Consider the following 55,256-nt stretch of genomic DNA (forward strand, 5'->3'; position numbering starts at 1 on the left):
AGGTCACCTCTGAGCCTCCTCTTCTCCAGGCTAAACAACCCCAGCTCCCTCAGCCGTTCCTCGTAGGTCAGACCCTCCAGATCCTTCACCAGCTTGGTCGCCCTCCTCTGGACTCGCTCCAACACCTCAACATCTTTCTTGAAGTGCGGGGCCCAGAACTGAACAAATGATCACAACACGCTGCTAGATGAGCCTCCACCTTGACCGGATCTCACGGCAAACTTTTTTCAGAAAAAGCAACCAGCCCTTCCGTCACGCATGAAAACCACAGGCTGAGGTTGAATCTGTTCTACTGATCCAGCCGCTGCCTCTATTAAAAGGATAAGGCAGACCAACAATAACCTGCTAACACAAAAGAATATGGAATATTATCCTTCTACTGGCAATCTTTAGTTTTGAACATTGTTTTTGCCTCTTTCTGAACACTTCCCTTTCTGATAGTCAGGGGACAGCACAACCTGAGCTTGTTTGATACGAAGGTGTTCATTCCCTACAAAATCTGAATAGTGCACCTCTCACTACTAATTTACTTTTTACCAAGGTTACCTACTAAACAGGACAGTGCATAGCACAGTCCTCAGTTGTAAAAGCCAAAGATTTTCAGGTTTTTAATGCTGACTTACCTCTGTTGTCCCCTCGGAGGGAAAGCACGTGCAAGAGGAATGTATTCTGGCCACTCGGTGACCCAGCCCTTTCCCCTCAACTTGCCACAGCTTTCCCTTCGAAATGGCTCTCCCTTGCTCCCCACGCTGCATCTCACACCGAATGCATATGAAACACTTCTCACACTGCTCTGTGCCCTGCTAACCTGGGATTTTCTCATCTTTTCCTACCTTTCTGCAAAAGCAAGGGAAAGGCAACACTGCAAGTGGTGTGACAACTCTTCCTCCTGTGTTTCAGCAGGACGAACAGAGTACTAGGGAAAAGCATGGGTGATGATGTTGCTCTTTGCCTTGTTCTCTGAGCAAACAAGATCTTAGAGACTGTTGCTCCAGATACGGAAGGAAAAACAACCCATTCTGTAATGTATTGAGGAAATCACATATTTATTGTAAGTTTAGAGGTAAGTCATCAGGTGAGAACTCTGTTACTCGTTGCCAAATTAATCCCAGCTATGGGAAACAAACTAATCGGAGGGGCTGCCAGTGAAGGCTGTGTGAAGGAAAGAGTTAAGGGGTTTTGGAGAGTAGGTTTATAGGTAGGAAACCTTGGGAAAGCGGCTGTGAATTATTAATGTCTGAAACATTTCTGGCCAGAGTAAAGAGGCAGTCAACGTACATCAGCAGCAACCACCTGTTGGGCTTGCTGGTGCAGCACCATGGCTTTGACTAGCCAACGCTTCGCAAGGGCGATGGAGCAGGCAGCCAGGAGCGACCCAGACGCTCTGCAGAGGTTTGTAATTTTCAGAGACAACCCCTAAAGCCCAGTGAAGGTGTGAAGCCACAGTACCTCTGCATTGCAAAGCATCCAAAGCACACAACCCCTGCTCCTTTTACAAGCTGAGAGTTTGCCTGAATTTTATGGGGAAACATGACATAAAAAGAATTTTACTACTCTCCATTAGACTTTTAATTCTTAAAGGATTACGAACAGGAAACCTTGCAGGACAATGGGAGTTACTAAAAACATCCTCCTCTTCAAGTTTGGTTTTCTTTTTATATCAGAACCGTTGTTTATACCCTTTCAACAGGCCTGAGTGAAAGAACACCACACAATACTATTTAATAATTTCAGACTGAAAACCCCAATTGGTCTTGTGATGGAAAGCCAGAGAACCAAGTGACTCATGCGTGCACGTGAAAGGGGAAAATGTGTGCGAGAACTTTACTGGCCAAAATTACCTTGAAAGAATCCCAAATTATGCCAAAATTGACCATGACAGTTCATTTTTTTACAGGAGAGAGAAGGAAATACTGTGGAGAATCTGCAATAAAATTGCTCCCAGTCCAGTGAAATATTTCTGTGCCAGCAACAAATGCATTAGAAGTAACTGAGCAACATTCACAAAACACAAGCTGGAAAGGAGGAGGGATATTATTACTAGCATCTTTGTTTTCTAAAATACTTGCTGTGAATCTTTTTTTACCTGTACCCTGTCATTTAAACAGTGTTTCTACAGAAACACGTCTATGTTCTCTCCTCTCAAAGTAAAACTTCGTAGGTCATATTAAACTCTTCCCACTGTCTTTAACTTTCTTGGCCTGGTAAGTCAGGAACAGGCTTAGTGCTAGCTTGCCTTCTCACCATCAACCAAGAGCTGGTATTTCTCAATTTTTGAGACTGAGGTGGCATGAAACGTGTCAAGTCCTGAAGCTGTCAATGTTGTTTTGGAGACAGAGCACTAAGATACAAAAACGGAAGCAAAGCACATGCTTAATATATCCAGAAAAGTCCAAAATTAAACTTTTGAAAAAAATTGTCGTTGTTACGACATCACAGCCTGCTTTCCAAGCTGTACATGGTTACATCCTGGTATCATGCATCATATTTATGTAACTTCAAAATTGCTGCTGCAAAGTGTCAGGAGCGCAAGAGGTAAATGCAGCATTTTCTCAGCCCCCTGCTCCAAATTTGCTCATCACGGCTATTGCAGTTTCATCCCACAGCAGGAAGCTCTCAGTAAGGCTTGCTGGGGAAGGTGTTCAGAGGCTCGAGTCTGCTCTCAGGACCCACCCCAAAGGGTCCCACCACCTTCAGAGAGCCCTGCACTTGTGCAGGCTCCAGGATGATCCATGGAGAAACTCACCATAAGCAGCAGCACTGTCATTAGCATAATTTATTAAAAAAAAATAATCTTAATGTTCATGTGGGCAGAGAGTGTTTCTTTTATTAGAACTTGTATTGCTGTGAATATGTGAGTGTGTTTCTTATTGATGATTTATAGATTTCAGCAACGGTCCCTCCCATCATGTGAGAAATGAAGCTGCCTGGGTATCCACAGCCAATGCAATCAGGCAGATTTCATTGCATTTTTCAAGCAATTGGCCTTTTCAATAAGCAGGAGAAAGCCACGATTCCTGCTGTGAATAGCCCAACTACATTCTCTACCACAAACTCTTCACAGACAATCATGAGATAAAAAGTACTTGTTCATTTTTATTCATTCAATTATTAATCTGTCCCATACTTTTACAGTGGGATTACAAAAAAACAGCTATGCTCTGTTCCTACCTGTCAGGTAATGTAAAACTACCTCTAGGAGTGAATGAGCGTACAAAGAACTGAATTCTTATACCACGTTCCTCACGCAAGGTACAGATGATGTCACCTAAAAAGATCTCATTGTTTCTGTTAGGTGTTTCTTAATACAGAAACACTCTGAAGTGAAAAGAAAATCAGTTTCCATAGCACCTCAAGGAAAACACCTTATAATTAACATCTGCACTTTTAGCTTAAACCAAATTTACATTTGAATGGGGACAAACATGATCACTATTAAATCACGGTACTTCTCACAAGCTCCAATCTGAAGTATTTAAATGTTTTATATAGTTTGATTTTTCTTCCCCATGAAAGACTGTTTAAAACAATCTATGAAAGAGTACAGAAACATAGTTTTAATAAGAGAACTACAGACTTCACTAGCTGCTACTGAGCTCCCAACACCTTTACGAAGTATTTCTGTACAAAAGCTCTGCCAGTGTCTCACACTGATACAACATTATGGTTTTCCTCAACACTAACAATATCCAAGAACAGCTTATTCTTCCATCATAATCCATTTTTAACTTATTTACCCAAGAATGAGGTTTCTTCAGCAGGGCATAACAGATGTAAATGATCTCATGTTTCATCCATCAGTGACAAAAATCACATTAAGTGTTCAGCGAAACTTTTTCACACCACTAGCTGTGTTTTCAATAACCCCGCTTTTGTTTTTCTTCTTTATCAAGAATTGCCTGTTTTAGACTCAAGGCAGCGTCTTCAAACTGAGGGTTCAACTCTAATACTTTCCTGAAATCTTTCATGGCCTCATCAAAGCATCCTGTCCCAAAAAAAAAAAAAAAAAAAAAAAAAAGAATTATCTTTCTGTAACTGCTCAAAACTCACAAACCACAACTGAAGAATGATTCCTAATACTTTCACTAACAAAAAGCAGCAGCTGTACTTACTGGACCCACTACATTCAGATTCTCCAGAGACCAAAGTGGGAGTCAAAGGTCTTCACAGCAAGAACCCAAGTGCCTATTTTTGAACCTAAAATGGGCTTAAGGCTCAATTCAGCCAGCTTATTCCAAGAGAACGAGCCAAAAGGCCCACGCTCAGGAAACTAATAGCCAGGCTGCCTCAAACCTGGAACACCAGCATGCTGCTTCCCTGATGCTGCCCTCGGTCCAGTTCTATTCTCCTGGTGCTCTCTCTAGTCCCTCAGCTTCTGGGTCTTGACTTTGCAACGGCCAAGCTCCAACAAAAGGAACTGGGCTGTCTTCTTATGGCATATGCAAAACTTGGGCAGCAAATTCTGCAGTGACAGGTGACTGACCGCCCACTGCAAACTGAAGCTGTGCTCACTATGGCTGCACCTACTTAAGAGATGCGTTATTTCAGGTTCAATAGCAATGTTTGGAATTGGCTAGTTTTACCCCAATGCAAATTTTTCCTAAACTGAAACTGCATCTTCCCACCTATTTTTCCCTGAATGCTCACTTCAAATGACACAGCAGCACACCTGCAAGCAGGGGTATCTAACTGCATACACAAGGCACACTCGTAGCTGAAATGTCCTGTGACTGAGAAAAACGTGTCCCCATCTGCACTATTTATGTCTGCTGTGACATCTCTCCTCTGCCGGTGCCGGGCAGGTCCCTCTATCATTAAACGCAGGGAATTACTCTGCATCTTGGGGTCAATCTGGGGATAAAACAGCGCTCCCGCCTGTCACCCACCTCCGGGAGAGCTCCCTGCCCTCCCCGGCCCCGGCAGCCCAGGCGGGAGGTGAGGGGGCGGGGGAGCAGGCGGGGAGGGTCAAGGGCCGCCGCTTGGCTCAGGCCCGGGCCGCCCCGCCCTGCCCCGGGTCACCCGGGCGAACGGACCGACCGCGCGGCGCTGGGCCCAGGCGGGCGGCGAGGCGCGGCCCGTACCCAGCCGGTAGAGCACCAGGCCCCGGTTGTAGTAGGGCACCTCGAAGGCGGGCTGGCACTCGATGGCGGCCGTGTAGTCCTCCATGGCGGCGGCGAACTCCACCCGAAAGTACTTGATCTGGCCGCGGTCGTTGAGGGCCGTGGCGAGGTGGCGGCCGGCGCTGCGCGGGGACAGAGGGAGAACGGCCGTTACGGCGGGACCCGCGCCCCCTCCGCCGCCCTCCCCCGCCCCGCCCCGCACGTACCCTGGGGCGGACCCGCCGCACCGGGCGATGAGGCGGCTGTACAGCTCCTCCGCCGCCGACAGCCGCCGCGCCGCCAACTGCGCCTGCGCCGCCGCCAGCAGCTCCGCCGCGCCGCCCGCTGCCTCCCGCTCCATGGCGGCACCCGCGGCGCAGTGTCGTCACGCGGGGCGGGCGCGGCGTTACGTCACGGGCACGGCAGCAGCCGGAACGGGACCCGAGCGGCTGGCGGAGCCGTGACGGGGACGGACACAGGGCTCTGCGGGTACCCGGCCCCCGCCCCGGTCCTGCTGGTGCAGCGCGGGATGCCGTAACGGACACAGCCCGGAATGACGTAACTGGCACAGTTCTGCGAAGGGAAAAGACTCAGGGAATCACAGAATCGTTTTGGTTGGAAAGGACCTTTAAGATCATCGAATCCAACCACTAACCCAGCACTGCCAAGCCCACCACTAAACCATGTCCCTAAGCACCACATCTACTCGTCTTTTAAATACCTCCAGGGATGATGACTCCACCACTTCCCTGGGCAGCCTGTTCCAATGCTTGATAACCCTTTTGGTGAAGAAATTTTTCCTGATATCCAATCTAAACCTCCCCTGGCGCAACTTGAGGCCATTTCCTCTTGTCCTATCACTTGTTACCTGGGAGAAGAGATCAACGCCCACCTCGCTACACCCTCAAGTACTTGTAGACAGCAATAAGGTCTCCCCTGAGCCTCCTTTTCTCCAGACTAAACAACCCCAGTTCCCTCAGCCACTCCTCATCAGACTTGCTCTCCAGACCCTTCACCAGCTTCGCTGCCCTTCTTTGGACTCGCTCCAGCACCTCAATGTCTGTCTTGTAGTGAGGGGCCCAACGCTGAACACAGTATTCGAGGTGCAGCTTCACCAGTGCTGAGTACGGGGGGAAAGAAGCTCAAATACCAGGACAGAAAAAAAATACTTTGTAATATTTAATATTTTATATACAAAACAGGGTTTATTCTTATCCCAGTTTAACCGAAAGGCATTACTTGCCGTGAAAGGGCAGAAGAGGCCTCGCTCTCTCCTTGGAAATTAATGCACAACTTGGGGACACCCTGAGGAAAGCTCCCGGCGTGGAGCAAGGACCTGCAGCAGTTCCAGACCAGAGACTCAAATCCAGCCATGAAACAGAACAGCGCCGTTGTCAGTAAAACAGCGTTCGTTAAACCTTCGTGTGTAACAAGGATGAGAGTTCAGCTCTTGAAATCTGCTCAACAGATGTCAGCAGCTCACTTCAAGCTACTTAAAAAAAAAAATAGCTCATTACCAGATTCCAGTTTGAAGGTTCATAGAAGTTTCCTTAACTGGTTCAAGAACCCAGCTGCAGACTGACAGCACTGATCACTAAATGTTTGCCAGCCCTTTATTGCTACGGTGGGTTTAGATACACTTGGCAAAAGAAAATAGCACAGATGTGTGCCTCAACTGGTACCATCGCTCTAGTAAAACAGCCATAGAAAAACATAACAATAATATTTATCACAACTATTGTGGGGTTATTTCAACTCAGGAATTATTTCCTTCCAAAAATTGTGAATTGTGAGAAAACCCAATAATTTCCTGTGGAATTACAAAAATGAAAAATGGAGGTTGCTCAGAGTAAAACATATTAAGATGAATCTACATTCAGTTCGCATGGTTTTGAAACTAAGCTGAATTTACAATTAGAAAAGAATGCTTTTGCCTTAAACCTTTGTAAAAAAAGGTAATTAAAAAAAATCGAGTCTATTAACACAGTTGTTTCTTTACATAAATGGAATCAGTAAAGGTTTCTCCTGTGTTTTTTGTTTTGTTTTGGTTTGGTTTTTTTTAAATGTTTCTCTAATAGTGGCACTATCTGTTACAATACAATACCTGAATTGTATTTGAAAATATAGTACATCGGTAACATTTTAGAGAGTATTTTTATGGAGAAATAACAGATACAAGGATAAAGAGTCCTTTATCCTCAGCTACACTGTACTGTGGCATAGAGGACAGAAGTTATAACTACTTGCTTCTTTGGCTTTCATGCAATGCTTACATACACTGCACATCCAGAATCGATATTCCAGGATAGGGCTTCCTGTTGCAACACATACAGGAAGTTTTTCATCTCCACTATTTAAAAAAAAAAAAAAAAAAAAGTAAATAAAGCTGAAAGAATAAAAACATGTTTTTAAAATAGCAATGAAGATTTGTTCTGTAGAAATTTGCAAAACAGCATAAATACCTAATAGTGTACCTACAGCTAGTTACAGACCTTGTAATGCTCATCTGTAAAATACTGCTTCTCTATTCAGACGTGCGCCACTTTCTGATTGGAAGTTATTAAGTACATAATACTTCACTGTTAACATACCCATGTATGTAAATCTTCACACAACAGAATGCACACCCCCAGAACCATATAGTCAACAAATCAGGACCAGCAGATCCAAAAGATTAAGTGAAAAGAAGCCGTGAAGGCCATATAAAGGTAAGGTCCAATTAGACACCTGCACTACTATTACATTTATTCCTCTGTAGAGTCAACATGAAAGCCACTAGTGAGATTCCGTACATCTGCACAGTAAAATCAAACAAGACAGATTAAAATCCTGTTCATTAAAAAGAAAATTGATTAACAGTCAATTTCCATACTCTCAAATTCCATGCTGTTAGCAGGAAATGTATGTCAAAGACACCGTTGTGGGTACAGCCACTCCGAGGCCTTACCCCTTGAGAGTGCCCTTCATATTCTAATTCTTACACTTGGCATATTCATCTTCTCACACCATGTAGATTTAGATAATTCACAAAACACTGGAGATTTATTGGTTAATAATGGTTAAACATTCACTTGTTGACATTTGCATCACATGATAATGGTGATGCAAACAGTAACATTATTACTTTAATGGCACCTGGCACCTTATCAAAGGTTCTAAAACTCCTGTGCACTGTCCACATGCACTTCAAATTACGATGAAGTTATATCTTTATGCCCAGTGCCTCGAATACAGTCAGTGTCTATTTTCCCAACTAAAATAGTGTTCTATTACCCTTTCTGCAAACTGGCTAACACCTGCGTCATTCTTGCCCAGTATTTGGTTTAAGCAGCAAAGCACGTAGCTAACTTGGTCACACAAAACCTGCTAAAACCCAAAATACAGACAATAGCAGAAAAAAAAGCTAGTATTATTAATAGCATATAAATATAAACCCACCTTGCAAGAACGTCATCCAGATCAGATTTTTTGTTATGCTTCGGACATTGTCTCGTGAATATCTCTAGAGCAAGGTCTTCATACTGTTGCCTTTGCTCTGGCCTAAGAGTTTCCAAGGATTCTAGTTTAACAAAGGCTTTTGAACAAATATCAAATGCTCTATTTGCACATGCACAGAGTGCCAAAAGGGAATAGATTTCAACTGCAGGGATAATGTCTTCATAATCTTGCAAATGAAGAGCTAAGAAATGAAAAAAATATCCAAGGAAATTATTACATGTCTTCTGAGAAGTGCAAGCATCTCTGTGAAGTATGTGCTGCTAGTAGACAGTATTAATCTTACAAATTGGGCACAATGAACCAGTGTCTTTTCATTGACATGACTGTGAGGCATGCGTGGTTCAACACTTTTTTAAAAAAAAAATAAAAATAAAAGGATTTGACTGGGAAATTAAAGTGTCTTTTTGAGATGCTTTTTTTTTTTAAACATGTTAGAAGTATTTGAAATGGACCCTCATTACTTAGACAAAGCATAGGGCACTATTTGCTTCTCTAACTCCCACAAACTTTTCATGAAGCTCTACAGGGAGGTCTGATGTGAATTCAGACATGACTTATAATTTAAAGAAACAAAACAGTCAACAGAACATCTGCAGAGATTGTCCAATTTAACCAGGTAATATTTGGTACATTAGATTTGCATTTTCTCCAAGAAAATACTTTCCAGGTATCTTGACTGCAGCCATATTCAATTAATTATATGGTTTTGTTTTAAATTCCATGGATCTAGCAAGAAGAGAAAAATGTGCCAACTATAAATGAAATTATGTGCTATGCAGGTCTGTAAAATTAGAACAGGTTCTTTACAGGGTTAAAAATGAACTCCTACCTGTTTTAAGTGCTGCATCTACAGAACCTTTATAGAGCTGTCTTTGTGCAAGTATGAAAAAATGGTAAGCCTCAGCTCCTCGCCAAGCATTGTCTGCAAAGCGATTAGTTGAAGAAAGAACATCTTCTTCTAGCAAACCAGCCAAAGCTGAAGCAGTCTGAAAACAAAGCAGTATCACAAGTAATTTTTATACAAAACAGATACAGCAGGAAATGGGGCTATATGAAAAGAACTTTTCTGTACTTGGTGATTACACCACTGTCTATGTTAACTAGGGAGAATGTAAATACATGGACCTAAACTGAACATTGTTAGGCATTTTATACAGTGCATAGGCAGAACATATGGTGCAGATTTTCAAAGATAAATATCATATACATGTGTACAAATATCTGTGCACATCTGCAGACTGGTTCATAGTTTGGATTAATATTGCATTTCAACACCACATCTCTTAAAACTTTGTTTAAACTATTTCATTTGTGCATATGAAGATGAAAGTGTGAGCAGAAAAAAACTTCTTCCATTTGCTTCCCCCATATCTGGAGCTGTCTCCCTGGCAAATTATAGCCAACATGGCTTAATCTAATCACAGATCTCTCTTTGGGATTGATACATACTCCTAAATGACAGGAAAGTGAGAGTCTCGCAGGAAAAAAAAAATCTGGAGTTTCTTAGTATGATTTTGTTATAGTAAAAACATTAAGAAAAACACATTAAACAGGAAGAAAAGTATCTATTAATACATATGATTTACATGTTTTAAAATAATACTTTAAACAATATGTTTTCATGGAAGACTGGATTTAAGGAAAGCTTTGTTCTTAACAGGAAAAAGCATTATTAAAAAAACATAATAGCCTCACATGAAGATAGCTTTATTTATTCTGACTAGGTAGCACATACCAGAATTCAGGGGGGGAAAACAAAAAAAGGGGGGGCAAGCAGAAAACCAGACACTGTACCTCTGAACTTTTTCCTTTAACTTTTGCCTTTTGTGCATTTTGCATTTGTTCACGGCACTGCTCTATAAGTAAGGCTGATAATACATACAGCTTTTTAACTCGCAAAGGCTTTGTCCTTTTCTTTGCCTCTTCATCTGCAATCTTAAAAAACAAAACCAAGGAATTTAATGTAGATTAAAAAAAAAATATTAGATGAGTCAATTCATTGCCTTGGACAATTGCGTGCTTGTACAAACCTAGGAAATCATGCCAGAAAACGATTCTGCATTTGAATGTAATAATTTAGACTGCAAACAGAACCAGAAATGAAAATGTCAAAGTGAAGAATGCACATTATTCTATATTTATTTAGCTAACAAGTATACAAAGCCAGATTCTCGGGAAGGATAAATTCGTGTAACCATGCATAAGTCTATTGACTTAATATAAAAATAAACTACGAAAAAGCAATTTTTAAACACTGAAGTTTAAGAAATACATAGCTTACAATAAGGTCTGGTGGTTTTCCCAGAAAAGAAGAATGGCTTTTGAAAGTACCATATATATATATTTTACTGTAAATATTTGTTTTAAAAATTACGTATCACTCTTAAAGACTTTATAAGCTATGTACTGAAATCTCTGCAGCCAAACCAAATCTAAACAACTTCTTTATCTTAAAAGCACACCACAGCAGTTTCTAATTGAAGGTACCAATTGAAGAAATACCAAAATTTAACTTCTAGTTAAGGACATCGCTATTTTTAAAAATAAAGGAGATAAAAGCAATCCACACAACATATAAAATAATGTGGACACTGCACCCAGGCTGGTCTGCTATACCCCTTTCCTAGGCGATGCAGGGCAACAGGACCTTTTCTGAGGTACAGTTCATCTCATTCTGAAGTGAAAGTCTCAAAATAAATCTGATGGCTTGTGTTCTGAAAGTCTCCTCTCCACTACAGAGGACATCCAGAGTAGCTATTTCAGATAGAGATACCTGAACTTCGGAGTTGGATTCATCTTTGCAGTATCCTGTATAATAACATCTGCTTATTGCCTGGACATTGTTAACACTAAAATAACCCCAAGAAAATAAAAGGAGCACGGAAATAATAAGAGCTAGTCAAAAAAAACAGTTATTTGACATAAAAACAAAACCTGCAATACCTTGAACATGAGCTTAGCAGCTTCAAAGAAATAATTGGCTTTACAGTAGAGTTCTACAGCATCAAGGATTTTATTCTTTTCCAGTAAATGACTTGCATATCTGGCTAACAAGGATCCAATCTCTTTCATATTGTGATTTTTAGCCAGCTCCACAGCTTTATTCCACTAGAAATGAAAGCAGACAATTATCAACCTCATTTTTTCAAATACATTCACAGAACAAGCTGGTTATCCATGAATAGTCTGCAACATTTGTGTGCAATACTTCAGCACCATTTAGAACCAGGCTACTATAAAATTAAAGTAAAAAGCAAGAGAATACAAATGCTAACATCATTGCCAATCATGTGATACAGCAGGCCTGTGAAACAAATGCTGGACCTCTGTCCAAAACCACATACAAAGCAGTTGCTTCTGCTTTGGTAAAAGCTTTGCAAAATCACTTCATTGCTGCTCATAGCTGGACACATGGATTTCAACACTTCTGATATTACTAAAACCCAGATTCTCAAAAGCATGGCTAAAAGAGGACTTCAGCCCATAAGCTCAAGGCACAAACAATAACACTTTACTTATCCTTCTATAAACCTCATTTTGCCTGTGAATTTTCCTGATCTTCAACATTTTGGCTACGGTGTTTGCCCCAGATCAAAAGTTTGGCAAGACTGAGAAACTTGGCTGAATCTCATACCTAATAGTCCTTCAGATCCATAAACTAGGAAGCTGTTCACATAAAGCCAGCACTAGCCAGTCCTGCCATTCCCATACATCAAGTGCCTCATAGCCATCCTCAGTTTCTCTCTTATTTGTGTTGACACGAACATTTGCACAGGTAAGTCATAGTGTGGAACAGCTCTAGCTATAAACATACAGATCATTTTTCAGATCAGTTCTTTTCCAGCTACATCCTAACGCAGCCACAAATACATTTGCATCTGTACAAGGAAGGAGGGGGATGTGGAAAATGCGCAGCCAGCAGCTCTCCGGTCCATCAGGAGGCAGCACAGCCTGGCTCTCCAAAGGCCACAGATGTCTGTATGCTGAGCATGCTTACCACACATACACACAGAAGTAGCACTGCTGCACATAGCTTTGTCCCTCCGTGGTCTAATCCTCATTTCAGATAACTGGCTTAAGCACTGAAGTATGAATTTTCCAGAAATCATGACAAATCATCAGACACTTAACGACTTGTATTTAACTGGACGTTAGGATAGAAATGACTGTTAAATTGGTATTGATAAAGCAGACTATCTACTGCTGGTTGAGCAGCACTTTTACCTGGTTGAGATGTACACAGGTATCTACTGCATCCTTTGGTCGATTACATTTCAGAAAGGCTGACACGGCTTGTTCACACATCCCCACTCTTACAAACATATAAGCTATATCCTGCAAAAAGCATCAGCACCACATTAAATTCATTTCCAGTTTTTTAGTACATTACATAGCAGCTGCAATACTATTATATTTTTGTTTAATTTAATTCCGTGAAGTTGGGGGAAAGGGTTTGTTTGCTTCATGGGTTCCGTGAAGACAACATGAACTGCTGTAAATCTTTAGAACAGCGTGCTACTTTCACAGACTGCTTCTAAATTAAAAAAAAAAAAGCTATTTAAAAATTCTTCTTTCAAATCAAATCATACCAGAAGGACTGTGTTCTTACTATTTAGAGTATTGCACAAAACTTTGCTATTAGAAAGAGGTTAAAAAGAAAGTGCTATGTCTTGCTTTGTTCAAACAATGAAAATGGCATTAAATGAGCATGTTTTGCATTTTTCAAGCATTTTGGATTAATCAGTCTTACCATAGTTTTAAATTAGCTATTACTTAGTAGGTCATTTCAGGCTATACTACCTATTTTCCCTCCTTTCAGCAGAATATCTTCAATTTTCCTTGTACATTAGCATTCCCACCAGAGCTACCATGTAAGAAGTTAAACCAGGGATAGCAACCAGGAAGAATTTTGGGGGAAAAAAAACCCAGTGTAGACTAGACAATAAAATGAAAGCTAAAGTAAGTGTCCAGCCATGAGGAGTGACTTCTCAGTGAAGGATAGCTATTTTAGAGAGAAATGCCACAATTTGGGGATGGAAGCAGTGAATTATGACTTAGCCGTGTGGCTGTAGAGCACGATGAATAATCAGGTCTATATAGGGAACCTAGACAATAAGGGAAAGGAACAATGATGGAGTATGAAAACAACAGTAACATGGGGGATCAATACCAAAGCAACATCATTATGCTTAAGTGAGTAGGTCATATACTGCGTTCTTTCTCTCTTTCTTAACCCTCCCAAGACGGGAATATTTAAATAAATAGTTGAGCATAAGACAATAAAAAATAAAGGTGCTTTTTGCTTACAGGGAGCAATTTATTATTCTCCGGAAGTGAGTTAGCTAGATTCTCCAGTCCTTGGTAGTCCTCTAGCATGTAGTAACATTCAGCTAAACGCTCCTGGTTTCGTCCTTGTATATAATACTGTACAGCATTTAACCTAATAAGAAAAAAAAACTGTGGTGGCTTCTGATATATAAACACAAGCGAAGCTTCTCTTTGTGTAAGCTTTTTGCACTTGTAAATTTAAAATGACATTATTTTAAATAGGTGACTTTGCTTGAGAGAGCTTTTGTAGCTAGAATGTCACTGTTTTTCTAAAATGCACTATAAGTTTTAATTTTCAGAGATCATTATATTGAAGTAGTACCAAGATTGATTCTCTGACTCGCATAAGGTTAGGAAATCAAGGAATCTTAAAACTGTATTCCCGCATCTGCACAGATCATGGCTGATAACGGACAACTTACAATTAAACTTTCGGAAAAGGGCTTTACTGTGTGCCTCCCTATTTTAAAACACAAGCACTAAGATCTCCAAGACAATTCTCCAAAGGTACCTAAAGGATCTAAAAATCAACTTTCAAAATATAATCACAAGTTTTCAGCTGCTTTGGGACCCAAGTTCTTTGTGATAATAGAGTCTGCGTAATTGCAATACATAGTGGAGCTGTGGAACTCCATGAGACAGAACGTTCTGGATGCTAAAAGTTTACATGGGCTTAGAAGGCATGAAAGAAAATTTCTCTGCAAGTTATTAACTACAAAGACGTCACTTCTGGCTCAGTAAGTACCTGACTGCAAAACGTGTTCTGGAGAAATACCATTACATGTGTGCACTGTTCTTAAAATATTCCTTGGGTGCCCAGTTTGGGCAATAGCTGGAGACAGATCCAGGTCAGAGAGAACTCTGGACCTTTTCAAATATTTGTGGGTTTAAGCATTCCAGAAAGCTTGTGGTTAGCTTTGAAATTCACTGTTGTTTAATAATTCTCTCCTACTTTTAACTGAGGGGTTTTTTTGCTTTAATACTTTCTATATCCAGCCTAATGCAACTGTATAGGTATTTCTCCTCCCCTCCCCTCCTTTGAAGCAGACAGACATCTGGCAAAACTGAGATTTTTATCACCTTCATTCTTTAGATAGTTGATCAACAGCTCTCTGTTTAAAAGTACATGCAGTGATGGAACCATAAAGGTCTGAACTAAATCTCATCACTCCAAAATTATCCCATGTGTTGCATCCTGACTTTCTTGACGTCTGTCCCTCCTCATAAATTAAGTCTTGTCATCAGTTTTATAATTTCCTTTCTAATTTCTTTCTTACTAGTTCCTCTACAAAACATACCATTTCTGACGGTCTGCAAAATAATCTCCAATAGCATTGTGTGCTTGTTCAAGAAGGGCATCATCTGAATCACCTGAGCCAGTTTTCAATAGCTGCAATACTCGAAACCAATCTCCCAATTTTATCCGTAGTCCAATGGCAAGATCTCTAGTATAAACAGAAAATAGCAGGAAAAAGTCAAAGACAATAAAATAGCTAAACAAAATTTTGAGAAAAGCATCCAAAAGTATTTTCATGTTCATAACCTACATTGCAGGTATCACAGATATCTTGTTTACAATTTAAACAGTATTCCATAAAAGCAAATACTTAGAGAGCTCACAGGTTATATCACACATATGTCCTTCCCTATTAGCCATGCTCCGTTGTGAGGAGTTATATGAGCAGCTGGCAAGACATTTGGGCTGATGCTACTTCAGGTTTCCTCTTATTCTGTTACCATTGTTTATCTTTCACTGCTGACCTCTACAATAGATGGCAGAGGCTGCAAAAGGCTAAAAGCAGAAGGGAGATGAGGGGAAAGGCCAAGGAGCAAGGAATGTGAGTAATGGAGATGTAATGAAATGGATTTCAGAGACTTCTCTTTCAGATTCAAGATGGCTTTGGATGAAGGAGAAAGGACTCAGAAGTAGTCTGTCCTTTTTATTATTCATGCATACATATGACCCACTGTGTGTCTGTCTGGCATGTTTTTTCCACCATATAGAATAATTCTACATTACTTCATATAGAAATAATTCTGTAGGTGCGTAGAAAATAAATGGGAGAGATATAGACACTTCTTTTTAAGATGTCCTAAACTTACAAATGACTTAAAGAAGGCAACAGCAAGTCAGTGCAGTCAGTTAAATAAGAGCATCTATCTAAAAAATTTTTAAATTGTATTTGAAATATAGATTTATTTCAGCCTGATTTATGGTAGATCCTTATCGAGATTTTTCTAGTGGTGAGGAGACACGTAAGATCAATACTGAATTCCCATATTCTTGTAGCTGGAGAATAAAATGCTCTGCTGTTGAAGATACTAATAAAAAAAGAAAGTCTTCGACTTCTGCAATCATATAATAGCCAAATTTCTCTTCAGCCTTGTGGAAGGAAATGTGCCATATCTAAAAATTGGTGTTGCAGCGCAACTGAAGTGCTTATGAGGCAGTCCACCTCTCCAAACCAGCACACTTCCACAGGCTAAGTAATTTTGTGCAAGAAAGTTTTACATTATCAGGCTCTAACATGCATATCTCCCCAGCTCCTGCCTTCCTCCCCCACTCCTTACTGGGGAAGAGGAAGGTTTCTCATTCTCACAGCATGAAAGAAGAAATAATTTTTTCTCCATCATTCCCTACTTTGGGCTCCATTAATCAAAGCTTAAAAATTTCATATGTGCTTTCATGTGATTCATGCTTCTCCATGTTTGACCACCACCTACAGGCTACAGTGTACAACTACTGCTTATTATTTCTCATTACTCTTTTTCAGTAAAGACTGTGCTCTAGCTAATTACTTAGCATTAATTTATATTTCCCATTAATACTGTAATTTTGCTTTGTTTGTTTTCATTCCTGAGCAAAAATTCCATTGATTGGTCCACAATTTCATCCAGAGTCCTTTCTGCCTCTCCAGAGATTACAGTTCATTAAAAACTCTGTTATTTGTATATGTAATTGGAAAGAATGTGTACTTGGCTACTAGCTAAGAGCAACAGTACATAAATTAAACATTAGTTAAGATTGTTTGTTTGTATTTTTGGAGTCCCAGTTGAAATACTGACAAAATACTTATGAAAACATCTATGAAACAGAGCACTACCTAGAGCAGTTGAGGTTTTGCAAACAGTTTGGAATACAGTGATTTAGATATAGAATTGGTTATCTATGGATACAACAAAATTCTCTCCATCTGATCCTTTCCTGTCTTTCCAGAAACTGGTAAAGAGTCTTCAGCACTAAACCAGCCATTCATTATTAAGGCAAGCATTTTTTTCTTTGCAGACTTTCTTTTCTTTATTTGCTGCTGAGATGACTACACACAATTACCTTCTGTCCATGTCCAGATACATTCTTTCAGCTTCTTCAAATCTGCTAAAATAGGCTGCCACTTCTGCTTGCTTCATTGACTCGCTCTGCAGGTTGCCTAGATGCTTCACAAATTTAATCCCTTGATAATCTTTGCAATGTACAAAAGCTTGTTCAGCAGTCTGCAGATCCAGCTTCTGAAGAGCAGCTTCAGCCAGAAGACGCCTGTGTGAAGAACAAACATGATAGATAGAAAAGCAGCTATAAAGTAAATTAAATGAGGATCCATTTAACTAGGCATTATTTAAAGACGACATTCAAGTTACTGCAATTGTATTGTTTACTAACTGGCCTTAATTCAGTTGTATGTTTGTCCCCAGTACGTTCTGTGATCTATCCAGTACTTGCTTAGGGAAAGAGGTTCAAATAATTGCTAATATTCTTTTGTTCAGCTGTTCAAATGGAGACTGGCTTGGGAGGAATGGGCAGGGTTTGAGTATTACAGTTGTCCCATGTGAAATGTGCTGCTGGTCTCAATGCAGTTCCATTTAGATATTTCTACCTATGTATGTATCACAACTTTAAGCCTTGATGGCAGCCTCAGTCTGAAGGCCTCCAACTAAATTGGCCATGAAGAATAAACTGTCCTGCTAATCCATCTGGATGTTCCTTGTCCAGCTAGGACAGCAGTTTGAGAGAGCAGGGCAGTCTGGGAAACCTTGTACTGGTACCGACCCATTGGTTAGTTCTGCAAATAGAGAATTTCTACCTTCTGGCCAACCTACGTCCACCAGGTGCTTGAATGAGCTCTAGAATTTACTGCAAAAATAAGGCTAGGTAAATTTAGACTGGCTGATTGACAGTGTGAAACAAAGTCAGTGCAGTAGGGCATTAACAAAACCAATAATATTATTGCTGCATTCAGTGACCTAAGCCATGCTTAGACAGTATCAACTCAGTATTTTTGAATCAATTTGAGAAGGTTAGTATCACTTCAACTGAAGTGATCATCACTGACATCAATGAAACCAAGAGAAAAACAGTACGGCAAATTTAATCGATCTGCAACACACATCATCCTATTTGTTGCGTTCTAGCAGTAAGGGCACTGTCCCGTTCTGATCTAGAATATATTTGCTTTATATCCAGCACTTCTAATCTATCTCTTCTGTATAAATATGTGACATATTGTATGTTTCCTTGCATAATGAAAATTAAGTTCATGGCAATTTTGGAGCAAGGTGAACAGCATTTGACATATATTTTGTGATTTTACAATACGAAACTTCTACTGAGACACACACTTTCAAAACTAATAGTCATTTTATATTAAATAAATAGATGGGTCTAGCAAAAAGCATGAACGACTTCAAAACTCCAAAAATCCTCAGCTAGTTCAAGACATTAGTAAAATGAAGACTCACAAAACTAACTTTTACCCTACATACTCAAACTAATAAAATGACAATACTATTACAGAAACTTTCAACATGTACCTATCAAATCCTGTTTTTCAGAATGTACATTCTAGAAACAAAAGCACAACTGGGTAGGAAGGAATGCTTTTTGGGATAAACTTTTAAAGCAAGTTGTCTTGGCCAGTCTTTCAGCAATTCTAAATTCCCCTCTGAACTGTCAGAATTAACAGAGAACTCTCCACCCGCCTTGGTGAAAGCCAAACATCCAATACTGCAAGAAATCTGTTAGCTGCAAAACAGAGCCAAAATTACTAAAGAAAGGTACAGACAGAAAAACAATATCCAGAGACTTAAAGAGAATTAGCATCATTCAACAAGTAACTTGTCAATTAAGTTTTAGTTTCTGCTATGGACTTTTCATTAAATTATCTACTGAGGCATTTACTCTTCTAGCCCTTATGACACAGGATGTTAAATAGATTTCCAGAACTCCTGTTTTCACAGGTTTACTCTTACATGTTTGATGTGCAGGCTTTTCAAGTTTAGTATAAGAGCTGAGTCCACGTTTAGTTTAAACATGCCAACATCTCCTTTTCTCAGATTCCTTCTAAGAGTCTGCATCATAATATGATTAACGTACCCAGCCCTTCTCATTTCTGTCCTTTATGGCCTGTCCAAAATGCTACAAGGTTAGTCACAGAATCACAGAATCAATCAGGTTGGAAGAGACCTCCGGGATCATTGAGTCCAGCCACCACCCTGACACCACCATGTCAACTAGAGTCAACTGCTCTTACCTTGTTATCATTCTAATGTGTTCCCTCTACTGAGTTTTAAGCTCTTTGTCATCAAGGTTCAATATAAAATAAATAAATAAATAAATAAATACCCTCTCAACTTATGACCAATTTGAATTTTAAATTAACCAACTTAAAAGTTAACTTTCTGCCAGCTTTTTCATTTCCTTTATATTTGCCCCTAAAAATAAAAAGGGAGCACTGTGTTTTGGGGCTCATACAGCATAGAGCAAAAAGGTGTCCTGAGCCTGTACCCTATACCCACTACCGTGACACACACACAGCATGCCTTCCATTCTAGGTACTACAACATTCATAAAATCAGAGTTCCAGTTTAACAACAGCCCACGTTTTGGGGTTCAAGAACTAGGAGCCTGGGGAAGCACTGCCCCAAGTTCTTTTTTTAAGATGGCTGCTGAGGAGTCTTGAACACTTGCTGAGCATCTCCTGAAACACGAATTCTCAAATGCTCAGGAACAAAAACCTCACTTTCTTGCATTCTAGGAAATTGTAACACCACACAGCTTGAAACTGCCCCAACATGCCAATTGCAAAAGAGGTGGGGAGCCAGGCTAGCAGGGGACTGCAAGGCTCTCTTTAAGCCTTCCCTCAATGCTGTAATACTCCCTTGGAGGTGATTCAGCCCAATGAAGAGACATTCTCAGTTAGAACAGGAGCCCTTGAGATTGCAGCTGAGCACGGTTACCTTTTTCTTTTTGTCTTTTTCTTAAATGATTCTGTTTAACGTGTATACTGCTTTGGCTGGTTTTGTTTTGAGGTTTTGTACTTTAATACTAGACCTGTCTGAACAGGAAAAGAATACAAAAGCGCTCAAATTTAAACAAAGTTGGCTTATAAAGAGATTTTACCAAAGTCTGGGATGTGGATTGTCTTCTATGAACTGGGAAGATTCCTCAATGCCAACTTTTTCAATCAATGCTCGACTGTCTCGTAATGACCGAATCTCGAAATTGATGATGTAATCTTTGTTAGGATGTTCAGGATTCTAACATAATGGATAAAGAAACACAATTTTATTCCATGTCACCTTTATTTTCACCCAACATAGTTATCTACTGTTCAAATCATTAAGACAGACACCAACTTCTCCTACAAAATAAAATTAATTATACTTACCTTTAATATTTCATCCAGAAGAACAGATTTGATTTCTAAATCTTCAAAGTTGCAAATATATCCAGAAGTTTGTATAGGTTCCTTAAAGTTAAATAAGTTACAAAGGAATTAATTTGTATTCTGTCTGATTAAATCCTAATCAGACCTGTTAGGTATACATAAAGAGTCCTTCTGCTTCTCCAAACTAGTATTTAATTGTATTTCCAACAGGAAACAAATACTAAAATCATTAACATTATTGACAATTCCATATACACAGACATAATTAAAAATCCTCCTGTTTTCTGTAACTAAATTATGAGAATGATATAAAGGAACACCTGCCAATAATTAGATTCAATTGAATTGTGTTTTACAAATATCTTCACTAAAATTGTGTTTATATTTTCCAAAGCATACAAAAAATATGCTCCTGAAAATATCTCATCCATTTAAGAAAAATATGACAGCATTTTTGTCTTTCCAGGACTGATATTCATTTTACTTATTTGTTCCTAAACAACACTCCCACATTACAGCTGACAAGATTTTGAGATTTCCAGAAGCAAGTTTATTTATATAAACACTTGCCTAATTGAACGGTAAGCACAAGAATAAGTTAATGGCTCTATGTTGAATAGTATTAAGAGCAAATTTTGAGCTCAAAAATGAGCAGTTTATGTATGTTAATAATTACCTCCGGATCCAAGTTTCTGAAAACATACATCCTTGTTTTCTCCATCATTGCAAACAAATCCGGGTTATCTTTGGCCCATTTCATATGCCAGACATCTTTGCGTTCCAGTTTCAGCTGCTCGCCTATCACTTGCTGTCCTGTACTGTCTACTGCCCGTGTATCCAAGTCAAAGAAAGTCAAAATACCTGAAAGGTCTATGATAGCAACACGACTACAGAAAAACAAAGGAAAAAAAAATAAGTCAGCTAAATAATACTATTCAAGGTTGTAAATCTGAAATAGTTTCCTAAACTGGTACACTCAGGCCAAATTTCCCCTCTAATCTAATACCAGTATAATTCCATAGATTCAGTGAGATGCATGTGATTTGCATTTATCTGCACAACAGAGAGAGACCAGAGACATGGAAAGAAGTTTTTCATTTGCTCATACAGGGTCTGGCCCTGCAAAGGTTCTGAAATATGCCCATTTTTCACCCAGTATTTTGAAGATCCTTAGTACTTCAGATATCAAGTTGAGTAAATTGCAGGTTCTGCCTCTTGCCAAACTTTTCTTGACAGAGTCTAAAATTAACAACTGAACAGAATTGGTTTTCATTATTTATAGGAGGCAATGAAGCAGGTTCTTAAATTAAAAGGACAGTGCAGTGATGCAGACTGTTAATCTCCAAAATAGAATTTCTTATATTTCTACAAAGGGTATTCTTTAGGTTTTTTCCAGACAATATGAAGTATAATCCAATTAGTCTATGAAGTCATTTAAAATATGGGAAAAAATACAATTTCTAAAGGGTTACATTTGAAAATTTCCAGTTACATAGGTCTTCAGTGAATCATAGTAGCCTGTATTTACTACAATGCCATTTTAAAAGCATTTCTAAATATTGAAAGGTATTTAGACACCCTTCATCCCTATTAAAATTTCAAAAGCAATTTAGAAAATTAACTTCAGAACGCTTATGGATCTGAGCCTTTTTCACTAGCACAAAGTCATTTAGGAAGGAAACAGCTTGGGTTCAAAACAAAACTCATGCAGCTCTGACTAGATCACATTGCCTTTTAAGTGAAGTAATCTATTTTTGGTCTATACCTAAAAAGGTGAGTGATCCACACACGCATTATGAATTTTGTTTGAGATTATAAAGTTATTTTGAAGTGATTAAAATTATCTTGCAAGTCCTCTTCAGTCAGTATACTTTTGCCTTTTCTGTCAATACTCTCATGCTCTCTCTTGCAAAAAAAAAAAATAGCTGTTAAGTAGAAGGCAACTACAGTATTGGCACAGCTGAAGCTTAGGAAAACCAGTCTTGCTAGAAGCATTGCCATCAGCTACAGCTTGTAAAGATGGAAAATTAACATGGGATGAACAAAGTTTCCAGGCATTAGAAAGACACAGGAATAGACAGAAGCCTTAGAGACATAAAATTTCAAGTTATGGCATAATTTTGACAATTCATGTCATGATCACAGGATGCTTATGTTTGGTTCATCTCAGAAAACAAAGATATTTTCATGTATATGTTTCCTTAAACTTCCCACACACGCCCTAAAGAGTTTAAAACATGAAAGCTTTACTAATAACAGAGTCTCTCAGAGCAGTCTGATGACTGGCCAAATGTAATTAATTAGTAATAAATAAATGGTTACGAAACCATTAATAACAACTAAAATTAATAAATAGTTTATATTAAAGTAAAATTAGTACATAATTATTATAGAATTATAGAATTCAAGAATTAGTATTTTCACAAATTGTAGTGGTTTATTTTAAAATCAGATACCCGTGCTAGAAGCAGATCTGTAACTTACCTGGAGTTGCAATTCAAAGACAGCTGATATGCACGACAGTTCAGGGTATACTTCTGCACTATACCAACACTGGGAAGACTGTATCTCTGAATAGTGCCGGATTCTCTTCCCTAGAGAAAAGCAATGATTGCTTATTGGGAGAATTTTTCCATCAATAAACTCTTTATATGCTGTCCTAGACAGAAGAGTTTCTGCATAAGTGACAGAGCAGAAGGGGAGAGAGGGAATGTCATCACCCTAAAAGTTCTGAATTCTCCTATTTAAACAAGATGCTTTCTTAAGATGCTACAATTTACAGATCTGCTTAAATCAGGGATGTTAAAATGAAAAGCCATAGTCCACATACAGCCCACAGAACAGTTTCAGGAGCGTGAGAATTCCCCATGAACCTTCAGACATGGTCTACATAACAAAAAAGGAGAACAGTGGAAAGAGCTAGCTTTAAAAGTAAACTCTGTAAAATATAGTGGTTAGTCAAAGGCTTGAGTAACAGTAAACAAATCGAAGTACCAATGTGGTTTATCTTTATTTTGCCAAATGACACACCCACGCCCTGTGTCAAGACACTATCAGGCCAACAGTCTAAAATAAGTTTGACATCCCTGGACTGAAATGATCCCTGTCACTATTTTCTCATGGTGTTTCTGTAGACTGAACAACACATCCAGCTTATTTTACCTACTGTCTAACACCTATGCTGGAAATGAGCTGATATTAAACTTTAAGGTACTCCAAACTATGTTCCTTTTTTTTTTTCCAAAAAAGCCACCCCTAAGATCCTCAGCATAAATCACCTTTCACCTTTCATCTTTGACTTATTCACACCTGTATACCCTATAAACTGAAAAGCAGATTTGGTCAGAAGTGTTAGAAAATCTAACCACTGTCATATGCATTCAGCTTCAGCACATTTATCCAGATCTAGTCTCAAGGGCATTTCCTCTCGTTGCCTTCCTTTTAACCAAAGTCACTGATTAATTAACCTCTTTATTTCATTTTCTCACTCTTATTCTTCAAGCACAAACACAATCCCATAGTCACCTACTAACTGTCACACTTTTTTCATTCATTTTTTTTTCCTGTGAACCGCTGATTTTGTAAAATCCAAAGGATATAACAAAAAAAAAAAAAAAAAAATCACTGGAGTAGGAACATGGGAAAACATCAAGATCTTTCTTGGGAAGGTGGATAAAATGAAGAAACAGTGCTCTTTTTCTGTCTTTGTTCTGCTTGGTTAGTTTGTTTTAAAGTCCACCAGTATATGTCTGTTCATATAATGAGATCACTCTTTTCAGATCAGAAAAAAAAAAAAACACCAAACATACCAGCTGGTTGGCATGTTACAATATCTCATACATAATACATATGTATAATCCACAAATGTATTAATCATAAAATCATAGAATGGTTTGGGTTGGAAGGGACCTTAAAGATCATCTAGTTCCAACCCCCCTGCCACAGGCAGGGAAAATATATGTATATAATATGTATATAGCATACTACATACATGTGATATTATCTATCATCATACATTATACCATTGATATGTAAATAGACAAACTTTGTAAATTTTTGTGCATTTACATACAGCCTAGAAGAGACTTCCCAGAACTCAGATTACAGAATTAAGTCCTGACCTGGACTTTTTCAAACCCTACATATAAGGACTAACTCAGGCAACTAGTCTGTACTTAAATTGTAAGCACTTAGTGAATTAGCCCTCCTAAAGAAAGAGTCCAGGTTAACAGAAGAACCTGTTAAAAGTTATGTTTGAAGACGTGTAGAAAGAGATTTCATCTGTAAATTCTAAATTCTGAAATGCTTTGCAATTATGACTGTTTATTAACAGATTGCAGAAGAATCTCCTGCCTACAAGCACAAGAGGCAATTAGGAGTTATTTTAATTATTTAACTTACCACAAGTAGTATCTTATCAGATGCTGTTATTGCACAAATTGGATCTCTTGTTCCCTGAAAGTATACATGGGGTATCAGTGTCAGTTTTAATGCAACAGTAAGAATGCACTACTAAAGAAATAAATTTTATTTAAATATACAAGAATGTTGCTAAGTATCCACATGAAAAGGGACTATCAAACCTTGTCAGTATACAGTCAATGCATGGTTTATATTAGTAGCCTTTGTTATGGGAATCATTACATTAATAATATTAACAGCTTCCTTTCTTCTCCTGCCCCTCCTCCAGAAAAATAAGAAATCCAAAATGTAAATGTAACAGCTGTTTAACAGAAAACACAAGACAACTGTCCCTGACTTGTGAGGCCTGTAATTAATTTCAGTTGTATTTGTAAGTACAAAAGCGAGCACATGCGTGCACACACACACACACACATATGAAGTGAAAAAGGCCAAAAGTACTAGAAAAGATTACAAGGGTCATTGAGTTCAACAAGCTTATACTTTGTTGCAGTAAGGGGAGCTGCTTCTCACCAAGAAGACAGCAATTGTCTACATACTGGACCCCAGAATATACTACTTCTATGTTCCCTATAGTTTGGTGTATATTTCTGGTAATATATAATGACACAGTAACAACGCACTAACCAGAGGGAAGATAAATAACACTTATGTACAAAAGGTAGAAGTAAAACAAAGTTTAAGTATGACCACTTCTACTAAAATCTATGAAAATAAATAAAGCAATGCTAACTACTTCTCTTTCAAGCTACCAGTACACCACAATAAACAAATTAAGAACATCACTCACTTCAATAGCTCTGCTGTAATCAAGGTGTCCGTCTGCAAATCCTGAAGGGGTGTCATCAATATGATAAATCCTGTAGAAAAGGAAAGTTAGAAGAAAAAGTGAGTCCAAAGAAAGAATCATTTTTTATAGCATATAGGATTCTTCAATCCTTGGAGAAGAAACCATTGCAATTGGAAGAGAGAATAAAAGCTATGCCTGTTCTTATGTTCCAGTAGTATCCCTTTTGATAACCCTACTATAAAGATATGTTACTTGCTTTCACTTTCACAGCCCCTGATGGTCTATTCCCATATGATCTACAAACTTTCATTCTGGAACAAGAAGTTCCTGCAAACCATCAACCACCCCAATTGTCACTTTTCAAATGTGCACCTCTATTTCCTCAGGCTCTTCCCCATACTTATGAAGAGCTGCACCTTCATATCCACAAGACTTATGATGAAGTATTGAACACAGTAATACATAACTTCTCTTTTGCCTTAAAAAGTAGCATTAGGAAAGATTTCAGAATGCTAAAATCATAGTTTATGCTGAACTACCACTCTTTACTTTTTCGGTATTTCTGTCAAATTTACATTCTCGTCCAAGGCTAGGACATGCAGGTACTACAACAATGTAAGATATTACACCATGTACAAATAATTACTCATTATTATAGATATATGGTGACAGGAGGGAGATGGTAGATTTATAGAAAGGTGCTATAGCATCTCTATGGTAGAAAACATAAAATAACACAAAAGAAAATCATAACAAAGTTGCAAGCTTGTGGAGGTGACAGAAAAGTTAATGCCACTAACGAGCACCTGGGAAGGAAATACTTTGGAGGTAAGATGATGTTGACTTTGGCTTGTTTAGTTCGAGAGGATGAAAGTCCATACAGGATTAGACATCAAAGATACAAGGAGACACAAGTGTATTTAGAGAACTAGCTGGATAGATTAGGTCCTTACAGCCGTTGACATGCAAGAAGTAGTTGAAGTTATCAGAGGGAATGTAGCTGCCTAGAAACTAAGAGTATGGAGGAGAAAAAGGTGAGGGGGGGAAGCATCAAGACACAGAGCTCTAAAGCAAGCACACAGTGAGCAAATGGAGACATTGAACAGGAACTAATCCAAAAAAAGTCTAAGAGATTTGGATAACAAACACACATTTGTTATGAAAAACTATTCTTTAGTATTCAATCTTAGAGGCGTGCAAGTCAACACATCTGAGTAGAAAAATGAGAAGACAGGAATTCATATTTTAGGCATGGAAGAATCCACCTTTATCAATGATACCAATGCAAAAGAAGAAATATGACAAAGCCTGAAGACAAACCTTTCCCTGCCTTCTTTTCTGGTCCGTGCTACCTGATTAATTTCCATTGCTGTGAGCTTCTGGGCCAGGCGATACTGCCAGACGTAAAACGCTTCTTTTGAAGCTGCTATCACATGCGTTTTGGTCATTGTGACAAACAACGGCCCTGTTATGAAACCCAAATGGTTGTAAAATTAGTGCTGCAAGTATTGGACTAGATGCTAATTTGTAAACTTTTTCCCAGATGGATGAAACCATATCTCCATAGGTTAAAAGCAAAAAACAAAAAACCAAAACAAAACCCACACCACACACAACCTAGCAGCAGTTTTCATTAACTGCTAAGAAATTTCACTGGGGCCTTGTGGCCTTGTTCAGAAAAACAGAGAAATTCTTCACAAGGTGTGATTTTAAAATTAACACTTTTCTCCCTATTATTTCAGCAAATTTCCATGCACTAATGCAGAAGACATCAAATACATATAGACAAATTTTCAGGTTAATGACTAGTTCAGGAATATCTCAAATCTCTAACAAGTCTATCAAATACCTCCATATACGACATATTTGTAATTATTCAAATATAAATAAGACTACTGAAAAGTTGACAATCTAGAAGAGATTCTTTGATTAGCACCACTTAAAAACAGTTAACAAATTTTGAGTTAGACAAGGCCTAAAAATGCTGTTAGTATCTTAGTTAATAGCTGGGCCAAATAACAATTCTTTATCTGCATGACAGAAAATTAAGTACTTAGCAAAGTGTGCACTTAGTCTTACTTTGTTGCATCCAAAGACCACAGTGTAGGAAGGCAGTGCATTTTCTTTACTTTAGCCCTATGCCCATTTAGAATATGTGGATAAATTGGGTATCTCATTCCTGCTGTCAACGTTCGGTGCACAAAGGAAAAAAAATATATATATGCGTGCAAACCATTCCATTGTTCTTTATAATACACTGTCTTGACTGTATTGTAGCTCTTATTTTTCCTTTTACAATCCTTTGTTTAATCTTTCTGAAAACCAGTGAATGCACATAAAAAGGCATAGAAATTGTAGAAACCTATTAAGTAAATCCCCCAATGTCTTCAAATTCTACAGGTAAATCAGTATGCTACCAGACAAAACAGGCAAATTCAGAAGAATTGTGTAGCCCAGCCTGTTAGTGAAACACTGAGTCATGCAAATAACATGCTGTGAGCACAAAATCTTTTTTTTTTTTTTTTTTTTTCAGTGAATCTCATTTTTTTCTGTATTTTAGCACAGAACAGAACTCTGGAGGGAGCTATAAGCCTGCCATAAAGCACAACAGTGCTATGAGAGACAGATGGAGGAAGACTGGTTCAACAGATTTTATTTCTTTGAAACCAAGAGGATTTTATAAGCTACCTGATGGCTCTAGAACACTTTTTAGTATAAATGTAAACACTGATAAGAAGGCTTAGTGATGATACTTAACATGTGAGCAGTACAGTTGTTTACATTATATGCAACTCAGTGTATTTCATATACTTATAACATTGATTTCAACAGTTTCAACTGAAGGATACAGTTGTGACTATTGAAATGAATAAGTATATGAAATACACTGAGTTTCATTAACAGCATTATAATATAATTTCTATGTATTAGAATTCTATGAATAATATGTATTAGAATTTCTATGAATAAATTCTATGTATTTGTTCTGTTCTTTTATTACCTTTCAGCTGTACCTGCCATAACAATCAATGCTTTTCTCCTTTAAAAATCAAACATGAGAATCTCCTCACCTGTGAGGGAATGAGGTTTCCTGTTGCTCAAATAACAAAATTTTAGTACTAAGTCTCATATTTGGACTCAACTTAGTCAACATTTGAACACATTACTCCAAGATGATGCTAAACCAAGCCCACAGCTGAAAGCCATGAGCATTCCTCAGACTCACCAGGTGACTCCCATTTGACCTACAGCTTCCACGGAGCCTAAACTTACTCATTTGTGCACACCTCAAAGTACCCCAATCTGGGAAAAAAGGATGTTCACATAAGCTCTATTGTGATCCAGAAAAAAGACAGCAACACATCTATGCTTTATCCAGATGAATACAATCAATTAGGCATTTTATGAACATGCCTAAGACTTAAACTAATTGTTGCTGTCAAAAAAAACCACCACACACCAACCCCTGACACATTTCCCTGCCATTTCTTTTATATCAGCTCTAGTAGTACCTTGACCACAGAGTAAGTTGGATCAGTTCATTCATCTAACTGACCTCAAAACTAACTAAATAAAAGATTAGTTTAAGTTGGGTTAAAGAGAAAAACACAAATGTTGGAGAGGGCAGGAATGAGGAGCCAGCATGAAGGGCAGGGCCTTTCCTTCTTTGCTACAGCAGGCTAAACGATGATTGGATTTAAGCCAAATGTGAAATCGCAGGGAGAGGGATACACAGCACACAGACACAAGCATCAGGATCAGATCCATTCAAAAACACATCTGGAAGAGCAGTATCTGTATGTGGGAGCCAATGCTTTTACAAAATTGCCTACATGGTTTAAACAATTGCATAGAAGTAGGACATACGGGATTTTTTCTAGAATTGCTTTAACATTTTGTAAGGGACAGTCATTAAACAAGCAAACACAAAAAAGTACAAACAGAAAAATCTGTGGAAAAAGAAACCACAATCCAAGTCTAGACTGGACATTAGGAAGCATTTCTTTACCGAGAGGGTGGTCAAACACTGGAACAGGCTTCCTAGAGAGGTGGTCAGTGCCCCAAGCATTTAAGAGACGTTTGAACAATGCCCTTAATAACATGCTTTAACTTTTGGTCAGCCCTGAAGTGGCCAGGCAGTTGGACTAGATGATCTTTGTAGGTCCCTTCCAACCGAGCTATTCCATTCTATTCTATTCCCCCTTCTCACCTCAGAGCCTTAATCATTGGGCTATACTCTGCTCCCAAAATCCTCTCCTTTCTGGCTGCGTAACAGCATAGCTTCAACACAAGCAAAGGATGCCCCAGACACTCCAAGTTTGGGCTGTTACTGGGGCAGAGAAGGGAGGGATTTGTCCTTTCCTGGGAAAGGAAAGATGCTCCTTTCAATCCTTCCAGGCTGAGGAAGATCTAGAATCCCTTTCTAGGCATCTGGTTTAACTACTTAGTTTCCTTTAGTGTAGGGAAGCATTACCATCTTATACAGCAGGCTTGATTTTAGAAGCAAGTGCTGCTCACTTGGGCATCAGTGCCCTTCAAAGAATTCATGCTCTGACTGTTAAGCAGACAGAAAAGCAAGCACCTTAAGTCAGGAGGTGGCAAGAGATTCGGAAGCTCCTCTACTCAGCATTTCCACTGCATAGCAGCTTTCCATAGTAAACGTGGACTTCTTAGATTGTCTAGCTCTTTCCACATTTTGCAGATAGCTAACTTCAGTATTAATGTCTTAATACTTAATTTTCAGACCTTGAAAATATGTATGGAAAACATCTAAACAGGTGCCTTACTTTTCAGTGATCAAATACTGAAAAGGATTAAACATACCACCTCATCAAAACAACGCCAACATGTGAAACACCTGCCCTTTAAGTTTTCTCTGGCCCTTCTTTCTCTTCTCACCTAATTTCTCTTCACTGTTCTTTCATAAAACCTCCTCCCTGAAGGAGAGAAACTATTTCTTAGATATCCAGGAATCTCGAATAACCTTCTGCAACGTCTGTATTTCATCCACACTCACTCCATCTCACTTCAAAACATTTAGAAAACATCTGCTTTCATGTCTAATCTTCTTTAGAAAATAGTAGATGGAAAACAAACTTAATGCATGACTATATTACTTCGCTGCATGAAAAAGCTGAGACACTTTCTAGCATATGATATAGGATATACAAGCACAAGAAAGACATGTAATCCCACCTAAATCTGGTGGAAAGGAAGCAATCTGACAGACAGACATAAGACTAAACTGTTGTTTTCATACAAGCCTGTTACAGGCTGTTCCTGAGAAACTGGAACAAACTTAGTCCGATCAATAACATCTACCTAATTTTAGAGCTTGATTCAAAAGTCTCTAGAAGTGTTAGCTCATAAATAGAAGAAAACATCAGACAGCAGCAGGGACAACTGAACTGCACATGGGACGACTCATGAATGACCACAGTTTACAGAATACAAAGAAATAACAATTTACTTTAAAAATTATCAACTTCAAGTAACAGTAATTCAAGTGCTGTTTCACATGTAGTTCAGTCATGCTTGTTAAGGTGTCCAGGAGGGAGGTGAGACACCTAGGCATGACTCCATCACTCTGCCTTTAATCCACCTGTATGTTGGTCAGGCTGTTGTATTCATATCACTGGGCGCTAACACACACATGAAAGACAACTCAACACTTCACTATGTCAGTGCTCCTAAGTGCGTATAAGAAGATGATATAATCCAGCCTGAGTGACATTTTCTTAGCAGATACCATCTGTTGTGTTTCCTTTTAAAAGATATTATATAACAAGATATTTAACCTTCTGTAATTTATATTTAGTTATTCATGAAAGGACTTTGACAGAAAACCAGTGAGACTGTGAAACAGCACAGAAGAAACTGTTGGTTTCATCCATCAATGTCTAAAGAAAGTTGAAGTGATGGCCTTTCAGCAGATAATGACTGATTAATCCTTTTTTGCCATCGTTAGCAGAGGCAAGCATTAGAAAGCTAATGACATAATTAAAAATTCAACAGAATAAAGGGAATAAGCACTTTTTTTTTGAGCCCTTCTTGAACTATTGGCTTAGAGCCCAACAACGTAAGATTTGCATCTCCTGCGGGTGAATGAAACATTGTACGTTGTCACAATTACTTTGTCATTACGAGATTAATAGCACTTTGTTGAAACAATTTTATAAAATGTATAAACTGAAATTCATACAAATTGTGCCTTAACACATGTTCCCAGATGCATTATTCAAATGCTCCATCAGCTACTTAGCATCCTTAGATTAGCAATCTTTTTTCTCCACTATCGATTTCCTACCAGGTCAAAGCCCAGGAGACCTGCAGGACACCAAAGTCTCAAGGAGGAGTAAAATCTTTATGCTCATTTGAGCACCAGGTGATTGCTATTCCAACAAGGGGCAGTCTGGTAAAACCAAAGATACTGTGTGTTCAATCAGCAGTAATTACAGCCAGTCAAAAATTATAGTTTAGACGCACAGCAGTCAAGAGTGCCCACTTAAGAACAGGCAGAGGCACACAGATACCAAGCGGTCTGTTGAGGAACATCCTACTATATGAGAAGGCATTTTTCGTAAGCATTTATGAAAATTAAATAAAGTAACAACCTAAGTGTTTTTAAACCGCTCTTAAAGATGGTACTTCGAAGTCTGAAACAAGAACAAGAGTTCAAAACAAAAATTACCTAAGCAACTTATCTTCTGGACAGAACTCAATGCAACAATTTATTACTTTACTAAAAGAGAATAGCCTGAAAAACTGTTTTGGTAGAAAGAAAAGAAAGAAAAAGAATTTCACAGGCAGATAATGTATTTTTCATAAGTCAGTAACATCTCTCCAATTTTCTTGAGTAAGAAATACATTAATTTTACTTTTGTACTGCTTATATCTTAAACTATTAATGATTACTCTCAGCTGATAAGTGATTTAAAGCTGATTTTTTTCATTTATAAACAGGACAAAAGGATAATGATTTTGTTAGAAATGATGCACCAACTGCAATATTAAAAGAACTTACAGAAAGGTCTTCTGACTTTAAGGTTTTACAAGGTCTTCTCTCTCTACTGACCTTAGCAAGGCCAACCAGCTTAAGTTCAGCACCCTGTCAAACTGGAACAATTGTACTTTCTGCTGCCAAGAAGCTCCAACTGTGACAAAAACAGCATGTTATACTGTATATTAAGACCTTGACTGTGTACAAGTGTCTACACGTCACACAAATTGACCTTATAAATATTTCCAGTTGTTCTATAAAGTTGTATCTTCAAAGATTACAAAAAAGGAAAGGAACTATGATAAAACCAGTGCAACGTGTTCTAACAGTGTTGCATTTATAGGTGTTTGCTTCTCACTTTCACCTTCAATACCTTCTGTAAATGTGGTGGGGTAACTTTAAAGGAGTCTTACAGGATGCATATATGAAAAAAAAAGGTTGAATCTTATGGCTGTGTTTACCATACAGCAATGAAAGACTTGCTTGTTATGTTTGAACTACTGAGACTACAGAAATTTTTCAGGACTCAAAAATGCAAGTATTCCTAACCTCAAGTATTTGCACGTCTATGAGGTTGAAGGCTATAACGCCTAGCATTTTCACAAATGAACTCACACTAGGAAAGAGCATTGTAAATCCATGCACTAAACTGATCCTCTGACACTGGAGGGAACAGAAACAGACTGCAGAAAGCTTAGTTAAGCTAAGGGAAGAGAAGCTTTTTCCAGATTGTTTAATTTCTTCAGCACAATTCAAATACAGTTGGAACAACAACAGCATTTTTCAATTAAAATAGCATTTCTCTTTAACTGTTTTCAGTCACTGGAGAAGACCCTTTTCTTGTGTACAGACAGCTGTAGGAGACCAGTTGTAATGGGGGAACTGTAAAGAAACTCATACCTTTGTTTATAATGTAAATAAATAAAACTATCACAGATAGACTTAGAAAGCTCACATAAACAGAACACTAGAAAAATGCAAAGAGAAGAGTTTAAATGCAGAGTTAGAGGCGTACATGGAAAGCTAATTTTGACCGTTTGAGTGGGATTTGTCTCACCTAATGTTAGACATCTCTGACAGAGATGAGCTGGTTGCCCCGGGCTTCTTTGTACCCAATGGAGAGCAAAAAGACCCCTTCCAGGAATGATTCACTGAACTTATTTTAGATGTCAGCTGTAGAAATGAGATGAACTACTCCCTATAAGTCCCTGAATCCTCCTCTCACCACCCCAATCCCACCTGTCAAGTAAGTCCAGGAGACTAGTAGGCACATACAGTGTAGACATCTGATTAGGAGAGGGGATGGGACAGGGGGGACACAACAGACATCCCACCCACAATATCATCTTACTTCAGTGCTCAGGTTTTTTGTGTTTTTTTGGGGGGGGGGTTTTTTGGTTTTTTGTTTTGTTTTGGTTTGGTTTTTGTTGTTTTTTTTTTTTCACCTCCATCTATTGTAAAATTCTCGGTATTCAATTTCCTGGGCACTTTATTCCTTAAGATTCTGATGTGCCACCCCTACTGTAAAAGGTGGCAAGAGGGCATCAAACTGACATAAACAGAAATTCTGACACAAAAAGTACCACAATATGTCATACACATTCCATAGGACAAAGAAGTCAAACTTATTCATCAGAGCAGGATACTCTTCATTTTAATTACGATCTACAAATATAGGGCATGAATTTCACAATATACATTTGACTCACAGCTGATTTTCTCCTGCTATCACTGAAAAACTGAACATGTTAGAAAATGACACTTACAAACTTAGTTAATATGTAATAAAACTGTTTAGTAGCATTGGTTGAGGAAAATAATCATCTTTATGATCTCAACTATTTCTATTCTTTGGTTGATTTTTTTTTCCTACCCATATTCTTCTATGAACTGTTATTACTTCTTTGTCTTATAGTTCTTCACCTTACTTTCCTCATCATTTCTATCTTACCAAAACTTTGCTAGACACTTTTCCCATCTGTTTTATCAGACAGAATGGCTGTTTGTTTATCATTTAATATTAACACCAAGTATTAGCACTATGGCTTGGAACTAACTTCTCTAACGAGATTAATTTAAACAGAAGAGTTTCTTTTTTGTAGAGAGGATGAAACAATGGCTCTAGGAGGCAACTTACATCGCAAAAAGTTCATGAGGTTTCTTGTTATAATAGCTACATCTCTTTTTGGCACAGGTAGATAAAAGATTTTGGTTTGATTTGGTTAAAAATTAAACCTAATTTCTGCAGAATCAGAGGATGTAAGTTCCAAAGCTATAGACACATATTAAGTAGATACCTTTACAGGGAGGAATGCTTCCAGGTTTACAATAAGCAATCTGCTTTTGTCCATAACCTGTTCCAATATGGCTATGCTCCTCTGCTGTACCAACCACACACAAATTTTTTTCTCCGAACTATTTTGGTGTGCTCAGAAAGTGCTATACTGCCAAGCACAGCAGTGGTATAGCACATCCCACCTTTCTAACATACAGGAATCACATTAAATGTCTATGCCAAATACACCTTCTACTTACCATCATTTTAGCTAAGAGGTTCTAAAAATAAGTATGTACGTTTCATTTAAAAACCATACTCCCCTCACTCATTCTAAAGGAAATAAATATTCTTGCTAAAACTTCTTTACAAATGATTTAGCTTTTCAACAAAACAGAAAAGTGAGTCAAAGAATCAAGCTTCAAAAAGAAAACTGCAAATGGGGTTCACAGTGTCTATTCTGAATCCAAATTCAGATCTATTTGGATAACAAACCAAAAATAAAGCAAAAAACAGAACAAACTAAAGTGGATTAATCAAAAAGCTGATTAAATTGTCAGTTTGTCTGCACTTCCCTCATCGGTTTGAAGGGAAAAATCAATGATCTTTATTCTCTAGCAAAACTCCCAGAAAACAGTGGTTTGCAATTACTTGGCAATGTTCTGTACCACACCTGCAGCAAACAAGCACTAGGGAAAGCCTGGAATTCAGATCTATTGAGGATTTGGTGGTATTTTTGTACTTCTGTTATAATCCACTGATTTTTTTTTATTTGATTTTTAATTATATCTGAAAATATTTAGATAAAACAGTTGTGAGGAAGGTAAGGAAAAGATATTATCAACACTGAAATATGAGAAACTGATCTTTAAGATATTTGGGAAGCAGCAACATGTTATTTTTAAATGAAAGTCCAGATCAAACTATTTCAATTGCTCTGAGAAACAGGACCCTCTTCAAAACAGTACATTTTCTTAAAAAGGAGTTCAGTTACCACTGTTGTGAATGAAAATCTGAATCACTGAGAACATCCATTAAAAAAAAAAAAGGAAATTAACAATTTTTTAAAATTATATTGTATATAGTTTGTATTAACTAGAAGAATCAGTTTAAATTTAGCCAGTTTTTACAAGGAATAGGACTGGTTTTATAAGCCACTATTTTTATTAACAGAGTAATTAATAGGTCATTTCCAACACAAATTACAGTTCACAACATGGGAACACCTGATTACATGTTTATTACATTTAGGGAAAGTCCAAGTAGAAGTGAGAAGCCAATATAAAATCATAGTTACAACCACGTATAGAACAGAAAGTCACATTTGGATGCAAAGGGTGTTACCACACAGGGATTGTTTCATTGAACAACAGACATGCATAAGTAATTCATTATAAAGACTAGAAAGAAAACCCAACCAAATAAGACTATTGCAAGTTGCTTACCAATATCAATATATTTTGGGTCCAATGGAGTGCCAATAGAATTGCAGAGAACCAGCACATACTGTATGGAAATAAAAGCAAGTGTCATTACTACCACATTTTTTGTAAATTGGTAAGCTGTACAAGGTTTTCTGTGAAGGTGTGTCTCATAACCCACATTTCACACAATCTAATGCTGATCAGCAACAGAAAACAGAGGGACCATGACTGCAGTAAATATAAAGCAGCATAAGCATGAGAGTAATGAGATATTTGCCAATTAGCACTATAAACGAAGCCAAGCGCAAAACAGGAAAATGACCAGCTGTTTTAAGCGAAGGAGCAAACCTACCAGACAAAATACAATACGCAGGATGTACCACCAGCAGGCCCGCAGATAACATGGGGGCAAGACAGCCAGGGACTCACCTCCTGCTCTGTGGGGCACGCGCTGTACTGCGATTATTTACTAGCATGATACACCAGCAATTTCTCAGTGACTCAACTGTCGCCGAGCTGTTCGTGCAAAGGATAATCTCAGAAACTGCATCAGACCCCCTCGCTAGCTCCCAAGAAGTTAGGACCCCTCTTCTATCCTTTGCAGACATCAATCTCCTTGAACCTCCAAGAGGGCTACAGTGTGGGGAGTATTGTGAATAAGGCTATCCCTCCACCCTGCAGTATCACAGATACTACAAAACTGAGGAGTTTTGTTAGTTTTGCCCTTCTTATAATCCTGCTCGGGAAGGCTTCAATAGCACAGATATCTCAGGTTGGTCTATTAAACTCAGGAAGATGCAAATAAATAAAAAATGACCTAGACACCAATGCGTCATTGCTGTTGCTGATGTATTTATTTTTCCAGACCTAAATCAAGGATTAAATAGCTTTACGATGATTGCATAGGGAAATAAGAACATCTTGAATGAGAAGTGTGGAAATTAAGTAGCAACTTTTACAGTAAAGTTTTTAGATTTTAAAAAAAAAAAAAAAAATACAGGGTTGCCAAAACTTGAATCACCTGAGAGCTGTTATCCTGACTCCTCAGGAAATGGAAGATAATTACATCTTCATAGCTCTTTCACCTCCTGAACAATTCATGTAATTGTGGTAGCAGACTACAGCAACTGTACAGCTTACCCCTTTAAACCAATAGATTGATGGCTTATTAATCACATGAGAATGGTAGAATTTAGGTTTTCGGCTACTGTGTGAACTTCATTCTTTCAAAGAAAAAGAAGTGAACAAGGATTTCTTTTCATTAAATAATTTATCTGGTTCTGCCACCAATAAACACCTCTCAAAAATAGTATTTTTATTTCTCTGTTTATGAGTTACACTTTCCACCAGCATTGTCAAATTTCTCTTCTCCAAAAAATATGTTGATCCGCCACCTCTGTACGAAACCACATCTGGCTTTTTAAAATATTTATGGTTTGTTTCCATTATGTTTATATTAATCCTTCTCTCGTAAATTATCCCAACATTCACTCTCTAATCAATTTCTCTTTTATGCCCTTTTTACTTATTTCTGAGACTCTAAGTCAGTAGATCAGAGACTGCCAAGGGGTGATGGAGTAACAGTATCCAAGACAGAAGCTGCATGAGCTACACAGGGTGGTGCCAGGACAAGGGAGTTTGCATTGTGTGATTTGATCAAAGCAGAAAGCTCAAGCCTTGCTATGGGTATCAACATTAAGTTCTTCATAACTTACTGACATTCACATCCACTTGCAATACTTTTAAACATTTCCTGCTGAAATCTGTCTTTTTTACCCCAACAGCTATTGCTGTACATTTTACTGTCTTGAAATCACAATTCTAATGACCAAAATCTATTGCAAAATAAATCTATTTTTCAGAAAGCAACTCTTAACAAACTGCTATCCAAAAGATAGGCTTGTTCACTTCATTTCCTAAAAGCTGACCCCCCACAGTGTTAATAATTACACTGGAGCCATTTCGAAAGAATTGAAAGACGCTTATTATCTGTAATTTTCAGATGCTAAAATTAAATCTCTTATTTATCCTCAAGAAAGTTACACTAAGTCACTCCACTGTTTGTTTCCTATTTTAAAAAAACAACCCAGAAAAATTTCAGTTTTTTGCACTCATTTTCACCAAATGATTTTGCCATGTATACCATATTTTCAATCCATATGACAGTACACACCATTTACTGCACAATCGAGCAAAGCACCACTAAAGCATTTTTTTTTACCGTTGCACCAATTGAGTCCGTCTCATGCTCCTCCTTTGTAAGCAATATACAAGTGATATAGAAAATAATTCAGAGGTGAACGCCACAAGAAAAACCATGTAACGGTTAGCATCACACTAATGGAACTTACATTAACCAAAGGATACATTTATTGTATCATTTGTCACTATGTTTTAAAAATAAATAAATAAACAAATGAGCAGTTTGTAGTAAAGTGATTTATATCACCTAAAAAATTCCCCTTTTTTTCCCACCTCTGACTGGTTAAATATTCGTTACAATTCTGATGCTCTCCTGCTTTTAGCTTTTCTGTGGAGAACTGTTCTAAATATTTCTAAAGACACATTAATCTTGAAGGCTGCAGTTTTCATTAAGTTACTAATGGCTACGAGGAGTTAAAATATAGAGGCAGTTAATCGGTTCTGCACATTTTTGCTATTACTTTGTTGTTTGTTGGGGTTCTTTGTTTTTAAACAGAGCCCACTCAAGTGCTATTCTGTCAAATGACAACTGAGTGACACACTCTGAGACAGATTCAGAATTTTATATTTCATCTTATTCTGTCTGTAAAGCACCGACACGTGGAACAGAGCGTTTCAAGTGAAAATTAAAAGGAAGATTTTACCTGAGGTTGATTTTCATCTGCCTTAGTTGCTAAAACACAGAAGTCCCCATAAGTTGTTATGGAAATCAAGCTCTTGACATATTTCACATACTTCTCATTGTTTTTTGCGTCCCAAAAGACTACACAGTATTCTGGACGATCAGGTCGGGTATACGCATAAACAACTGTATTGGAGCAGTAACCCCACTGCCAAGAGAGACAATTTTGATAAAACCTATCAGAAATTATAAGAATTCAATAATAAATTGCTCACAGCTATGAAAGAGTTTATTTCATATACACAATCAGTATTCAATATTCTTTACCTGTCAAGTGATGAACTGATTTATTAAAAGTATGTGAACACAGCTCAGGTAATAAGTTATTTGCATAATATTAAACTGGCAAAAGTAGCCTTCCCATCACGCAGAATAACTTATCACAATCAGAACTGGAGGATCAACCTCAAAATGTGACAAGATCTCATTTCCCCTTGTTTCTCCCTTGTTCAGTGGGTACACAGAAATACCCACTGTGATGATGGTTTTTGCCATGAAAATGCTTGCTCTATGACTATTGATTTGAAAACCCAAAGTTCATTTCCCAAGGGAAATATAATAAACACCTCAAACAGGGCGATTCTGAAGCAGACAGAAATAAGCAATTATATCAGAGCACTATAATATTCGCATCACCTCTTCCATATTAGTAACATGAGAAAAACCATCCCTTCCCTCCAGAAGAATATAATTATTCATGTAACAAGTAGGAGAAAGGGCAAAAAGGCAAAAGAAGAAATGGAATATCCAAACACTGTAAAAACCATGAAGATGTATTTTATTGCATTCAACTGATTTAAATTATAGAAATTAATAATGAAAACCCTTTCTAACATAGCAGAATCAGAAAATATCAGAAAGGAGGTGAAGCTGACAAACAAATGAGATATAAAGCAAACCACTTAAGGATGATGATGCAATTGTAGAAAAACTAATAGAATTCTCTGCATCAGCATTTACTAGAAAGAGAGAAGAAAGCTTGTGAGAGAGCTGGCCAGAAGGGTTCCCACACTCTACAGGGAATGAAGCTGAGATGATAAACTGAAGTATCAGCAAAAGAACATTTAGAATAGTTCTATATAAACTGAACAGTAATAAATTGTCAGAACCCAATAGTTTTCACTCAAGTAGAGTTCTATGGTAATTCAAACACAATGCTGTGGAGTATAGCGAGAGGAACAGGAGTGGGCGGATGTAAAAAGCGTTATGATTCTGCAAATCACAAATCAGTAAATCCAGCTTTCACACAAGATAGAGAAGTTAAAAAAATAATATAATAAATAATGCAATTAGATGGACATGGATAAACACAACACACTGGACAGTGATCACATTTTTAGCCCTGGAAATTGTACCTCATTCATTTATTATTATTTATTACCTTTCAGAGAGGCAACAGGCATGCGAATGAAGATTACCCAACTGATATAACCTACTTGGATTTTCAAGAAAGTCAAGCTCATTTTGGATGCAGGAAGAAAAATAAAAGAATTGTAATAAAGGTAGTTTTTGACAACTGAGAGCACTACCTACCCACAAGATCCTTCCCTGAGATGCAAACTGGAACTTATACTACTCTGAATATTCAAAATTTATATGAAAGGAGTAAGCTATGAGGTAATAAGTCAGTAAACTGTAAATCATGTTTGTCAAATCTAAAACTGATCTCAAGAAGTGGCAAAGGGCCCCAGAATGCTGGATGATGAGAATATAAAGTGAAATCCAGTGTAGACTTGAACAATGTAATATACACCAGAAAAAAATATAACTAGAGCTACAGACTCTAAATTAGTATTACAACTCCAAAAAGATACCATGTAAACTATTAATAGTTTAAAAAAGATCAGCTCAATTCATAGTTTTTACTGTCATATTAATTTAGAACCCCCTTTCTCTTATTATGGGAATACTTGAAAAATACAGGAAACCAGAGTGTTCAGTAGATTGGTAATGTGATACTAACACTTCATCCCCAGGTCATTAATTTCAATCCAGCCTAAGTTAATGACACCTTTGAATCACTACCATTTAATGACTGTCACCTTGATAATATCTAGTTCCTAAAAGGGAGTCACTGACATAATCAGAAAGCACACAGTGGTAGTAGTGTCCATTATTTATTGAAGGACAACACATATCATTCACCATAAAAATATTTAACGTTGAAACTGAGTATACTACCAAGAGGTGAGGAGTTTATTTGCTGCAGAAATAAATTAATTTGAGCACAACTTTTTCCACTTTAAGTATGCAATAGGAAAGAGAAAGAGAGAGCTTACGCATGCAATTTCTAAAACTAAGGTTTCAAAATATTATTAATTTGCAAACTGTGCCAGATCTTGAAATACACATGGTCTCATAGATACTGATGAGTTTAAGAAAACGCAATAGGCCTGTGTTCCAGCTGTTACACATTTCTCAGAATAAACATTAGGTAGCATTTCCTGCAAGACTGATTTCCAGCTCAAATTTCCAAAGTCTTTTCCAGCAGATTTACAACAAACTATTTGAGATTTCTTCCTAGCAGATTTGTGTTTATAACTCCCTGACCAATGATTTTCACAACTGAGTGGAACAATACATTTCAATATAGCTGCAGTATGTTCCTCACATTACACTCTCTCTCTCTTTAATCACAGTGGTTACACACTGATGATCAAAGAACATATCCTGTGTGGGGAAAAAAAAAAATACACAATGCTGTATACTGGACAGTTATCGCTATTTTTGGTTAAACTGTAAAATTAAGTGAAATAGTCCTAACTCTTTAAAACGAACAAACAAACAAAAAAAAAAACACCCACATGGTAGACAAGACAAAAACTATTATTTGGAATTAGCTGAACACACACTTGTAAAAAGTATATTAGGAATTGAAATATAAGTAGGAAGTATGCCTATCAGGTTGCATTCATTTCTACTGTTCAGGTTTCTACACAAATCTCCTCATTCAAACTAATAATTCACCACCAAAAAAATGACAGTAAAAAAAGACTCAAACGATTCCCATTGTATCACGTAGCCCACTCAGTTTAACCAAAGAGCAATGAAAACACTGGAGCCTTACCTACGTGACAGCCTCAATTACTACCAAATTTAGAATCATGCCCAATTCTGTTAATATTGACAAAACATACATTCCCTTATTATGAAAATAAAATCAGGAATTCATTATAAGAGCAATGGCTAAGTCATTCCATCACCAAGACAGACACTCACATTCCAATAAAACTTCAAGTCATTAGTGTCGATCAAAAAATAATCATAAGTTAAGCACTGATTTATATATTAAAGCTACTTTTTCAATCCATTCAGAAAGAGAATAAATAACAGGAAACATTAATACAGTTAAGTGCCACATTACAACATACCTTGTAATCTGGACGAATGTTTGCAAAATATATGTAAGAGTCAACAGCTAGCGCAATTCTCAGTCCACTTCCCTCCCAAGACAAGGCAGATATCTGTTTGCCAGGAACTTTCAGTGTGCGCAAATGCTTGTTTAAAACAAGGAAAGAAAGAGATTCTGAATTTATCATAGGAAAACCACTCTAAAATACATAAATGCCTCAGAAGTTTCATTTACGCTGGAAGTGTACTAGTCAGTTGATGCACCACCCTTAACTACAGTTGATAGTTTAAACAAAAACATATCGCTAATCTATCTCAAGAGCATACAATCAATCAGCTGCAGGGGCACACAATTTGCAGTGGGGCAATGGACATTTTCCTCTTTTTTGTTCCCTTTCAAAAAAAGTCTAAGGCAGGCAGTTAGATGTCCATTTACAATTTAAGAGCTAGCAAAGAAATACACTTTCCATCTTTTTTTTATATCTTTGTTGTAGAATTTGAAGTTGAATGAAGGAAATGATTGAAAAAAATAATGTTTTCAAAAACTATAACCTTAGTCCCACAGAGCACTTGTTTGTGGGAAGCTTTTTTTTGCAAATAATATAGATGTGTGTAATAAAGGATACATTAATCTACTATTTACTGTAACATTTTGAATGATGTTAGGCTTTAAAAAAAATACAACTTTTTACTGAGCAGAACACTGATACTTATGCTGAGATCTAACTTTCCTTTTGAGGGCATAACTTTGTGCCCAAATAAACGGTTATCAATGAACTTACACAGTTTAGTACCTACTTCATGCCTTTGATCAGATGCAAAGACCAAGTCCAAATACTGGTCACACTTTATTCACAGAAGATACCATCTTCCAAAAAGTTAAGTCCATACCTGAATATCAGAACTAGTATAAAACAATTTTAAAATCTAAAGAATTTACTTCTAAACACTAGACACAAAATCTGGGACACCTGTTTCAGTTAATCTGAAGGACATTAGCAACCGAAGTCATAACATTATTGCCAAGACCTTTGGTTCCATTTAATACTTTCAACTAAGGAAATCCCTACAGATGATGTTGGATCTTAACCCCTTTCACAGCACAGCTCTATCCTTACCACAGTTACCCTCAGGGCTGAGCAGTACTTCCTCTGTACAAAGGACAAACTTCCTCACACTCTGATACCTAACACTAACTTACTGATTTCCAGGTATATTACTAGGAGAGAAAGTGAAATTACCTGAAATTACCTTGCAAGGCAAGACATAAACAAAAATATATAGGAAAGCTGTCTCTCAACTGTTGAATATTTAACATCTTATAAAAGAGACTGGAAGTACAAAAAACATTTACAAAACAATATCCCCAATAGACAAATGAAGATGAGAAACAGCTTACCTTTTCTGAAGTTCCTGAGCCATTGTTTTTACTGATACCAAATGCTGTTTTCTCAGTTTTACTGATTCCATAAAAACAGAGGGGAGCATTCACTGCTGTATTTTAAACTCCTAATTCAGAGATGCCTAGGTCTCGTACACAGCCAGTGGAGAAAGACAAGTACTTCCAGATTTAATACACAGATGTTGAGTATCTTGACTGCTGCCTAAGTATGCCAAACCGCTTATTGACTGTAGTCTGAACTCGGGTATCCGAGTTAGGTGCTCAAAGTTAGACACTATACATATCCCACCATTTAATGTTTTATGAGATGCACTTGGATTTTCCCACTGGCCACTAACTTGCTGTTCTAAAAGGGTACCCGGTCCTGTGACATCTTCCCAGATCCACTCTCCATCATCTTTGCTAAGTCATGGGCAACGGGAGAGGTGCCTGAGGACTGGAGGAAAGCGAATGTCACTCCAGTCTTCAAAAAGGGCAAGAAGGAGGACCCGGGTAACTATAGACCGGTCAGCCTCACCTCCATCCCCGGAAAGGTGATGGAACAACTTGTCCTTGGTGCTGTCTCTAGGCACATCAAGGATAGGGGGATCATTAGGGGCACTCAGCATGGCTTCACCAACGGGAAGTCTTGCTCAACCAACTTGATAGCCTTTTATGAGGATGTAACCCGGTGGATAGATGATGGTAAAGCTGTGGATGTGGTCTATCTCGATTTCAGTAAAGCGTTTGACACGGTCTCCCACAGCATCCTCGCAGCTAAACTGGGGAAGTGTGGTCTGGATGATCGGGTAGTGAGGTGGATTGTGAACTGGCTGAAGGAAAGAAGCCAGAGAGTAGTGGTCAGTGGGACAGAGTCCAGTTGGAGGGCTGTGTCTAGCGGAGTCCCTCAAGGGTCGGTTCTGGGACCAGTACTATTCAATATATTCATTAATGACTTGGATGAGGGAGTAGAGTGCACTGTCAGCAAGTTCGCTGATGACACAAAACTGGGAGGAGTGGCTGACACACCGGAAGGCTGCGCAGCCATTCAGAGAGACCTAGACAGGCTGGAGAGTTGGGCGGGGAGAAATTTAATGAAATATAACAAGGGCAAGTGTAGAGTCCTGCATCTGGGCAAGAACAACCCCATGTACCAGTACAAGTTGGGGACAGAGCTGTTGGAGAGCAGCGTAGGGGAAAGGGACCTGGGGGTCCTAGTGGACAGCAGGATGACCATGAGCCAGCAATGTGCCCTTGTGGCCAAGAAGGCCAATGGCATCCTGGGGTGTATTAGAAGGGGTGTGGTTAGTAGGTCGAGAGAGGTTCTCCTCCCCCTCTACTCTGCCCTGGTGAGGCGGCATCTGGAGTATTGTGTCCAGTTCTGGGCCCCTCAGTTCAAGAAGGACAGGGAACTGCTAGAGAGAGTCCAGCGCAGAGCCACGAAGATGATTAAGGGAGTGGAGCTTCTCCCTTATGAGGAGAGGCTGAGGGAGCTGGGTCTCTTTAGCTTGGAGAAGAGGAGACTGAGGGGTGACCTCATTAATGTTTATAAATATGTAAAGGGCAAGTGTCAAGAGGATGGAGCCAGGCTCTTCTCAGTGACATCCCTTGACAGGACAAGGGGCAATGGGTGCAAGCTGGAACACAGGAGGTTCCACTTAAATTTGAGGAAAAACTTCTTTACGGTGAGGGTGACCGAACACTGGCACAGGCTGCCCAGAGAGGTTGTGGAGTCTCCTTCTCTGGAGACATTCAAAACCCGCCTGGACGCGTTCCTGTGTGATATGGTCTAGGCAATCCTGCCCCGGCAGGGGGATTGGACTAGATGATCTTTCGAGGTCCCTTCCAATCCCTAACATTCTGTGATTCTGTGATCCAGGTGGATATCCTATATACCTTAGAGCATGTTAAACACACTAAACACCTACATTTTGGCATCTAAATTCCACCAGTAATGACCACAGAGACAAAACACACTAAGATAAAAAAACATTTAAGTTATATATTAAATATTTTTACCTCACCAAACGGAGTATAGAACTGCACAATGTTTACATCTTTATCTTGATAAGTTGCTTTCAAGGAGCCTGCCACCGCCAATACGCTTCCACAGTGGTTCCACTGAATACATACTACATTCATACCCGTGTCAATCAAAACAGGATCTAGTTTTTAAGAAATACATTAAGAATATAAACACAAGTAGATGTTTTGGGTCAAGATTAGCTCAGTAATTAGCACTCCACATTTTGTACCTACTGTGATCATTCTCTTCTCTCATTATCTGGCATCTTCCATTGTCATAACAAACAGCAAGACAAGGACAATCTGGTTCAATGTAGCCTTCCGTACCATGATACCAATGTATTCCAGCAATACTGAATGCTCCAGTTACGTTCACCAAACAACTCAGTTTCATTTTCACCTAAACAAGAATGGTTAATTATTTTAAGTCATATACAACATGCTATTTAGAAGAACAAGTTATATCTCTACTGATACCTTGCAAAAGACCAGATGTCTATGCAAAATTTTTTTCCCATCCCAAGAAAAATTTTCACATTCTCAAAATTAAGAGTTTGAAAAACTTCCTTATTCAAAGCCAGATCAGACGTATGAAAACATATTTTAACTACAAAGAAATATTTTAATGTTGGCATTTTCATTCTTTGAAAAGTAACTTAAAAACAAAGCAAACAAACAGAAAAGCAAACAAAAAACCCAACACACACACACATGTGCATACACACAAGGAATCCCACTGGAACTTTGGAAAAAATAATCATTTCAAGCCATTCCTGGCCACAAGATTTTTTAAAAAGAAACCTTTTGTCAGCATTTTCTTGATAAAAGTCTCTTGAATAATATATAAAAACAATTGGAAAAAGTAAGTGTCCAAATTAGAACACCAATTAAGATATGTTTACTTTTGTAATAATTAGCCCTGCGCATCTGGTAACACATGTAAGGGCTTTTCTGAAAGATAAAGAGTGCATTAGAAAGAAAGAAAGAGGCAGAAAGAGGCATTAGAATCATAGAATGGTTTCAGTTGGAAAGGATCTTAAAGATTATCGAGTTCCAACCCCTCTGCCACAGGCAGGGACACCTTTTCACTAGATGATTAGTGATATTCATTGAGCTACCAAGAAAGAAAGATTTATATTAAAAAGCTGCAGCTGCATAAATCTTGAATAAAAACCTTGTGCACAAGACCTTGTCCAGTTCTCAGTACTGAAGTTCACCAACTAAACAAACAAACATGAAACAAAATAAAGACAAAGTAAGTTTTTATGCCTGTTGAAGTTAATACCTTTATTATACCACTGTGAACTTACAATAAAATTTCCCTGATTGTCATAAATGTGAATCTCTCCATTTGCCATTCCAAAGAGTAAAACTTTGCTATCAGAGGACCAGGCCACATGGCACAGGTGGGTACCTTTCAAGTCTTTTCCCCAAATGCGATTGCCTGTAACAGAACATGCATTGTACTTAATAAACATACCACAAAATTAAAAATAGGATGCAAGTTACCAATGTAAAAACTGAAACAGCTGAAGAAAGTCAAAGCAACAATTAGAAAGTAACTATTAAATCTATTTATGTAGAGAAACAGAGCCACTATGTACATAATACTGAAAAGCTATATAATACCACAATTAGTAGAGCTTAAATTTTACCATCCACTGATCCAACAATCACAGCTCCATCTTCATATACAATACAAATCTTTTGTCCATCAGCATTCCAGCTCATACTTCGAACAACAGATTTGTTTCTATTGTTAATCATCTCTTCATACCAGGCACCTATTAGTGAATGAAAAACTAAGTTATACTTATGATTTGATAATCCTCTAGTGGATTCAAGGTACACACTAATCACTGAATTCAAAGAGTAAAATTACTCTCAATTAAAAAGATATGTAAATAGGACGATAGTGACATTTCTTAGCAATATAAATTCCTGAAGTTTCTAAAACAAACAAATAGAACGTAATACAGACACACAAAAAGTTTAGAAAAGTTACTAAGCAATCAAATTAGGTGTTCAATGAAATGGAGAAACCTGAGAATGGTCTGCTTATAAGTAAACATGAGATAGTAGGTTACGTATGACTCTGCAATTTAATAAACAAGCTACAGAAGCAATAAGTTTTGGATAGGAATTAAAAACAAAGTTGTTCTGCCCTTTCAGTAAAACTCCAGCAAGACTATGCTATAGTGTCCCCCAGACGACACAGACACAACTATTGTGAAAACTAGTGTTCAGATGTGAGCTACTTATTTCCAAATAGAACCTGACAAATGAGGAATCGGAGAGGGGAGCCAAAGTCCCAGAGGGGCCCTACAGGAAGCGATCCGTGCTCACGTAATTTCAGAACTGAAAAGAATACACTACGAAACATAAACGGAGCGAACAACCATCTTTGATAGCATATGTTTTAAGTAATTTACTGGCTCTTTTCCAAAACTAAGAGATGATATATGACAGTAGCCACCACATATCAGGCAGAAAGACTAATGAAGTGATATTCTTTATTCCTGAAATGAGCAGCTGAGCTGCAATTTTATTTGTTTTCATTTTTCATGAAACAAAAATCCCCAAGAGAAAAAGAAAACCTTTCATTTTCTTTTTTATTCTCACATGTGTTGGAAAGTTGTTAATTTGACTGAGAGATTTGCTGGCTTCCAAATGAATTTAAGTGTATCAAAGAAGTGCATGTATGTGTGAAAAGGCCAAGAACAATTACAGCAACACACCGGTTAGTCATGAGTACACTGCCTTAATTAAACATTTCTAAAGATTGTTTTTTATGAAAATATTTAATTGATGTTCTAAGCAGGGTTGCAAGGTTCTTGTAGTTCTACCAGTATGTCTGTGCTTGATGCATTTTGCAGAACTATTTAAATATTACAACGACACCCAAAACAGAACCTACACAAAGAAGCACTGCTTCTTTTTTTTAATTCAATACACTATTTTCCTCCAAGGGAATAAAGTAACAGAGGTGAGAAAATAAGAAACTTAGAGCAGTTTACCAAGCACATGGCTAAGAACTGATATCTTCTCCTAAGGCAGCTCTGCAGGACAAATGCCTTTTTATATGCGACTACAGTACGAAAAATGTGGACACGTATTACATTAAAAACTTAGAGATTGTTTTAAATCTATTTGGAGCTTTGCAGTCTGCAAAATAAAAAGCCTGAAAAAGAATTGTAAAAATTGCTGGCGGGAAGAAAAAAAAAAGAAAAAAGATTTCTCACAAAATGGAATATTATCCCATCTCAAATTTGTCCTGTAGAATACCTTTATACATCAGCCACACAATGATGAGTCCATTTTGATCACTGGTAGTCAGCTTTTGATACTGTTCGTTCCATGTCACCACTTGCACAGAACCTAGAAAATTATACACATTTTTTATTTACACTATTTAAATAAATTAATAAAAACCACCACATCCAACTTAATCAACCTGGAGCTTTTCAGAAACTTGCTGACTTGGATTCAGTTTCAGGCATTCTTTCTGTGTCACTTGTTTCCTCTCTAAATTCTCCGAAACGGCTCCTTTTGCTTCTGTATTCACCCACTTGAGTAACATCCTCTCCAAATTCTGTTCAGAATATCACTTCAACACACTAAACCCAAATTATAGTTTTGCAGTTTCTGACCACCTCTGACATGTTAGTCTGGGAAACTGACAAAACTTTACTGTTGTAAGAATTTTTCATTTTTTTGTTCCTCTTAGTAGTTTGATCCTCAGTTAAAACAAAATCTCCCTCATGTTTACCAAAAACTGCACTCTACACAGGTCCCTTCAGACCTTCAAGTCTTATATGGGGTCCTACTCAAATATTTGACTTGACTTTAAACATCTTCAAACTGTTTCTGAGCAGCATCCTATTTCATAAGTTCAACACAGAATAAGAACTTGGTCACTTTAAGCATCGCACTCTTTCATGCCCTCACCGCTAGTCATCCATTTCCTCTCTGTCCTTTCAATTTTTCAGCATTTCAGTCATGAACTTTATCAACAGATACAATCAAAGGTACCCTGAATGTCGGCAATTTTTGAAGGTAACAGTAATCTATTTCAGAATTGAAGACATCCATTCAAAATATCCACTAAATCAATTCCTCAGTATTCATTTTTTCAATCATATTTAACCAGGTCCTTAAAAAAAAACTGACCATTGGAAGGTTTCAACTGTAAATCCTCATAAAAAGACCATTTCTTTAAATAATGTAAGGATTTTAGCATTCTCTTCATATCCTCTTGTCCATGTATAATGACCATGTAACATTTCTCATGTAAGAGTTTAATTCCTCCCTGTCTAATTTCCTGCATTCAATTTTTACTTTCACACACTATCCTTCTCTAGCCTGTTTTCTAACCTCTCTAAACTTTGTCTGTATACTATACTGCAGTCTACATACGAACACATTCTGTAATTTGTCAACAAAGGAAAAATGAAGATATGTTTAAGACAGAGATCAGGTTTACTGAACTAACTTTGACAACAAAGGAAAAATGAAGATATGTTTAAGACAGAGATCAGGTTTACTGAACTAACTTTGATTTCTGCAGAAGAAAATGTCAAGCTACCATAACATCTAAGCACATCTCATAGACATTATCAAAAAAAAACAGGCTTATCCACATACGTGTTGCTAGAAAAAATGCTTAAGAAGCCTTCTAGTCTCATTTCTCATTTTAGCTTATCATACAGAGTTTAAAACTTTATATATACAGTGTAAGAGAAAATTGTTCTTTTTTTTTAAAAAAGAAAAAAACACAGTAGAACATAGTTGTTTCTTTAAGTCAGCAATTCCAGCATCAACTGCCCATCAATTTATCTTTTCTCTTCTGCTATAAAGCATTCTTTATCTGTCATCTATCAAGGCAGCCCATGAACAAACGTATGGGAGCAAATGTATCATGATCTTTTATGTAAATACCTAAAAATATATTCCAGTCCCATGCAACTGATTAGCACTTCCAGATTAACCATGCTGAAGTCAGAGATAACAAGTACTATACCAGTAGCACTGCACGATTGGAAGGGAAAAAAAAAAGTCCAATATAATATAATATAATACATACAATAGCATCATCCACTTAAATGAAAATCAATACTTCCTTCTCAGGGTAATAAATGGGGACCAAATAATTAGGAAAAAGCAAAACCTGAGGTAATACAAAACACAAGTTAGGCTGTAATGTCAAAGTTCACAGACCCAACCTTGCAAAATCCATAAGCAAACTTTAAATCGTAACAGGCAGAGCAGAGCTTGGTTTGTGCAGCATGCATTCTGCAGCATGCACACCGTATCAGCCAGGAGAACGGAGGTAAGGCTAGGTCACTTTGATTCACAACCCAGTAATTCACTCACAGATCAGGAGAGATTGACTGTAGGCCTTTCATCAGATAACTTGGTGAAAATAGATAGCCAAGCTGTTACGTACCTGAGTAGAATACTGATAATCTTTATTTCAGGTTTATAATAAAAAGTTATAGCATAATTACTCTATCAAATTCACAAAATTTTGTATTTGTTTTATTCTAATCAAAAGTACATTACATGCCCAAAGACACTTACCACTATGACCTTCAAGAGTTTGATTCACAGAAAGATTGCTAGGAGCTGCAAGTCCCTTTATTTTTGCTTCATCTAAAAATAACAACAATAGCTATAAAACAAACCTAATAAACCATACATATTACTGTGTCTCTGTCAATACTGTAGCTCTAATCACTATTTACAGAGATAAAATTTGTCACCTCGAAATATGTAAATCGTAACTGCAGGATGAATTTTCCACCCCTCAGTTCAATGTGTTTGCTATTCACATTTGTCATCCAAATTCAGATACTCTTTATGGTCTAGCAGTTTTTCAGGAAAAAAAAAAAACAACAACAACAAAACAACCAAAAACTCCACAACAACAACCAAAACCATGGCTATCGCATTTCATTACATGCAGAAAAAGGGTTAAAATAATTTGGAAATATATTAGATTTTACTTTTCTTGGAACATATCTATTAAAAAAAAAATACACAGCTTTCTCTCTAAAATAATGAAGATGGTAGAGAACATTCCAAAAAACATCAAGAAATAATGAAATAAGTTCCAAAACAAACTGTAAGCCTATACAAAAAGAACAAGAACAAAACAAATGCCCTGAAAAAAAGAAGCACTGAAGAAAACTTCAGCAGATATAACAGGTAGACAAATTACATGTGTGCCATGTAAGACAAGCTGGAGGAAAAGTGTTCAAAAGAAAGTGACAGTAAATTTGATGTTTATGCAAATACATAACTATCTATGTACAGATTTAAAACATATGCAATAGTCAAGTAACCCTTGGAAGGAGTTATGCTTTCAGAATTCTTAAGTGTGGTGAATTGTGCTCTCAAAAAGAAAAAGGGCTCATTTACCTGTCTGTGTTTCTAATTTTAAAACTTTCAGTAATCCATCCTCTCCACCACAGGCTATGAAACCTTGATCCTTATTCCAGGAAATACATCTTAATCGAACATTACCAGGAATTGCAATCTGAAAAAGAAATATTTTGTATCGCTACATAGTTGTAAGAATCATGTTTTATTTTAAAATCCTCGAACACCTCAAAGACACCTATGATAGCACAAAAGATAAACTCATTTCTATCAACAGATCAGTGCATACAAAAAGAGACAGAAGAGAATCAGAATTACAAGCACTAGTGAAACTGTGCAACACAATGCTTGAGAAAAGGGAAATCTAACATACGCAGTAAATAATAATAACAGGACATCTTCAAACGTGTGCAGAGAAGGTGCCATGAGCAACAAAACAGGTGAGAGGGATCACACAGTGCACAGGCCTTTGCCACAAGCTGGTCTCCAGCTGAAGAGCTATGCCCAAAGGCTCCTGGGGGAGCAGTTGCTTAGGAGGCACCTGAAGAGCGAAGAAACCCCAAACCAAGGCCGAGAGGGAGCATGCAGGTCAGAGCAGGGCAGCACTCCGGGCAGGGACCAAGCCCACGGCCGCACCCCCAGCGCCAGCAGAGCCGCAGCAACCGCAGGAACCGGGAGGAAGCCCCGAGGGTCCCCTCAGCGCCCCGAGGCCTCCACGCTCCCAGCACCCGCGGGCTCCCGGGTGCGGGGGAGCGGGAACTCCGCCTGCCCCGAGGGCTGCCTGCCCCCCGCCACCCCGACTTCCCTCCTGCCCCAGGAGCACCTTCTTGCACAGGTAGATGAACATCCTGGCGGAGCGGCCGGGCGCGGGGTGCCGACCCACACCGCTCCTCACGGCGGCGCGGCGCCACGGGCCCGGCGCGGCCTCCCTGCTGACCGCGTCACCCCGGCAACCGCCGCCGGAAGCTCGCCCCGCGCGCTCCCCTACTTCCGGAGCGGGAAAAGAAAAGACACGATTCATCTGCTGCCGCCCGCCCTCTGCCGCCAGCGCTCCCGCCCCGTGGGGGGCGGGGCCAGAGCTTGGCTCCGCCCCCAGCGGCGGCGGCAGCCGTGAGGCACTGTCGCGTCTGCGCAGGCGCCTGCCCGCCCGCCTGCCCGCTCTCTGCCCGCCCGCGTGTCTGCCTCAGCGCCTGCCCGCTCTCTGCCCGCCTCTCTGCCCGCCGGCCTGTCTCCCTCCCTACCTCCCTCCCTGCCCGCCTGACAGGCGACCGGCAGCGGCGCCGGAGGATGGGCCCCCTGAGGAGGGAGGTGGGCTGGGGGTTTGCCCGCCCCGGCACAGCGATGAACGGTCATCCTCAACTTGGGTAGAAAGCGCGGCCAACAGCATCCTGGCTTGTATCAGGAATAGCATGGCCAGCAGGGCTAGGGCAGGGATCGGCCCCCTGTACTCAGCACTGGTCGGGCCACACCTTGAATACTGTGTTCAGCGTTGGGTCCCTCACTACAAGAAAGACATTGAGGTGCTGGAGCGAGTCCAGAGAAGGGCAATGAAGCTGGTGAAGGGTCTGGAGAACAAGTCTGATGAGGAGCGGCTGAGGGAACTGGGGTTGTTTAGACTGGAGAAAAGGAGGCTCACGGGAGACCTTATCGCTCTCTACAAGTACCTGAAAGGAGGGTGTAGTGAGGCGGGTGTTGGTCTCTTCTCCCAGGTAACAAGAGATAGGGTGAGAGGAAATGGCCTCAAGTCACACCAGGGGAGGTTTAGATTGGATATCAGAAACAATTTCTTCACCGAAAGGGTTATCAAGCAGTGGAACAGGCTGCCCAGGGAAGTGGTGGAGTCACCATCCCTGGAGGTATTTAAAAGACGAGTAGATGTGGTGCTTAGGGACATGGTTTAGTGGTGGACTTGGCAGTGTTAGGTTAGTGGTTGGACTCGATGATCTTAAAGGTTCTTTCCAACCAAGACGATTCTATGATTCTATTCTATGATTTATAAAGGTCACTCTGCTTGTACATGAAGGAAAATCTGAAAGCTTGTGAATCCCAAAGTGTTCGCACACAGGGGTTTTAGTATAACGTGTATCCTCAAGATACATCCTCAGAGTTGCCCCAGGCATTACTGTTCACTGAGGTGACAGGTGGCTGTGGCTGAGGCCACAGGGCTTGGACACCGTTGCCGCTCCCTCCGACGGTGCTGCCGGCACCCACAGCCAGGTCTGGTCAGTCACATACACAGGTGAATAATGCCTTGATTCAGTGGGTTAGAGACGGTAAGCAAGTCCCATGGCTACTGTTACAAAGCTCTTGGACACTGAGCAGTGCAGAGGGCAGGGGGAAGGATGAAGCCTGGATTTGTGCGCACATGAGGGATGCAGGGGGCTTTGGGAGCAGCCTGGCTCTGCAGCACTGACTCCAAGCTAGGTTGGACCCAGCTGCAAAATAAATATTTTCCATATTGAAGCTGTTTTGTGGCTGATTGACAGAAAAGTCGTGTCTCCCAGGGCATCTCCCTCGCTTTCATGGCAGCTAAGCACTCCACAGTACAATTATCCACAACACGAACACTGAAATATAAGCAATTTATTCAATGTCAAAGGAGGATCATGACGAAGCCAACTTCTCAAACCTGTGTCTCATCAAGCTTAGTGCATTACCCTCTTCTCAGAGAGCATATCTGGAAATGCAGAGAAATAGAACCTGCCACGGGTTATCGTCACATCATTTTATTGAAGT

The 55,256-nt window shown here is 38.5% G+C and overlaps 2 protein-coding genes across 2 annotated transcripts; both read right to left on the minus strand.

Annotated features, from left to right (window-relative positions):
* Positions 1–3,076: 3,076 nt before the first annotated feature.
* Positions 3,077–5,460, minus strand: TTC32 (tetratricopeptide repeat domain 32). The gene is made up of 3 exons (XM_068407103.1): positions 5,327–5,460; positions 5,082–5,242; positions 3,077–3,985 (listed from the first exon to the last, which is right to left on the minus strand). The coding sequence occupies exons 1-3, from the start codon at positions 5,458–5,460 to the stop codon at positions 3,858–3,860; spliced, it is 423 nt and encodes a 140-aa protein (XP_068263204.1). The 3' UTR covers positions 3,077–3,857.
* An 847-nt stretch (positions 5,461–6,307) lies between these two features.
* On the minus strand, positions 6,308–53,445 carry WDR35 (WD repeat domain 35). Its single transcript, XM_068395530.1, has 27 exons — positions 53,344–53,445; positions 52,560–52,677; positions 51,720–51,791; positions 49,425–49,517; positions 47,795–47,923; positions 47,450–47,583; positions 46,374–46,539; positions 46,134–46,279; positions 42,754–42,879; positions 39,345–39,530; positions 36,520–36,580; positions 27,120–27,264; positions 25,800–25,869; positions 24,989–25,042; positions 23,072–23,181; positions 21,264–21,474; positions 20,588–20,668; positions 20,320–20,456; positions 17,257–17,460; positions 15,224–15,370; positions 13,905–14,037; positions 12,822–12,932; positions 11,541–11,705; positions 10,392–10,532; positions 9,427–9,583; positions 8,538–8,778; positions 6,308–7,449 (listed from the first exon to the last, which is right to left on the minus strand). The coding sequence occupies exons 1-27, from the start codon at positions 53,365–53,367 to the stop codon at positions 7,302–7,304; spliced, it is 3,510 nt and encodes a 1,169-aa protein (XP_068251631.1). The 5' UTR covers positions 53,368–53,445; the 3' UTR covers positions 6,308–7,301.
* Positions 53,446–55,256: the final 1,811 nt, after the last annotated feature.

This window comes from Nyctibius grandis, chromosome 1 (genome assembly GCF_013368605.1).
Source record: "Nyctibius grandis isolate bNycGra1 chromosome 1, bNycGra1.pri, whole genome shotgun sequence".
Lineage (NCBI taxonomy): Eukaryota > Metazoa > Chordata > Aves > Nyctibiiformes > Nyctibiidae > Nyctibius > Nyctibius grandis.

Bases quoted from the DNA above. Each gene is read 5' to 3' on its own strand.
- WDR35 (XM_068395530.1), bottom strand. From the start codon at position 53,367: ATGTTCATCTACCTGTGCAAGAAG. The intron at 52,678-53,343 runs GTGCTCCTGGGG...TTTCTTTTTCAG, and splicing joins TCATCTACCTGTGCAAGAAG to ATTGCAATTCCTGGTAATGT. The intron at 10,533-11,540 runs GTATTGCAGGTT...TTGTTTTTTAAG, and splicing joins CTGCTAAGCTCATGTTCAAG to ATTGCAGATGAAGAGGCAAA.
- TTC32 (XM_068407103.1), bottom strand. From the start codon at position 5,460: ATGGAGCGGGAGGCAGCGGGCGGCGCGGCGGAGCTGCTGGCGGCGGCG. The intron at 5,243-5,326 runs GTACGTGCGGGG...GTCCCCGCGCAG, and splicing joins TGCGGCGGGTCCGCCCCAGG to CGCCGGCCGCCACCTCGCCA. The intron at 3,986-5,081 runs GTACGGGCCGCG...TTTTTGGGACAG, and splicing joins CCTGGTGCTCTACCGGCTGG to GATGCTTTGATGAGGCCATG.